We start from the raw sequence: 72,089 nt of genomic DNA on the forward strand, positions 1-72,089 counted from the left end.
GGCATAACTTTTGAACCGTAGCTCCGATTGACAAACCGTTTACATTTTTGAAAAGCTCTCAAAGCTCTCTATAGCCCAATGGAAAAGCTTCACCCATACCCCATTTTTTGACCCTTTTTGAGGTCATTTAATGCCCCTAACCTGACTTTGAAGCATTCTTAGGAGGTCTCCAAAACCCAAAAAACTACAATAACTTTCAAACCATGGGGCCTTTTGACCTGATTCTTTTTTTGAAATGCTCTAAATCACAATTACAATCATCTGGCCAATTCACACCTTTTAAGTCACCAAAATGATGGCCAAATTGCATGCTCCTATTTTTTCAAGATTTTCTAGCACACTGATAGTTGAACTGTGAGAGTTGGAACCTTTATTTGACTCAAATGGGTATCCAAAAATGTAAAGACATGAAACAGAAACTAAGTCTAAGTACATTTTTTTTTTTGGGTGACACAAGATTGCCGTTATACCTATGGATGCTCCTGCATCAGGAATCAAGGAAGATGATGAGATGATCTAGAAGATATTGAAGAGCTTCACACCACCATTTAAGCAAGCATTTCAAATGATATAGTTGTTGATCTCTTGTACTAAAAATTTCATAAAGGAAGAATTTCTTGGGAGAATAGAACTAGTTGAGAATGAGCTTAGATAGTCTTGAGAATTGTTTAGAATAGAGACAACTTTCAATTCCCTAAACATTCAACCTAGTTTTTTAAGAAGCACAAGTGTTAGAGGATTATTTTATAGTATTAGCAGATCTGATGAGGAAAAAAAGATAAAAGAAGGGGTAGCCCTTCTGAGAAGAAGAGAAAAAGATGGTAAGAAAATCTTTAAATGTTAGACTTTTAATGAGTTTGGTCATTAAGCATTTAAGTGTCCTAAAAGAGAGAAAATTTATAAATAAAAGTCCAAACCTAGGAGAGATAGAGATTGTTTGTATGCAAATAAAGAAGATGATTTGATGAACATGTGGTAAGTGATAGTGATGATATAATAGGATTTATAGCTATTAAAAAAGAAAGTCCAGAGAGAATGGCTTAGGTATCATAGGTTGAAAAGAAATCTAACTAGATAATTGATAGTGGTTGTTCACATCATATGATTGGTGATATGAACAAGTTTATTGACATCAAAAGTTATGATGGAGGCATTGCCAAAGTTGGAAACAATGCAACTTTCCATGTGAAAGGTATTGGATCTATAACTCTTGATGGTAAGACTAACACCAAGGATGTATTTTTTTTTATGGTTTGAAACATAATATTTTGAGTATTGTACAACTAGTGGATAAAGGTTAGCAATTATAGCTCTCAAAGAAGACATGCATGATTAGAGACAAAGATGGGAAGGTAATTGGAATAGGAACTAGATCTAGAGGTAATGTTTTTTAGTTGAATCCCACTAAAATCACATGTTTGGTTGCAAAGGTATATGACAGTTAGTTATGACATAAGAGATTATGTCATATAAACTTTGACAACATTGTGAAATCTAGTAGTATGTTTGTAGTTAGAGATTTTCCTAAGATTGTAAAACCTACTAACACTATTGACAAGGAGTGTGTATTGGCAAAATATACTAGAACTTCTTTTACCAGCAAGAAGTTTACTACTACAAGAAAGTTGGAGATTGTACACACAAATCTTAGTAGTCCTACAAAGACTAAAGGATTCTATGGTGAAAGGTACTTGATGACTATTTTTGATAACTTTTCTAGAATGATGTGGGATACTTTTCTTAAGAAAAATATGTGGCATTTGATAAGTTCAAGATATTCAAGAATAGAGTTGAGAATAAATTAGATATGAAGATCAAATGTTTAAGATTAGATAGAGGAGGAGAGTTTACTTAGTTTAATATCTTTGTCAAGCTAATGGAATCAAAATAGAGTTTTTAGCTCCTAGAACCCTTGAATAAAATGGCATTGTAGAAAGAAGAAACATGTTGGTAACAGAAGTAGCGAGAGCTATGTTAGTTGAGAATGATGTATCCAAGATTTTTTGGATAGAAGCTATGAATACAAGATTCTACACTATGAATAGAGTAAAAGTCAAGAAAGACATAGACAAGACCCTTATAAATTGTGGTTTGGTCAATCGCCTAGAGTTAAGTATTTCAAAAAAATTTGTAGAAAATAAATTTTAGAGTTAATAAATTTGATGCTAGAAGTGATGAAGGTATGTTTCATGGTTATTCATTGAAAATAAAATCTTATAGATGTAATAATCTGAGAACTAAGACTATTGTTGAAAGTGCAAATGTAAGAGTTGATGAGAAATTCAAGATACAAGAAAGAATAACTAACTATAATTTTGATGATGAGAATGTTGATGTTACTAAACTAAGGAATGATGGAGTATTCTTTGAGACTAAAAGTGATTTGCATAGAATGAAAGAGAGCTAAGGCAAGAAAAATTTTTGTAACCTAGAATAGAGCTAAGTTTTGAGATAACTACTCCTACTTTTGGTAAGAATATGATAAAGAATTCTCTAGCAGAGAAAATCATTGGCATCAGAGATAAAGGTGTGATGAGAAGAAGAAAAAATCAATGAAGAATAATGTCTAGTATCTCAAGTAGAACCAAAGAATGGAGACAAGGCATGCAAAGATGACTATTGGAAGAAAGCTATGAAAGAAGAATCAGATTAGATAGTGAAGAATGATGCATGGGAATTGGTCTCTAGACTCGTAGACAAGAATGTGATAGTTAAAAAATGGGTATTCAAAAACAACATAAATGAACAAAGTGAAGTTGTAAGGAAGAAAGTGATATTGGTATGTAAAGGTTACTCATAGCAAGAAGGAATAGACTATGACAAAATGTATGCTCCTATGGAAAGAATAGAAGAAATAAGGTTATTCTTAGCCTATGTAGCACATAAGAAATTCAAAGTGTATCAAATGGATGTCAAGTCAAAATTTTTGAATGGAGAACTTGAAGTAGTAGTATACATAGGAAAACCTAAAGGTTTTCCATTAACAAATGACAAAGACATGGTTTGCAAATTGAAGAAAGCATTGTATGGCTTAAAACAAGCACCCAAAACTTGGTATGCAAGGTTGGAAAAGCATTTGAAAAAGCTTGGATTTAGAAAAGGTATTATAGATAGTAATCTATACTAGAAAGAAATAGACAATGGATTAATGATTTTGGTAGTATTTTTGATGATATCATATTTGGAGGAAATGATGATGAAATTGACAAGTTTGCAAAAGAAATAAAGATGGAATTTTAAATGAGCATGATACGAGAGATTAAATACTTCTCAAGATTATAGAATATGTAGGATAAAGAAGAAATATTTATTTATTAGACTAAGTATTTGAAAGATCTATTGAAAAGGTTTGGTTTGGAAACATGTAAATACTTGGAATGCCTATGATAACTAAACACAAGTTACATAAAAAGGATGAGACACCTACTGTTGAGAAAAAAAAGTACAAATCTATGATTGGAGGATTACAATATTCGATTCACACAAAGCTAGATATAGAAAATGAAGTTTGAATTGTTGCAAGATTTCAAGCTAGTCCCAAATAAGGACATTATGCAGTAGTTAAAATGATATTTATATATCTAAAGGGAACACTAGAGTTAAAATTGTGGTATGATAGATCTAATCATTTCACTTTATATGCTTATATTGATGCTAATTAGGTAGGTGATATGGATAATAGAAAGAGAGAATGAGCACCAATGGTGGAGCTTTCTTTCTTGGAGGAAGATTGGTTTCTTGATTAAGCAAGAAGTAGGACTATACCTCAAAAAGTACAACAAAACCAAAATATGTTGCAGCAGCAAACAATTGTAATCAAGTTGTTCGAATGAACTAGATGTTGAAGAATATAAGGATAGAATTTAGTGAACCTATTGTCATACATTGTGATAACACAAACACAATGAATATGTCTAAGAATCTAATGTTGCATTCTAAGACTAAGAACATTTCTATCAAATATCACATGTTGAGAGAGAAAGTTGTAGAAAAGGAAATTAGATTGGAGTATGTAAGCACCAAAGAGAATATTGCATATATTTTCACCAATCCTCTTCTCAAAAAGACTTTTGAGTATTTGCAAGGTATGTTAAGGGTTATGTTCCTACCTACATAAGAGTAAAAGATGCAAGAGTGCATTAGTCCAGTGTTATAGAGCACTACAATTTGTTTGGACTAAATGCTGATGTTTCTTGTATGGGGGAGTATATGTGACGGACAGAGTAATCTAGGACTCTTGATAGATGTTGCTTTGAATAGTGCCTTTGGAGACTTGAGTGAGTTAGAGGTAGTTGTTGTCGAGATAGATGGTTTTTGAAACCTTTGACATTGATGTAAATGGGGGAGAGATTACAAAATGAAAAATAGGTTGATATAGAGCACATTGAGGTATATCAATGGGGAAGAATGATTGATGAAGAGGATTTGTAAAGAAATCATAATAGTCTTTAATGTTGGTATTCTCTGCTTTTGATGTTATTCATCTATGTTGTCATCAATTCCAATTGGGGAGATTGTTGAAAGCATGAATTTTGATGATACTTATATGGAGAGTATTATATAAACATGATTAGATCAGTATCATGATGATACGTTACATTCATGATTGTGTTTTTCATTGATGTCAACATAGAATTTTTCTGTGGTATCTGATAGAAGAACTACGGTAAAGATCAAGTTGGTAGGGAAATATCATTAAGTATTTTTACTGAGACTAAAGGGACATACTACATAGTGTCTACTATATGAAACTAACCTTGAAAGCATAAGATATTAAGTCTAGAAGAAATTATTAAGTTTTGGTGAAGACTATTCTAAGATAGAGTTTACAAAAGCATGTTATGGTAAACTTGTGATATCTCTTAGTAGAGTTGTTATCCTAAGAAGTAAGGTTAAAGGCATATAGAAGACATGTTGGAGATGATGTGACTAAGCTCTCTCATCATGATAGTACATGAACATAAATTTATTCAAATTACAAGGTGCTAGATTAATGTTATTGCTAAGTATAACATGTTCTTAATTAGGTCTTATAATAATTAATTGAGAAGGTGTAATAGTTGACTTAGGGAATTTCTTTATGGATTTCATATAAAAGAAGCACGTTTTCATTTATTCTATACAAATTTATGAATGATTGAAATAATCATGAAGAGTGGAACAGAAGAGAAACAAATTGATATGTGAGGATAACCAGAGTAGAGAACAGTTGGAGAAAACTTTGTTGCCAATGTTTTATTGTGAGATTTGAGGTTTGATATTTGGATCCAAAGTTTTTGAGCTATTCTACAAGGTCTAACAATGATGGGTCTAGTTGACAAGATAGAGGAAAGAGGTTAAAGTATAGTACAAAACAATTATTTTGTAAGGAATAGTTGAGAGATTAGTTGGATAGTGACATTTGGTAGTCTTGTCCTAGAATTTTTTTAGATAGTGGGTCCTTCTACCTTCTACAACTCCTAACAAGGTTGGCACAACTCGTAGCAGGGATTCAAAGTCTCCTAACAAGGACTCTTATGTATTGAACGTGTCTATAGACTCCTAAAAGGGTTCATCCTCTAACAATGAATATGTATATATATACACACTAGTATATCTTTATGGGTGTCATTCCCATCAAGGATTCCCCTCTAATCAAGGGCTTCCCTAGTTAAAAAATATAGTGTAATTGTGTATGTGCATCTTGTTATGCTTGTTGTTTACTTTGATTGAATGTTTAAGATTAATTAAGGTTGATAATTGTTTTAATTGGATAACTGATTGACCCCCACTATCTCCCCCCACAGTTGTCTTGGTGGAATAGTATTTCTAATAGTGTCTTGGACAAGTAAGAAGAAAAATTGTATTTCTCAATTTAGAATAGAAGCAGAGTATGGGAAAACAACATTTAATTGCTCCAATGTTGTTTGGTTCAAGCAACTGTTGGTAGGTATGAAGGTGGAGATCAAGGATCCAGTTGTTATCTTCTATGATAACACTGATGCATTAATATATCAAAGAATCCTATGATGCATACCAAGACCAAGCACATTGCTATAAAATATATTTTTTTGAGATAATTGGTGCAAGATAAAGAGGTAAGATTGGAATATGTGAATACTAAAGAATATTGTAGACATATTCACTAAGCCATTACCTAAGGATGCATTTCTATATCTAAGAAGTTAGGGGTTATTCCCCTATATAAATATCATTAAAATGAAGTTTAGTGTCACATCAAATAGGGCATGTTGAAGATTAGTTAATTGACACAGTATTAGAAAGGGAACTTTGCGTATGATTTAGTATATCAAGTACATTAATATTCACTAAATATTCTCTTTGGCATGAGATGTCAAAGAGGGAGAGTATATTGTCATATTCATAGAAATTTTATATAGAGAAAGTTCTGTAATGAGGGAGAATTATTTGTTGTGATGTCAAAAAGGAAGAACTTGGTCTGATGTCAAAAACAAAGAGTTTACTATTAGAAGAAAATGTTGAAGACAAAGTTTTCTAATAGAGGGAGAAACTAGAGGCAGAGGGAGTTCACACTAATAGAGGGAGTTCTCAAGGAGGATAATCAGAATGAAACTAATAATATTTTCTTTAATTTATTTTGATCTAAAATATCATTATATTATGACATGTTCTATTGCCATTAATGCAAAAGAGGGAGAATTTTGAATACAATTGGTTAGTTGTTTATTGTCTTTGATGTTACAAAAAATGTCATATCTTTTCCAGTAAGTTTATGTCAAGCTCACTTGGGTGATGAAGACAATTTCCTATGTTTGTCGAGTATTCCAAATTTTTCCAAGTTGAGAAGATAGTTTCTACTGAGTTTACTTGGTCAACAAAGAGAAGTTTACTGAAGATTGAATGTTAACCGAGCTCACTTAGTTAATGAAGGAAAATTTGGATGCAACTAGTGTTAACTGAGCTCACTCACCTACCAAAGTAACTTTGCGAAGATACAATATTAACCTAGTTCACTTGGTGAACATAGGAAAAAAAATTTTGAGTTAGTGTCTACCAAGAAGGGTCAGCCAATGAAGGATTTTCTTGTTTTAGAATATTAAGTTCAATAGATTTGTTTGTTGGCTCTAGTTGACTAAGGAGATGAATGTTAATTATTCTAATTTACATTCAAGCTAACCTGACAATGTGAAAGATATAAAGAAAAGGACAAGTTGAGGATTGAATGTGTGGAAGTGAGTTGAAATATAGAAGATGCAAAGAGGAAGTGAATTAGAAGGATAAGAAGAATATCCTTTTAGAGTTGGAAAGATACATTTTATTAGAAAGAATCAAGAATACAGGCTAGAATTTAGATATGTAATCAATAATTTAGTTACATCAAAAATCAAGTCATCTTAATGTTACTCTCTAACTATTGTAGTAGTGATATAAATCTATTAACATAGTTGGCTTAACAACTATTCATAAATCTCTAGATTGAATTGTCTAAAGACCTCTAACAAGGCTAGTCCTAGAAAAGTAATTAAATCCTCTAATAGGCTCACACCTATTGGAATTAACAAGTGGGAAGATTTACTTCTGAGAGGTGGGGTGAATTAGAAGTAACTAACTTTAACCTTTTCAAATTCATTTAACTGAAACCATTCACATGCATCAAATTAATCTACTAAACATGAAAGTAAAGACATGCATGAAAAATAGATAACACACAAATTTGGTAACCCAAAAACCCTCCAAAATGAGAAGGTAAAACTGGGGTGAGGATGACACCCACAAAATATCACTGCACTAATGTGTAATTGTTCAAGGTTACAATTTTTGAACACTTTGAATGGTCTACCCTATGAAAGGCATGTCCTATTAAAGAGTTTACACTTTGTTAAAAGTGACCTTGTTAAAGGATTTCACTACCCTACTAAAAGTAGGCCTAGTTAAAGGACTTTTGTACATCCACTTGGAATGCCACCTTGTTAATGGATTTATAGATGGTTTCTAGGCCAACCAAAGTCCATAGGATTTCCATATCTAATACAATTGCTAGAGAGTATTAGAAAGCCTTTTGACCTGATAGCTTTGCAATCTTCAATTGTTGATTCTAGATCCTTGTTCTATACTATCACTCTGATCCTTGCTTGATTTGATAAGTCACTCTATGAGGTTCTGATACTCTATTCTTCAGTAACTATATTTTGCAATGCTACTCTATTCTTCACTAAGTCTTTTACCCTTCTGCACTTCACTATATTTCACTCATACATATCCTCTGCTATGTATCCTCTCCTTTTTTATCCTCTTTTTAAAGATTTCAAAGGCTTAGGGTTAGGTATGAATCTAAAATCAATATTAATTCTTCATTTCCCACTCATTTCTTGCACTTTTCCTATTGGTTAAATACCTTCTACATTTTTCTTATTGGTTGCATGTTGATTACATAGGTAATGTGAAAGGTTCAATTTTATCTTCAAGATCCTTTGAGATTCATCCCATGTCGGCTCCAAAAATGATTTACATTTGAGTTTGTGAAGGCACAAACTCATATCCAGATTCTATGTTACTCAACACATTCTAGTTGCTGATGGTTGACACATATAGAAAAACTGGCTCACTTGACTCCTATAGCAATTTTTTTTCACTCAGGTCATATAGCAATTTTGTTTCTCTCAGCATCTATACTCTACTTAGCACTTGAACTTTGCTCGTCACCTAAACTTTGCTTGGCACCTAAAGTTCACTCGACACTTCTTGAATTCTTTGGCTCAACATACATTGTAGCTCAACTTCTGTATTATACTTGGCATTAACTTTGAGAATTGGTAAAGTGTGTTGAAACTCAAATGTTAAAACCATTTTGAGACCAACAATCTCCCCCTTTGACATGAGTGGTAAAAACACCTAACTAGACATTATAAATCTAATCTTTATGAGTATACTACACATTTTGTTTGGCATATCTACAAGACTTCAAAAACTTATTCAAAATTTTGTATATCTCAAAATCTTATAACTCCCCCTAAGTTGATGTGCCATTTCCATTCCTATAACCAAAATTCTTGTCCTAAATATGTCTCATGCTTATATATCTGATACTCTTTGCCTTATATGCCTTTACTGTATCTATGTATGCTAATATATTTGATACTCTTTGCCTTATCTACCTTTACTATATCTATGTACCCTATTTTTGAATATGTTCCCTATCAAATCTTCTTGCAGTTTTCCATCCTTTTGGCTTTATTACTTCCTTAAAAATGTGAATGTGAATATCTCCCCCTTTGGATATTCTTTATTTCTTTCATAAAAGAATGTATTATGTAGTCATTCTTATTCACATCTCCCTCAAAACATTATATCTCCCCAATAAATAATGAATTATACTCCCCCATAAGTATATTCTCCCCCTTTCTTTGACACTTATGTCAAAGGGTCCTAAGGATAAATAGAATACCTTGCAAATAATGTTTTATTTACCTCCATAATAATCTTGAGACAAGAATCCAATTATCTAAGGAAATCTCCAATGACTTGTGTTGGATGGCTGTCTCTGTTGCAAGATGAACAAGGCCTTCTAGAGTAGAAATATTAGGATCTTTCTTTAGTACATTTTCTACATAGGCCTACTCCTTATGGAGTACTTCTAGATGTGGAGTTATGGAGGATTTAATTTGTATCAATTTGGCCTTAATATTGGCCTCCTCTACTATCAACATAGCTAATTCTTTTTGTGTGTGAAGTGTAACTACAAAATGCTTCTCACTCTAAGCTAGATCTTTTGGCTGCTAAGTGCTAGAAATCTTTAGATTTTTCTCCAAGCTCATCATCCTTTGGCTTGTTTCTTTTGTGAAGTATGAGGAATCACACAACTTATTGTACAATGAGAATACATTCTCAAGTACTTGCTTTACTTTTTCAATCTTCTTCGCCAATTCAACTTGTGAAAGTGCTATTCCACTTGATATCTTCTCATTCACTTTCATCTAAAACTTCTTTCCTAACCATTCTAATAATTTAACATTAATTTCTAGGTCCTCATTGTGTACCTAGTCCACAATGTTGGAAAATTGCTCCATTATGGGCTAGGTTTCATCAGGTATTTGTAAGCTAAATGCATCAAGAGCTATGTCCTTGATTTCTACTAGTGCTTGCTTTTGCCTATACTCATTTTTGAGTATCTCTTGTTTCTTCCTCCTCTCTAGTGCCTCTTGTACTTTATTTATCTATTGCAGGTTCATGGTTTTTGAGTCATAACTAGGTATGACTATTTCTTCATCAAGTGCAAGGTCTCCATAGTGAAGTACCCTTGTAACCTTGGTAGTGCTTTAGCCTGGTGCTGAAATCTGCAATGGTATTGCATGAGTGCTCAAATTCTTATTAGGAATTCTCAAGGTACGCAAGTTCACCAATGTTTATATTGCCTCCTTCTCTTTGGGGGTTTTCTCTACTTCTTTCTCCTATTCTATACTGCCTTGATCAATGATGAGAATTTGAAGAGGTGCACCTTGACTTTGTGCAGTACGAACATCTTGCCTTGTTTGTTCCTTTGCTTGCTCCTTGGCAGTTGTTGTCACTTTTATTGTAGAATCAACCTTAGCAATTTTTTCTTGTACTTCTTTCTCTTTGGGTTGATTTTTTGTAGTTATGGGAGGTTGTGAGGATTGTTTTTGTATGCTATCTTTCTCCCTAGTTATTTTTTCTACATCTTTTGCATCTCATCAATGCTCACCAAAATTGGATTTGCGCAAAGTTGTTCTTGTAATGTAGATTGGTGAAGGATCTTCTTGAGATCCTCTACTATTAAAGTATTGATGTTCTAAACTAAAGTGTTAAGAACATCTTGTATAGTTACTGTATCTATAGGTGTTGTATGTGGAAGGCTTGGTGCTACTTCTGAGTAGTTACCCTTTCACCATGTGTCTCCTCCACTATCTCTTTTTCTATTTCTTTCTCTCCTTCATCTTTTTCTTTCTCTCTTTTATCTTCTTTCTAATTCTCTTCTTCTTCTTCTTCATTTCTACCCTCAAATGGGTTTTCTTGCCCTTCCTTTATAGATGTCAAACCATATATTAATTTCCACATTTGTGTGGACTTTTGGACAACATCTTCAATTTGATTTTGCAAAATATTGAAGGCTCTGTATTTGGGTGCAAATTTACTCCCATGCTTTTTTACTGACCTTTGTTATTTGAACTTTAGTAAGGTTTGACATTACATGAGCCAATGTAGACTCTCTTATTTCTTTCTCCATTTTGAGAGAGTAATTCCATTTATTCTCAACTAATGAGCTTAGCTCCTTAGGCATTGAATTGTCTAGTTCAAGTGGGGTGGTCTTGAACTTAGCCATCATAGTGTAGATGGACTCTTCCATTGTGCTTTTTTGTTCCTTTGAAAACTTATTAAATTCAATGGTCTTTAGACCAAATAAATCTGCATTATCTCTAACATTATTGCAAATACTTTCCAATTTAGACGTAGTAGAGCATCTTACCAATCTGAATTGTTCTTCATTAGACTCTATTCTTTCCTTGTTTGATGCTGGAGGTGCAACATAATTTCTTTTCTTTTTTTTCTCTATAGGTCTTCCTTGTTCTATTGCCTTCCATTTTTCTTTCTCCTTTGTCCCTTGAGTTGTAGCCTTGGTGTCAACCCTTGTAGTTGGTTTGGCTGGGCTTGGCTTTGCAAGTTTCTTCTTTTTTGCTTTGGGCTATGCAACTGGCTACTTCTAAGCTTTCCTTTTCTTTGGCTTAGCCTTTGGTGCTTCCTTCTCAGAACCTTCCTCTTCATCTACATCCTCTCCCATACCTTGGGTTAGGGCAAGTGGCCCTTGATCTTGTTCTTCTTCATCACCCTTGACATCTTCACCTTCTTCCTCTGCTTCTTCTACAGTTCCTTCCCCAAATTTGGCTTTCAACTTTTTAACAAGCTTATCCTTCTTCTTCAAAGTGGAGGTAGTTTTCAACTCCATATCCACCTTGGATCTTGTTGGGACTCAAAATTGTCTTCCCAATTTTGAGTACCATTGAAGAAATTGAGCCCTATGAATGCTTTTTGTGCATATGTACCCAGCTATACCTTTGAGCCTTATGAGGTGTTTAATGTTTCTAACACCTTGCAGTCAGTCTATCCACATGTTCCATAATGATAAATTGCCATTTTCAGCTAGCTTGTGAAGTCCAATTTTGAGCATTTGCCAAATTTGCATTTTCACCTAGGTGTCAAACAATGACTGGAGGCCATGTTTGCCATTGAATATCTTGCACCCAAAATGTTTCATGACTCACCACTTTGGGAGTGTCTAGTGTCCATATCTAATAACCTATGTTTCAGATTTTCAGTCATTTTAAATTTGTTTGACTAGGTTTTGAATCACTCAAAGTTGGTAGTTTGTTATTTTCACATTGATGCACTTTGCACATAATTCTGGGAAGCCTTGTTTGACGAGTTGTAATTTTGACCTAGTTGACCAAAATGCTAAATTTCCTTTTTTGTTTCATTTTAGGGGTCAGAGACATTCTATGTTTCAAGTTTTAGCTCATAAAGAATCCATTTGATCAATTTTCAAATGTGATTCTAAATGGAATTTCTATCTTTTTACTGGTGTTAGCATTTGTAGATTGATCAGTACCCCTGTTCGTGATGTTATATCTCAAAAATTTTGATAGGTGAGATCGAATGGATTGTACCACTATGTTTTCCTCCAAAAATACTTTAAGTGTGCCAAGTTTCAAGTATTGATGAATCCATTTGCACACTTTTCCAAGTCAATTCTGTTTGATCAAAAATCACTTTTCTGTCATTATTTCAATCTGTAAAATCCAAGTAGCCCACTTTGACCACTTGCCATTTGCACCTAGTTATTCATCATGAGCCCAAATTATAGATTTATACTCACTTCATGATAGCAAACCAACACTCCAATTTTTGTTTCCCCATTTGCTCATTTGCCCAGTTTTCAAGGCTAAATCCAAACCCAATTTGTTGTTTTCTGACTTGTTTACTTGTAGCTAATTCTAAGAGGTCAACTTTGACAAAAAATATCTTTTGACCCCAAAATTTTCATGAGACGAGATCTGATAGGGTAAAATTTTGTGGAATAGAGAATCAATATGTTTGATTTCAGAGCCTTGTCAGAGTTTTGGGTCAATTTTTAAGGCTAGTCAATTGACCTCCTGGCACAAAAGTGATAGGTTGCAGTAAAAGGATGAAATGAGTTTCAAATGTTGATTCATTGGTCGAGTTTGATTTCAATTAGTATCAGGTGATGAATGGATTAGTTACAATTTTTAGTTGTTCAAAAATAAATATCTTTTTAGCTGGACTCACAATGGGGCCCGACTAATTTTCACCAGATTGATAAGATGCTAGGATTTGGGGTGTTCAAAAGATGTTGACAATGAAAGTCCCACATGCTCAACTCCATTTTGGAAGGAAATGGAGTCTTACTTCAAGTGTGTTACCGAGATGATATTGATTACCTAAAGAAGCAAGTCAAGTTTGGTTTAGATGAAATACAAGGACCTCCAAGTCAAGGCTTTTCAAGCCACGGAGGAAGAAGATCATAGCAAGGGTGGTGGTACTTTCAAGAGAACCAAGATTGTCTTGATTACTAGTGGTGAAGTTGTGCTTGTTGAAAGGAAGAGGATGTTGATTGTTAAAAAGAAATATGGTGAAGCATTTCACCTAGGTTCTATATTTGTGATGAAAGAGACTTTTGGTAATGTGGATAAGGTGAATGTAGAAGAGAAAGGCTAGGATATGCAGGGCGTTAATGGGATATTTTTCTTCTAAAATTAGAGAAGCATCTAGGTAGCTAAATGGATAGAAGCCAAGGGATATTGAAGGGATCACAACGACAAAAGGGAACACAAGAATCTTTAAAGCTAAATAATTGTAATGATTCACTTGACTTGTGTGAGAATGGTGATGAAATGACTAGCTTGAAGGACTATGCATCCAAAATAAAGGGGGGATGGCTTCAGCAAGAAAAGACAACACATTGAAAGTGTGGAAGGAACTGGTAAAAGGTAGAATATGCCATAGAAAGAGCATATTGAAACATGAGAAAGACCCTACACAAATAAAAAAGGAGTTCAAAAGCCACGTTAGCATTCAAAAGTAGGAGATGTTTAAAGGAAAAACACACAAACAAATTAGGAGTTGTAGTCGACAGGAATAGAGGAGAGTTCAAAGACAAGGAATCCATGCACACCAAAGAGGAACATGCCACACAAGAGTCCATGCAGCAATAAAGGCATTGGCATGAAGCCAAAAGGCATGGGACACCACTAGGAAGGAAGTTTGCACCATGGAAGATGACATAGATGGCATATACAAGACATTCATGCCTGCAATGAGAGTCAAAGCCAAGTCCCAGACTAAGCACATAAAGGAGAACAAGGCACGTTGAGGAAGAAGAGGTGTCTACAACAATTAAGAACATAAAACTCACATCACAGAGCTGGTTGTCCATGCTAATAGCATGAGAATGAGCCCATGAAAAAATGAAATAGACCAAACCAATATAGCAAAAAAAAAAGAGACTCCACACGCAGTCAAAGCTGTGAGCAAGAAAGAAGAGGCTTAATGTTAAACAATAGAGTCGGTGGCTTGTTAAAGGGATTCAATGACTTGTTAAAGGGAGATCACGCCATTAAAAAAAGAGAGACTAGCATTGAAGCATGAGAAATCCAGAACAAATATTCCATGAGGAAGCTTGCACCAAAGGGAAGTGAGAGACCAAGTAGATGCCATGAAAGGAGAAAATGTAGGCAGTCAAAGGAAGAATCTGCCCACATAGACAAATACGATAGGGAGCAAGATGAAAAGAACCCATGGCATCCAGAGAAGAAAAGCATTAAAAGTGCAAGAGCTCATAAAAAAGGGAGCAATCTATGGTAGTTTGAAATAAATTTTGAAGCTTTTGTCCCACATTCTCTATGTGAGCAATTTTAAAGTGTTTAAATACAATACCTTACACTCATCAAGATGCATTAAGCACTCATGACTTTTGGAAGCCATATGTAATCCGTAGGGGCCCCACCAATGACACCAACTAGAGGAAGCATTCATAATTTTGAACAGAAATGTAGGTACAATGACATGGCAGATCCATATCATAGTGCATGAGATTGTGATACAAGTCATGATCTGATGGTGGGCACATGCCTACAAAAGCAAAGTGCCCAGGGTTTAAAAAATGCGAGATTGCAGAATGTTGACATGTGGCAAAGTGAGTCCCAGGTGTGGTGAAGTGGTGATCAAGAATAGACAAAGCCGGATTAAATAGATGTCACCATGTGTTGTGATCCAATGATCAATGCACACCCACATTTTGAAGATGCTTGCTAGATAAATATTGCAGGTATGCAAGATATTGACATGTGGTAGAGTGGGTCCTATATGTGGTGAGGTGGTGCCGACATGGAAAGTGATGTAGATTGAGTAGCCAATCAAACAGTGCCATGTGGCTCTCGGTCAAACAAAGGTTGACCCCAGAATTGAAGGCAAGGTAAAATATAGAGTGTTTGAAAAGAACAAATTTTTAATATATTTTCTCAAAAGGGGGTTTCTGGTAGGCTAAATATGTGATGTTATGCATCACCAAAACTGGGAGAAACTAAATTTTTGATTATGGAGTTAGTTTCTGCATAGGAAGCAGTCTGTTCAAGCTATAGGAGGTTTTCTTCTAGATTCCTAATTTGCAATAGTATGCTAGTGTCAAAGTTCAAAACTATTTTCTAGCAATGGAAATGACCTGAATGTGAGAAAAAGATGGTGAAAATATAGTTTGAGGTTGAATGTAACCACTTTCAAGACAATTGAATGAAGTTTTTATCAGCATTCTTGATGCATATCAGATATTTTGGCAAACAAAAGGGGTTTTCATCATTGAATAGGATATTTTTACAAGTTTGTTACAAAGTAATGATGAAAACAATATTAGATCAAAGTGGTAGAAAGATGAAAGAGGCTTTTAGCTATAGGGGATGGAATTCCAAGTGGACACATGTTAGGCATAGATTAGATCTAGGAATTCATCTTCTTCCTATATCTTTCTTTCTTTCATCCATTGTAAGGGTTCCAATCCTGAGTTTTCTCAAATCTATGATACCATTGTTGGTTGGAAATTTTCAATCCTTCTGTGAGACCACTTTTTTGGATCCAGATATGTGATTCCATCCTCATTCTTTAGCAAATTTCTCTTGTATGAATAGCTATAGGAAAGATAATACAGATAGTTCTGAGATGTTAGGTTGTTTCATGTTTTGATTTCATGCATTTGATTATATTATTTCAAGGAAATGAATGCATATGAACAAGAATTTCATTAGTTTCATTATGGTTCTCCTCTCCTATCTTAGTAATCTATAAGTCTTATGTAGTCTTGGAACAAAGATCTAAGATCCATTTGCATCCCCTTCAGTTTGTATATTTGATGTATTTTATTGTTGGAACAAAGGTCCAAGTAAATGCTTGATATGTTTAACAGGGTTACTAGTTACTGGAGAAGGATATTTTGTGAGAATAAGTTCTGGATGAATATTGATGTCCAAATCACAAGGTGATTAGATAGATCTAATGTCTGGGTATATGAATATGTATCAGATATCCATATGTGTGTGTTTGATTCCTAGGTTTTCCCAATAGATAAGGCACTAATCAGCTACATGATCATTAGTTCTTATTGTTGCATATTAGGGGTTTTTTTGAGTTCAACATTATTAATCAAATGTTCGTTTCCGTTCATGTTGAAGAATCGAAATGCAACACCCTCACTCAGCCTGTGAATATCATAGAATTTTCATTTAGCTATTATAGATTTATGTCATTTCATGAGTCATTAGGAGATATAAGGGCTTTTATTTGCTTAATAGATTCAGGGATATATTTTTGCACTAGTACCATATTAATTGGATCTGAGGTTCACCAACCTAGGTTTTGTAGAGCCTAAGGTAGAAGAAGGGTCTAGCATTATAGTTGGCCTGGTGTTTGAAGTGATATGTTGAAGATGGGAGTTAGCTGCCCCTAGATGTGTCATATTCTCACCGGGGTAATTGGAAACCTACAACATTTTCAAACACCAATAGATCTCACCACGTCATATGTTCCAAAATGTGGTGCATTATTGTATATTTCTTCTACTAACAAAGTAGTTATTGATGCTGATGCTTCATCTATGTTTTTCTCATACCCAAGAGGTCTCAACCATCTCACTCTTGGAATGGCCACTTTTATGTATGTATGTATAGTCTATATCTACAGGAAAATAAACTTCATTTACATGTTTTTCTACTAAGGAAACTAGAATTCTAAGCCTGGCCTTCATTGATTTCTTAAAATCCTCAAAATAACTAGTCATCAAGGTCTCAAAATTAGCTCCCATCTACTCTATATATTCATTGACTTGAGCTATGATTGACCTATCATTCTTCCATGCCACTTTACCAAAAGAAGGGATTTCATTCTCAACATAAAAGAAAATACATATCAAAATTGCACCAAATTTGCATTGGGCTCCCTTTGATCTTCTAATGGCTGCTAGATTTTCATTGATCTATTGTAGTTGCAGCTCTACAATATCATATGTATTATCCTTCTTCACTAGTTTGTATCTAATGTCTACTTCAATACAAGGCACACTATTGAGCCTATTGGACTAGTAGAATTTGTGTGCAATGACCCTAACAACAAAGTCAACTAGAGGATCTTGGATTGTGTCAATTGTCATCCCTCTCTTATTCCATTTTGCACCTATGTTCTTCTCAATTACCTCCTTAGAATCACTTCTAAGGGTCTTTGGCCAATCTAGGGTTGGGTATCCTATCACTCTATGTACAATTATCTTTATGATCTTGATAAGACCATCCTCCAACCATAAATTACCATCATGCATTCGACTCAATTCTAGTCTAATCCATTCTCTCTTGAACATGGTAGGGAATTCTAGGGCATGCATTAAACCCTTCCTCTCAAAAATTTTGTACTCTTCTTTCAACACTCCATTTTCACACAACTTTTCATATGCCTCCCTCATTTCCAAGTCACCTATGGCTCCAATTTTGCATTTATAACATTTCCTTATGTCTTGAACCATTACAACCTTTGGGGGTATGATGGATAGGGCTCCATCTGGGTCATTCTTATATGCAACCTCTGGGATTGGATGAAAATTAGGTTGTCTAACCTCTTTTGATACTGATTAGACCTCAAATGATTCCTTCTCCTGAGCTTTTCTAGAGCTAGATACCATTTTACACAATCTAGGGTTTCAACACAAAGAAAACATGAAATTGTGTAGCCCAACACAGTCATAAATACCTTAAAATTGATGGAATCATGCTTGGAATGTTGTTGAAATCTTTGTATACACTAGATTCTCTGCTTTGGATTTGCTCTGTGCTCTTTCTTGTCTTTGCTCTTCATTCTTGATGAAGAAAAATGAATGAAAATATGATAATATACCCTATTTTCATCATATTTAATGCTTAGTATAGTTACAACTATCCACTTATCTTTTGAAGGATTCCACATTACTCAGCTTCCATTATCTTTTCACCACTCAGCTTCCATGGGAGTATTACTTACTTGGCTTCAACTAAGATTTCTTCTTCACTCCGCTTCCTTTACCAACTCGACTTCTACCAATCATTAAGCTCATATTGCCTTGACAATCAACTTGGCTTATACTAAATTTTACTCGACATCTGAGGACAACTCAACAACACTTGTGAAATCTTGAATTTTTGATTTTACATAATTGTTCATGCTAATCTATTATTTTTTAGTACTTCCTTTTCTAGGAATTGATGCATGATGAAACTTTGTAAATCAGACCCTTATGCCTTCTCTTGCTTAGTTTGATGAAGTGTGACCACTTGACCTATTAGGTGAAGTGATCCCTTCATTTGATGTGTTGCTCCCATCTTTCTCCTTCTATGTCTTATTCATTTCTCCTCTGATGTGTTCAACATCTACCTGCTCTTTACCTTTTTCATTCTTTGAGTTGGGTACCTTTGACTTTTTTTGGCAATTCTTGTTGATATGACCAATCTTCAAGCAACTAAAACATGTGGTTTGGCTAAACCATCTATTTTAGTTCCCTCTAAAATGTGTCCTTATGCAATATTTAGGAATGTGTCCATATTCATGATAGTAATGATAGCTATACCTAGTGTTGTAGTCCCAATTGTAGTGATGACCATGGTTAACCTCCCTTGTTGCCCGATTTGATGTCCACATAGGTTTTGATCTACACTCAAAATATCTATGTCCATACTTCTTGCAATTGTAGCAGTGACCTTCAAATTTTGGTGTTTTGATAGTCCTAGTCCTGTAGTTATGTGCTTGATGTCCTTGCTTTCTGCACTTATGACAATAACTTGCATTCTTAGGCTTGTCATGCTGATGGGAATTCTTACTTTTTCATAAATTAGAGGTATGCCCCTTTTTACCACAGAAATGACAAGTAGGTTTAGTGTTATGACCTTTGTTACTCCTTTCTTCTATAGTCTTGGAGGACTCTTTTTGTTCAGTGCTAATGTAACCAAGTCCTAAAGTATCATTCCTAGCCCTTGGTGATTTTAGTAGCTACTCAAAGTACTTGATGGCCTCATTAGGTTTGTTTAAGCTTTTTACAATCTCCTTCTCTCTTTTTGGTCATTTTGTAGTTGTTCATTCTGCATCTTCAGCGTTGACATTTCAGTGTCCTTGACATTTAGTTCATGATGTGCATTCATCATCAAACTCAGGGTGTCTAGCTGCATGTTTGATATTCTTGCAAGCCTAGTTGACTTTTCTTCTAGTCTATTGGCAAGGATTCTCTTGTATTCTTCTAGCATAACCTTATCTTCAATGGCTCTTTTCTTTTGTTCAGTTGCCTCACAAAGCATCATGGCTTGTGATTCTTGTTCAAGCTTGAGTATTCTAATTTCTTCTACTTAAGCTCTATTCTTCTCCATCAAGTCTACTATTGCAACATCAAATTCTTTGGAATCTCCATTTGAAAACAAATTTGAGGTGTCAATCTCCTTGTATTGCATGTCATTCTCAGCTATGGCAATCTCTTTTCTTCTTTTTAAGGATTTCTTTAGTTCTCCTCTAGCTTCTTCCAAAGCATGTAAAGCAAGTTTTAGGTCAATTATCTTATTCTCTATGGTCTTTCCAAGTTTGTAGACTTCCATTTTCATATCTTTTCTCCAAGTTGTAAGGCTCCTTCTTGTGAGAACTAAGGTCTGATACCAATTGTTGAAATTAACAAGTGGGAAGATTTACTTTTGAGAGATTGGGTGAATAAGAAGTAACTAACTTTAACCTTTTCAAATTCATTTAACTAAAACCATTCACATGCATCAAATTTATCTAATAAACATGAACGTAAAGATATGCTTGAAAAATAGATAACACATAAATTTGGTAACCCAAAAACCCTCCAAAAAGAGAAGGTAAAACTGGGTTGGGGGTGACACCCACAAATTATCACTAGAGCAATGTGTAACTGTTCAAAGTTAGAATGTTTGATCACTTCCAATGGTTTACCTTGTGAAATGCTTGTCCTATTAAACACTTTACACTTTATTAAAAGTGACCATGTTAAAGGATTTCACTACCCTGTTAAAAGCAGGCCTGGTTAAAGGACTTCTATACATTCACTTGGAATGCCACCCTATTAAAGGATTTACAAATGGCTACTAGACCAACCTAACTCCATAGGATTTCCATATCTAATATAATTTCTAGAGAGTATTAGAAAGCCTTTTGACTTGATAGCTTTGCAATCTTCAATTGCTAATTCCAGATCCTTGTTCTATTCTATCACTTTGATCCTTCCTTAATTTGATAAGTTTCTTTGTGAGGTTCTAATACTTTTTTCTTTAATAACTAGATTTCATAATGCTACTCTATTCTTCACTAAGTCTTTTACCATTTTTCATTTTTCTATATTTCACCCATACATATCCTCTCCTATGCATCCTCTCCTTTTCTCATAATGGGGCTTCATCCTCTTTTTAAAGATTTCAAAGGCTTAGGGTTAGGTATGAATCTATGATCAATATCAATTCTTCATTTCCTACTCATTTCTTGCACTTTTCCTATTGGTTGCATGCCTTCTACATTTTTCCTATTGGTTTCATGCTGATTGCATAGGTAAAGTGAAAGATTTGATCTTATCTTCAAGATCCTTCAAGATTCATCCCATGTCAGCTCCAAAAATGGTTTACATCTGAGTTTGTGAAGGCACAAACTCATATGTAGATTCTATGTTACTCAGTACATACTAGTTGCTGATGCATGACACATATAGAAAAACTAGCTCACTTGGCTCCTATAGTAATTTTGTTTCACTTGGCACCTATAGTGACTCAACATCTATACTCTACTCAGCACTTGAACTTTGTTAAGATCCTAAAGTTTACTAGACACCTATTGAATTCTCTAGCTCAGCATACATTGTAGCTTAGCTTCTATATTATACTTAGAATTAATTTTGAGAATTGGTTAAGTGTGTTGACACTCAAATTTCAAAACCATTCTGATACAAACAACACCTAATAGTTTTTTTTGTAACATTTAATAAGGTTGGATCTTAACTACTTGCAATTGGTGGTTTTTCCCAAATTGGGTTTCCACGTTAAATCTTGGTATCACTTGTGATCATGCTATTTCTTTCATGTGTATGAAATGAAGTTAAGTAGGGTTAATCATAGATAATATCTTAAGATTTGCGTGATAAGCATTTACCAAGTTACAACATTTACTAGTGTAAACCAAGTGCAAGTGTGTTTATCAAGCATCAATATTTTTAGTGAAGTTTGTGTTCTATATTAACATCTAAGGCATATGGGATTTATTTTAGTGGTAACTAATTCACCCCTCCCCTCTCAATTACTCCTCTTATATTTACAACACCTCTTGTGTCACATTTTTGTGGGTATGTTGTCAATTCTTTTGCATGTGGATTTTAATTGTTTATTTTTTTCAAATATATTATGGTTTATGAGAAAATGGTAATATTTTTGTTTAAAGTTATCTTACATGTTGTAAATGATGAGTGAGAAAATGCCTACGCTCTAAAAAAGGATGGAATGAAATAAAAATTGAGGAAATTGAAGGAGAAAGAAGAAAATGTATGTAGTGCTTCTAGAATATGTTTTGTTCACGGAAAGGAGTTTTTAAAAGGTATGAAATGTGAGAATATGCATTTTTTTTGTAATCCCTAAAGATGGAAAAGAAAAAGTATATGAAGTGCTTATCAAAGTTGCATATTTTTTGGGAGAGTTTCTTGATATTCTATTAGATAATTTACTTCATGGATTTCCCCTAGTAAAGAAGATCAATCACCAAATGGACTTGATCTAAGGAGCCAATTTTCCAAACATGGAAGCTCATAGAATGACACCGATAGAAAGAGAAGAGTTGAAGAGATAAATGTTTTTGTTTTTGTACAAGGGGATAATTTGAGAGAGCTCGAGTCCATGTTTTGTACAAATAGTATTAGGACCAAAGAAGAATGGATAATGGAGGATGTGCACATTTTTTAGGCTATCAACAAGATTGCAATCAAGTACATATTTTTGTTGCCAAAGGATGGATGCTATTATAAAATATTTGAGTGGAGCTATGTATTTCACAAAGATAGATCTAAAGAGAGGGTACCATTAGATTCACATTAGAGAAGAAGATGAATGGGCATATGCCTTCAAGATAAGGGAAGGATTGTATTAGTGGTTAGTCATGCCTTTTGGGCTTATAAATGCATCAAGCACTTTTACGAGGTACTGAAGGAGTTTCTAGGTAAGTTTTTCATTATTTACATACATGATATATTGATCTTTAGTAAGAAATTGGAGAAGAATTCAACACACATTCATAAGGTGTTTGATAAGTTGAAGGAGGAAAAGTTACTAATAAATTTGAAAAAGTGAAGTTTTGTGATGAAAGAGTTTGTGTACATGGGATTTAGAATATCAGTAGAAGGTATGGAAATGGACCCTAAGAAAGTGAAATCTATCCTTGAATGACCTACTCAAAGGAGTGTGACTAAGGTAAGATCTTTCGATGGAATGGCTTGTTTATACAAAAATTTTATTACAAGTTCTAGTAGTATTTGTGGATCTTTGACTAAAATAATGAGAGGGGATAGGAAAGAATTTAAGTGAACTAGAAATGAAAATAAGATTTTTAGTGTGCTAAAATAGAAAGTTGTAGAGTATCATATTTTAGCACATCCTTATTTTAACAAGGTCTTTAAAGTAGATTACAATGCTAGTGGTACTACAATAGGATCTATTTTGAGCCAAGAAGGTAGACATGTTGCTTTTTAAGTGAGAAATTGAATGATGCCAAAAGAAAATATTTCGTTTATGATCACTAATTTTATGCTATAGTTTAGGCATTGAAGAAGTGGAGATTTTATCTTCTTTCTAAGGAGTTTTTTTTATAAGTATCGTAAATATTTGCAATATTTGAATAGTCAAGAAAAATTGAACTAAAGGAATTTGAATAGCTAGTATAAGAGGCTCACCTAACTATCCAACCACCTCACTGAGTAAACACAATGGAAGAGAAAACATATAGAATAGCACCAATAAGACAATAAACAAGAAAAATTTATTGATTAATTAATTCATCTCTATACATGCCTAGCTATAAGGTTTTCTTGGTACAACCAAATAAAAAATTTACAATTTCAAAATCCATGATCCACCTTGCAATTTTCTATTCCAGGAAAATCTACTCTTAGCTCTCTAAGTTATGCCTAACATAAGCCTAAATAACCTTATTTACACTTACCAAAATGGATTAGAGAAGATTCTAGACCATTACATAATAGAAAGGCCGACCTTAAAATAGTCTTCACACATCCCAAGAAAAGATCCAAACATTAAATTTGTTATCCAAATTAATTTATAAGTCATCTCAAAATAAGAACTAAACACATACAAACTTGGTCAAAGAAGGAATTGAGCATCAATAAATAATGGGTTCACTTGGCACTTGAAGGAAAACTTGGTCAACACAAAACAACTTGCCCAAAACTGGATACCTCAACCGACACTAGAAAAATTGGCTAGCACTAGATAATTCAGCCAACAATTGATAGCTTAGCCAATACTAGACAACTCTACCAACACTAGACAACTTGGTCAATACTGATAGAACAAATGGGAAAATATGGAAACCAATAGTATAACACAAATTTGACAATGACTATAACTTACTCGATATTGAATGAATTGGCAATTATTGGCACTTGGTAATGATTGTAACTCGATAGCATCTAGTAGAATGAAAATAGTTGAGAGGGATAACACATCAACCCAAGATGCTCCTACATTAGCTTGTTTCTATTAAATTGCAATATGCAAAACTTGAGAAACTATATTATAGAAATGAGAAGATTGATAAACAAAGATATTTTGAATGACCTTTTTATGTTAAGTCTATCCTTTTACATTTCATTAATAAAATTCAGCTAAGAAATCTAAAGTAAGAGAGGTGCCTAAACTTGAATATCATTAACTTATGCAAGATAAAGAAGATCTACATAAGATTGAGTCAAATCAATTCAATGATGCACCTAAGATCATTGAACAACCCAAGATACTTGAGCAAATTGATGAACCTAAGAAGTCTTAGTAGACCAAATCTCCTAAAGAAATGAGATATGAATTCAATGGTAGATGTTATGCATGAAATGAAATTGGTCATATGAAAAAGGACTGCAATGGCAAGTCATTTAAACTTATTACTAATTTTTATTGTGAGCATGGTCATAGTTTTGGTCATAGATTAGTTACCTATAAGAAATCTAAATTTGATAACAATAATAGTAATAATAGACATTTTAGAGGTACTAATCCTGTAGGAAGAAGATCTCATTAAGAAAATAATGGAATGAGAAGAAACATTGTTTGTTACAAGCACAAAACCTTTGGACATACTATCATCAATTATAGAGCACCTATTAACCATCCTGGACCTATATTTGGAAATAATACACTAGTATTCAAGCTATTTAAGACCTTTGTTCACATAGCAAGCTTCTATAAAATAGAGATGAGGAACAATTCAAGGAATCCCAATTTTAAAGAGACCATGAACAAGAATGTCAAACGAAATGATAACATCAATTATACCCATAAAGGCAATCTAAGAGAGCATGTAGAAGAGTTTAGAGAAGTATTTGTCAAAGCTAAAGATCCATCAAATTCATGTGGTTTTTTGTATGATCCATCAAATTAAGATCTTGAAGGCATATTGTAGTTAGTTTTATTGATCGATTCATCCTATTTGAGTTAAGAACTTTATTAAGAATCAAGCATAAAAAACATAGAAGAAATGTTAGATAAAGAGTTAAGGAAAGAACAATTAGTATGAGGCAGAGCATGATGTATTAAAACTATGATGTAGGAGCATCAAGCATGTAAGATAAAGCTTGCATCACTCAAAAATATTTCATTTCAATTGTCCAAATAGGGTTTGACTTAATACAAATTTAGTCTCTATGGAGGCTTACTACTTAGTAAGTCAGTCATATGAGCTCATAATGTCCTAATTTTAGAGGTGTATGTTCATCTTGGATATGTTAGTCTACCACTTGAGGCTTGGTATAATTTCATGTGTATTCATGGAGTTATTATAGAGTTTTGGTTTGAAATTAATGTATCAAAAAATTTAGGCTCACCATTACAGGGCTACATGTGCTAGGATGAGGACCAAAAACTCAATTGATGGGTGCTTTCACTAATACAAGCTTGTAGATTAGAAGCTAAGGATCCTAAATAATTGTTATAATAACCATTCAAAGAAATTTTTTGAGAGTTATGGTCTTCCAAATTTGGGCTGATAAAAAATATCAAAATAACTATCAAAAATGTATTTGGCTGACTGTGCATGTATTTTTTGGGTATTTCAACCTTAGGTTTTAAGTTTGAGTGTTTAGAAGCTTCTTAAGCACCATAAAATTTCCTATCTAAGAAATGTACAAACATTATATAGGAAAAATCTTGGTGATATTTTACAACATTTTCTTATAGATTACTATAATAAAGGGACACATGTGGGTTAACGTATTCCAATCCTTAATTATATAATTTTGCATTTGTGGCAATAATAAGAAGCCCATATTTTTCCTCAAAATTTGGTGGTATTTCCTTGTTTATTTTAGTGTAAGTATGGTATTATGGGGATCACCCTTCATCACATTAAATAAGAGATCGAGTTCCTAAGTGGATGGATAGATCACCAACTATGAGGCAATTTGCACTAGGACCATGGTTTGGGTTGAGTGTGTAGACAGATCACTAATTGTGAGGTAGTTTGTACTAGGGTTTCAAAAGAAGCACAAAGATGCATCCATGAAGAGAGCATGGTGGAAGAGTCATAGGTGTTACACTTGAGGATTTTAGAGCCCTCAAGAGGAAAATACAAACATTGCAAGAATGACTACATAGAGGAATGAATCTTTCCATAGGAGGTGATGAAAGTGAGGATGAAAGAGAAGAACGAAATGTTGATCAAGCAATAAAAGATAACATTCTGAATCCTCAAGAGGAGAATATTTTTAATGCCATATCCAAGATTGGTAAAATACCTAAGTTTGATGTTCCCACATTTTTTGGAAATCTAAACCCAGAGGAATTTGTCTATTGGATCAATGAATTGGAAGAGTACTTTGAATATGAAGATATTGAAGATTTGGATATGGTCAAATTTATGAAGGCCAAACTAAAGGGTCATGCAAAGATCTCGTGGTAGAACATCCATTTGGAGAAAATAGAAGAGGGGAGGAAAAAATCACCAGATTGGGTCAAATGATAGATAAAATGAAGCAACAGTTCACTCGCGTGGATTATGCACTTGATTTGTTGAAGAAAATGCATGGGTTGAAGTAAGTAGGATGAACTATTTAAGAGTATACCAAATATTTCTATAGAGTTCTGATTAGAACCGACCATGTAGAAGATGATAAGGAGAAATTTGTTTGTTAACTTAATTAGTTAAGGCCAAGCATTCAAGATGAGATGAACTTGGTTTGATTAAATAGTGTTGAGGAGGTGTACTAATGTACCATAAGATTTTAGGAGAATCTAGGCGAAAGGTTTAATAACAAGAATAGTAGAAGAAGTTGTGATGGATGATTTGGCATACAATCTTATGGAGGATGAAATTATGATCAAAATAACAAGGATGAGGCAAGTAGTGGTAGTTAGAACCAAATGGGAGACAATTCAAATCATTTCCATGATAACTTAACAATAGAGATCAAAGAGAAAAAATGAGAGGGAAAGGATGTGGAAGAGGAGGATTATGTTGAAAATTCTTTCACTACAAAGAAGGGAATAGAGAATTTGAATATTACCAGTGCCAAGGAAGGACTTGTAAAAGAATTGAAGGTTGGGCTAGAGTTGTACATTTTGATGAATATAGAAGATCATCACATTTTGAAGATGCTAAAAGAAAATAATTCCTAGTTAATAGAAGAGTATTTTTGAGTGGTGAGAATGAACCTAATCAAAGAAAGAGCTTGTTTTGCACAAGGTGAAAATATGACAATAAATATTGTGATGTGGTCATTGATGGTGGAAGTATTGATAGTCTAAAATCAAGAAAGATGGTCACAAAGTTAAATTTTAAGAGGCACAAACACCCATGTTCATATCACATTGCCTGAGTGATCACAAGGTCATGGTCAGTGAGTGATGCTCAATGAAGTTCAAGATTGGAAGCTACCAAGATTAGGTGTTGTGTCTGTGTTAGGACTAACTTTAGATAGAATTAACACTTACATGAAAATATAGCCAATATCAAAAAATAATAGATCCCACAAAAGAGAACACAAGATACCAAGATTTAACATGGTTCACCCAATTCCTAGGCAACTCCACCAATAGCAAGTCGATTATTATTATTATGCAGTGATTATAATCCATAATCCTTTATAAGTCAACACTACCACAAGTAGCTACAATATCACCATTACATTATGAAATTCCTAATCCTAAGCCTTTATAAAATCTTTTGTCACTTATAAAGTTAGGGATAGATTAAGTCATCCAAATAGGAAAAATAGCAGCCGATGCCTTTTACAATATAAGGTCATTTTGGCTTTGGGGGTGCTATCCCCAAAAACCTTCACGAGGGCATTTCTTCTCAACCCCACCCTATACTGTGCCAAGGATTGCACCTAGGGCATTGTCCTAGGACCACCTAGGGGCATTGCCCCTTGGCCCCATCTTGGTGCACTACCCCTAACCCTCACAGAAATAATATGGGGAGAAAACCGTATCAAATAAACCTTTGAGTATGATTAGGATCCACATCACAACAATATCTCACTTGGAGATTGATCAGACTCAGTAATAATAACCTCCCACTTGGAGATTGATCATAGCACTACTAAACCTATAGCTCTCACTAGAATATCAAACCACCTTGGACTCTGTTGGTCTTTTATTTTGTTTAGTCTAAAAACCAACCAAAGTTGAAGAGGAATTAAACTTCTTCCTTATTAGTCCCTTGGTAAACATATCTACTATATTATCATCTATATGTATTTTCTCCATCTTTAACTACCCATTATCCAAAATTGATTGAATGAACTGGTACCACAATTGTATGTGTTTTTTTTTTTAATGTAGAGAAGAATTCTCAACAAGATAAATGGCACTTTGACTATCTGTTAACAAATAATTACCCCTTTGAGGGTGTCCCAATTTTTCCATGAAGAACTAAAGCCATATCATCTCCTTGGCTACCTTTGTAGTAGCAACATACTCTACCTTTGTAGTGGATAAAGCATTAACCTTTTACAAATGGGAAACCCATCTCACTCCTACCCCATTAGCAATAAATACATAACCTATAGTACTATACCTAGTATAAATATCCCCTACCAAATATAAGTCAACATATCCCTATAAATCAGTAATAGATCCCCAAAAATATAGACATTTACTACATGTTCCTCTCAAATATCTAAGAATCTGTTTTACTACATTCTAATGCTCAATTCTTGGATGACTCATATACCTACTAATGACTTCTAGTACATGTACAATATTTGGCCACATACATACCATATCATACATCAAGATTCCTATAGCTAAAGCATAAGGTACCTTGGACATCTTATCCTCCTTTTCTTGTGTCTTGAAACACATGTCTTTAGTAAACTTCAAATGACTAGGTAAAGGTGTGTTGACTGCTTTAGCAGTCTCCATAGAGAAACATTACAACAACTTCACAATATAATGAACCTGAGATAAAGTCAATTTTGTGTTCCTCCTATCTTTATAAATCTTCATAGAAAGGATTTTATTTTCGAACCCCAAATCCTTCATAGAAAATGAATGTTTTTACTCTACATTTAACCCCTTAATGTGATCCAAGTTAGACCCAGCTAAAAGAATATCATCAACAAATAAACATAAAATAATGTAGTTGGTACCATCCAACCTCTTAAAGTAAATACAATGATTTGAATGACACCTATTATATCCATGCTCATGCATAAAACTATTAGATTTCAGATACCATTGTCGAGGTGCTTACTTCAAGCCATATAAACCCTTCTTCAATCTACACATTAAGTTCTCCTTACCTTTGACCACAAATCATTGTGTTTGTTCCATATAAATCTTTTCATCCAAATCATCATTAAAGAATTTTTTTTTAACATCAAGTTTCTCCAAATGCAAATCTTTAGTAGCTACAATACTTAAAATAGTGCAAATAGAAGTCATTTTAACAATAGGATAAAATATCTCATCAAAATCAATGTCTTTTTTTTGTGCAAATCCTTTTACCACTAACCTAGCTTTAAATCATTTCTTACCTCCATCCTCTTCTTTCAACCTATAAACCTATTTATTCTATAAATCCCTTTTACCTACAGGAAACTTGCATAAATCCCATGTCTTATTTTTCAGCAAAGAGTGCATTTCCTCTTTCATTGTAGACTTCCATTGAATCTTTGTATCTACTTGCACAACTTCATCATAACATTTAGGTTCACTAGCATTAGTAAGTAAAATAGAATACAAAGAATGAGAAAATCTTTCTAAAGGTCGACTTAGCCATGTTGATCATCTAACATTTGCTAGGATGTGTGGTATTTGTTGTTGTGGTTGTTGTAGATCATGAGGAATTTCTTGAACATCATCTTTTAGAGTATTATCAAGTACTACATAATCATTTTCTTCTTCTCATGCTACTAAAAAAGATCTTTCTAGAAAACATTCTCATTGAAAATTGCATCCCTACTTCTTATAATTTTATGATTTTCAAAATTCCAAAGCCTATAAACAAATTATTCAATGCCATATCCACCAAATACACATTTCTTTGACTTAGCTTCTAGCTTGGTTCTGTTTTCAAAATCTATATGAGAAAATTCTTCCCAACCAAAGGTTTTGATAAAATAGTAACTCACCTTTTTACCAATCCATGCTTCCTCTAGAATACCACAACCTAAAGGAGTAGAGGGACCTCTATTAATCAAATATACATTAGTATTAATAGCCTCTACCTAGATGTTTAAGCGAAACCCTACATTAAACCTCATGCTTCTTGTACACTTCATTATAGTCTTGTTCATGCGTTTAGCCACTCCATTTTCCCATGGAGTCCTTGGAATAGATTTTTGTCTATAAATACCATTAGTGGAGCAATAATCTTCAAATTTATGACTGCAATACTCACCACCATTATCAAATCTAATACATTTTAATTTCTCACTAGTCTCATTTTCAACCAAGCATTTCTTGTTCTAATTTTTGAAATACATCATATTTATGTCTAAGGAAATAAACTCATACTTTTCTAGTTGAATCATGAATAAATGTAACATTATAATGAAAGACAATAAAGGAAGATACCTGAGCTTGTGTCCATACATTTATATTTACAAGCTATAATCTCTCAGTTTTCTTTTCCTTCTCACTCTCTACAAAACTTACTCTTTTTTTTTTTTTTTTCCATACACAACTTTCATAGAAATCCATATTAACACATTTTAGACTTGGTAAAACTTTTTTTGAATAAAGTACTTTCATAACTTTCTCACTCATGTGTGCAAGTCAATGGTGCTACAGTGCTATATCAAAATCTATCATAGTCATTTGTTCTCCCTACTCAATTGTAGCAATTGTCCTTGAACATTTATTTTTCTTTGAAACAATCAAAGTAGAAGGAATAGTATGACCTATAAAAAGATATAAGGTGTCTACCTTCACACCTTTTTCTACTAAAAAGGAATCTTTTGAAAGCTTCCAATTTTTATCATTAAAATTAACTACACAACACTCATCACCGAGTTGTCTTGTTGAAATTAAATTCCTACTTAGCCTTGGAACATGTCTAACCTCATGTAGTAGCCAATAATTCTCATTCTAAAACTTAATCTTAACTTTTCTCTTTTCAACAATATGATAGGGTTTATTGTCCCCCACATAAACAAGCCCAAAATCTCCTTAGAAATAATCAATAAAATAACCTCTATGGGGTGTAGCATGAAATGAATAACTAGAGTCTAAAATCCATCAATCGTCAATACTTTTTAAAGAAAGAAGCAAAGAATCCTCCTTGAATTTGTTACTTACCACATTTGTCTCCTGTTCCCTTCTATTTTATCTCTTTCATTTTTCTTTCAAGTCCAACAAATTTCTTCTTATGCCATGATTTACCATAGTACCAACAATCTCTTGGTCTTCTAGATTGAGACCTCTTCCCCTTCAACTTTCCTCTTGAGTTCCCATGATTTTTATAATTATTTCCTCTCATAGTCATTCCACCTCTACTTTGTGTGGTCAAAACACTTCTTGATGTAGATCCACTTGAGGCTTTCCTACATGTTTCCTCACTCAGAATAACATCAATCACATCATCAAATTTTAGGGTATTAGATCTAGAAACAAAATTACTCACACCCATTACCGAGTCATTCCAACTTTTAGGCAAAGAACAAAAAATCAAGAGAGCCCTAATTTCTTTGAATCAAAATTAATACCCACATAAGATAACTAACTAGTAATATTATTAAACTCATTTAAATGATCAAAAATAGATACACCTTCTATCATCTTCATTTTAAATAAATGCTTCATGAGAAATACCTTGTTTGAAGTGGAGGGCTATTGATACAATTTCTCTAGGGTTTGCATCAACTCTTCCATTGTCTTTTCTTTTGTAATGTTAAATGGAACTGATGGTGCCAAGCATAATCAAATTGTTCCAATTGCCTTTCTATTTAAAATCTCCCGGTCCTCATTTGTCATACTTCCCTATTTATTCACTTTTCTTTCCAATGACTTCCATAAGTCCCTTGGATAAAGATAGTCCTCTATTTGAATCTTCCAACCCATTAACCTTCTCAACCTTTAGCTTACCCTCATCTACCATCACTCCCACTCAATCATGATACTTCCACTAAACCATGAGACCTTCTTATAGAGGATGGATAAAAAAATGATGATTGTCTGGCAAAACAAAAAATAGTTGTCATGCTCTAATACCACTTGTTAGGATTAGCCTTAGACAAAAATAACAATTACATGAAAATATAACCAATATCAAAAAATAATAGATCGCATAGAAGAGAACAAAAGACACCAAGATTTAACATGGTTCACCAAATTCCTAGGCCATGTCCACCAACAAGAAGTCCAATATTATTTTTATTTAGTGATTACAATTTGTAATCCCTTACAACTCAATACTGCCATAAGAAGCTACAATATCACCATTACATTATGAAATTCCTAACCTTAAGCCATTTTATACAAGCTTTCTCCACTTAAATAATTAGGGCTAGAATAAATCATCCAAATAGGAAAAATAACATTTGAATCCTTTTACAATATAAGGTCACTTTTGGTTTCTTGGATACTGCCCCCAAAACCCTTGTGAGAGCATTGCATCTTGACCCCACCCTATATTGTAACAAGGAGTGCACCTAGGGTATTGTCCCAAGACCTCGTAGGGTACTGCCTCAAATCCCTATAGAAATAATATGGGGAAAAAATATGCCCAATAAATCTATGAGTCTTATTAAGCTCCACATTACAATAGTGTGATATCATACTGATACACATATATCATATGATTCTCAGTAGGCTATGGAAATTTGATAGTCATGTTATACATGATGATCAAAAAATACCTATACTCTGATAAAGGATGGAGTGAAACATAAGTTGAATTCATTGAAGAAGAAAGAATAAAAGGTATGTAGTGTTACTATTATATGTTTTTTTGATGGAAATTATTTTCTCCAAGGTATAAAGCATGAGCATATGTGTTATGTTGTAATACCAAAGGATGGTAAAGAAGAAATAGAGGAGGTACCTAAAGAAGTTATAGATTTTTTGGGAGTGCATCCTTATATTGTATCATATAATGTACCTAATGGATTAGTCTCAATGAGGAAGATCAATCACCAGATGGATTTGATTCCACGAGCTAGTTTGCCAAACAAGACAATGTATAGAATGACACTAGAAAAAAGTGAAGAGTTGAATAGATAAGTTCATAAGTTATTGCATAAGGGCTTGAGTCAATAGAGTCTAAGTCCATGTGTCCTACTAGCAATATTAGCTCCACAGAAGAATGGATAATGGAGGATGTCCATAGATTTTTTGGCTATCAACAAGGATGGATGATATTCTAGACTATTTGAGTGGAGCTATGTATTTCAGTAAGATAAATCTTAAGAGTGGGTATCTTTAGATTCACATTAGAGAAGGGGATGAGTGGAAGATTACCTTCAAGACAAGGGAAGTATTTTGTGAGTGGTTAGTCATTCCTTTTAGGCTAACCAATGTACTGAGCACTTTCATGAGGCTCATGAATGAGATACTGAAAGAGATTTTGGGTAAGTTTTCCAATATTTGCCTAGATGATATATTGATCTCTACTAAAATATTGGATGAGAATTTGATACATATTTGAATGATGTTTGATAAGTTGAGGGAAGAAAAGTTGGTGATAAACTTGAAGAAGTTTAGTTTTGTGAAGAAAGAGTTGGTGTACCTAGGATTTGTAGTCTTAGCATAAGGTCAAAAAATGGACCTAGAGAAAGTGAAGGCTATACTTAAATGTCCCACTCCAAAGAGTGCTATAGAAATAATTTATGCTATATTTTAGGTATTGAAGACATGGATACGTTGTCTTATTCCTAAGGAGTTTGTTTTTTATATTGATCATCAAGCTTCTTAATATTTGAATAGTCAAAGAAAATTAAACAAAGACATTTTAAGTGTGTTGATATTTTGTAGAGCAATACATTTATTTTGAAACACAAAAGTGGGAAATCTAATAGAGTTATAGATTCTCTTAGTAGAAGATAACTTTTTCTAAAAGAAATATATATTTTGGTGGTTGGGTTCAAGGAACTCAAGAATTTGTATCCAAAGGATCCTAATTTTGGAAAAGCTTGGAAGGCTTGTATAGAACTTGTTACACTTGACAGGATGAAGTGGTTGGCTTTCATTTTGTGAAGAAGCATCCTTGGTGTGAGAGAAACCTTGCATCAACATAACATATTTCATTTTAGTTGTTTGAATAAGGAGAGTCTTAATAAAAAGTTGTTGTCTGTGGAGGACTTCTACTTAGTAAGTGAGTCATAAAAGCTCAGAGTTTCCTAATTTCAAAGTTGGATGTTCATCTTGGACATATCAGTCTAACAGTTGAGGCTCAATGCCATATCATGTATATCCATAGATTTATTATGCACTTTTAGTGTAAAATTTTGGTATAGAAGCTTTTAGCTCACCATTTAAGACCTAAATGTGCTCAAATGAGGCTTAAAAACATGATGGATTGGAACTTGTGCCAATCCAAGCCTATAGATTAAAATATGAGGATTTTGAAAAGTGGTTATAATAGCCAATAAAAACAATAATTTTAGATTTATGGCCTTCTAAAGTTGGGCCAATCAAAATGTACAAAATAAGTGTCAAAAATGTACTTGGTTGATTGTACTGTTGGAAATATTCAAGATATAATAGGTTACTAATAGGGGAGGGGTGAATCAATAATAATAAAACTTTTTAAGTCAACCATACACATCATTTACTTATCTATCCTGCTGCATAAAAACTATTAAACATTTAAACCATATATGCATAGAGATTTGGTGACCCAAAAAAATTCCAAAAATAGAAAGTAAAATTGGGGTGGGGATGATACCCACAAAGCTTCGTTACTGCAGTATGAAGTTGGCCGGTTAAGGCTTACAATGATCACTTCTGGTGATCTGCCCTATTAGGAGCACAGAGGATTGCTAGATCCACCTTGTTAGAGGATTTACAAACATACTTTATAAGTATGCACTCTGTTAGGAGATTTGAATAAAGATTGTTAAGTCTACCTTGTTAAAGGATTTACAAAAATGATTCACCTGTTAGGATGAACTAATAGATCAACTTACAACTTGACTGAGTTCTTTATTCTAGATCACCTTCTATGATTGATGAAATCATTTCTGCTCTTGGTAGACCTTGTTGAGTATTCTTTTTCGCTGATGAATTTGCACTATCATTATTCAAGATATCTTGTATGTCTTCTTGAATATCTATCACTCTTGAATGTCTATAATACATTACATATGTATACCATTCCAATAATTATTCATGCAAGGTCGGCCAAACACAAGTGAACAAAATATAACTGAGTTGGCCAAATGGTAAAATAAACTCGAGTTCTTCAGACAGACTTGATGACCTTCTGATACGCGACATCCACTACATTACTCGACATCGTCATGCACTCGGTAGAGGTAGGGGATCGATTCATACTAGTCATACAATGTTTCCTGGAACTCGGTAACCATTGGTGACTCAGTAGATATAGTGTCACTCAGTAGAAACTAACTTCTTTGATAACCTCCTGAGCTCGATTATTACTGAGTGCTTCCTCACTCGGTCATCACTGAGTGCTTCCTCACTCAGTTAATACTAAGTGCAACTTTACTCAGTTGACACTAAGTGCAAATTTACTCGGTTGACACTAAGTGCAACTTTACTCGATTGACACTAAGTGAAACTTTACTTGGTTGACACTAAGTGCTACTTCACTCAGTTAAAACTGTGTCTTCAGTGCTCGGTTTGAACTGTGTCTCCAGTGCTTGGTTTGAACTATGTTGCCAGTGCTCAGTTTGAACTATGTTGCCATCATTCGGTCTGCACTATATTACTCGGTGTGAACTGTATTACTTGGTTAGAACTGTATTACTTGGTGTGAACTATAAGATGAGTGTTGTCACTAATGGCAAATAACTTTATGCCAACAATGTCCCCCTTTGGCATTAGTGACAAAAACAATTATGTGCAAAAATAGACATACAGTTCTGAATTTTCAAAATTGATCTTTGCAAGTCTTATTACACATATATTTCTTACATGTATCTCCCCCATACAATATGCATAGTATTTACAAGTTATTACACATATCTCTTTCACAATTATCTCATGGAAGTGTGCTATCTCGCCCTTTTTGACAATAATGCCAAATTAAACAATATATATTTACACAGAGAGTCCAAAATGAGTGATAAACTCAGAATGTACCTTGAGAATAAGAGCCAATGTCTTATCCCAATTTTCTTGCAAAATTTTGCTGGTGGAGAGTGCTATTTGAACTGCTGTAGAAAGTTCAATCATATGATCTGCAATTGAGAAGTTTTTGTCATGAATCAATGTTTTGGAATTGCAAATATGCTTCTGAATTGTGTCCATGATAGGAAGGATCATATTTTGGATGTCAATCAGGGTACACCTGATCCTTTCTTCCTCTCTCAACAATTCTACCTATTTCTTTGACAAAAATCTTATTCTAAGATGATGGGATGAACTTGAACTGTGGTCAAGCTGCAACATTTGTGCACTGACCTTCATATGCTCATCAGTTTTATTCAACTTTTCTTTGATTTCCTTATTATACTCGGTAACATCACAAATTTTTCCAAAAAGTGAAGTTACATTATTAAAAGAATTGTCAAAATTACTCAAAATTGTAGATAGTTCTACCTGTTTTAATGCAATGTGCTCAACCACCTTATTGTCAAATTTCTTCTCTGCTTTTTCAATCAATTTTTCTTGGCCGGAGGTATCCTCATTGAATTTATATACAGTGTCTTCTAACTAATTCAAGATGTGTTGAGTAGAATCTACTTCTACACCTATGGTCTCTGTTAGAATATTCTTAGCACTTTCAATAATACTATATTCCTAGTCTCTCTCATGCCTCAGTTGTTTTTGCCTTGCCTTCTAATCTAATAGCTGACTGACCATTCTCATTTCATCAACTGATGCATTATCCAGATCTTTCTTAGGAATGATAATGTCCTTATCCAAGTCTATTTCCTCATCCACTGCCTTGCTGGAAATCATGTATCTTTTTGTGCTTCCTGCAGTGTCTTCACCTTTTCCTTTTGAGACTGAAACAATAGTTGATGAGGTTGGACTGGCTGACAAAATTGGAAAAGGACTAGCTAGAGGAAAACTAAGAGAAGTGCTAGCAGTATCAAAAATTGATGTTCCTTCCAAGATTGATGTACAGGTTGGAATGGGAGAACTAACATATGCAAAAATTGGAGCAGATGAAGTTGTCAAAATTGAAGTACTAGTGGGTACACTTACTGAACACTTTGTAGTAGAAGTTGATATGCCTGATGAACTTACTGTTGTAGCTGATGATGCCTCGGTTAATGAATATGGCTATAGCTTGGTTAATGAAGTGGTAGACACTTGCATAGATGGTGTCCGGAGCTGAGAGGAGATAGGTGAAGATTGAACAATTGATGAAGCTGTTGTGCACACAATCTCACTAGTAGAGGTTATCTCCACAATTGATGTAGCTGCTTTAGGTGGAGAGTGAGGAAGAGATGCAATGACTTTGGCTGCAATTTTTATAGGATCATCTTCCTCCTTAGCTTGGTCAGCTTCTTCTTCCTCTATCTCCTTTTCATCTTCCTCCATTTCATCTTCCTTGAATTCTTCCTCAACATTTATCATCATTGAATGCAGATCCCCTGGAATATCATCAATATCATCATCACTGTTGTCATTGTCCTTGATTTCAACAATATCCTCACTAGGTTTATGTAGATGATAGACATGTTTCCACATGTTTGTTGCATCATTGGAAACATGCTCAATTCCTTTGATTAATATCAAGCAAGTGTGGAATCTAATCATCATATTACCTTCATGATCTTTCAATGATTTCTTTACTTCTGCATTAGTGAGACTCGACAGGAGATTTTTTAGGGTTTTCTCAAAGATATCTTTGAAAATTTTGGTTTCAATTTCCCATCTTGGTTGCAACCTTTTCAATAGCTTTGTAGGGATCTGAGAGGCAATCTCTTTAGGAGAGTATTTCCATCTTCCCATTTTATTCAATACCAATTCTTCAATCTGCATTTTCTCCTGTTCTATTCTTGTCTCAAACTTCAATGCTTTGAAGTTTGTGAAGCTAGTACCTTCTTCTAATTGCTTCAACCTTGCCTCAAATGTGAGTGGAGGCTTGAAAAATATAGGTTCCTTCTTCCCCTATCTTGTTCTCCTGGAGAAGACTGCAGTAGTTTGCTTTTTAGGTTTGGTGATAATCACCTTACCTTTCTTCCGTTGAGGCTCCTCTTCTTTTTCTGACTCAATTTCCTCTTCTTCTTCATCATCTTCTCCTTTCCCTTCAGTAATCATCAGAGGACCAAGTTCTATTTTTAGCTTTGCAATATTCCTCTTTCCTTTGCTAATGACCTAAGGGATTTTGATTGAAAGCTCAATTCTAGCTTTAGCTTCATCATAAGTTCCAAAGACTAGTTGCTTTGGGTCAACTGGTTCATTCACCAGTGCTTCTATGATGTCTTTGGTTTCATCAATATTAACCTCATAAGGAAGAGGATTCACCCATGCAACCCAGGGCCTGACTACCTGTATGTATACCTTGTCACAATCTACCATAAGGCATACATCTTCTTTGTATTCCTCAACCAGTTTTGGTGGAATCTAGAACCTATTATTCATTCTTTCCTTAAAATCTTCAAAGTAATTATCCAAAACACTGTCAAAATTTTCACCTAACTTTGAAATAAACTCATTTATTTGATAGAGAGCGGGAATATCCTTTCTCCATACTACTGATCCTTTTGATGCAAAAGACTTTTGAACATAGAAAAATAGACAGATCAAAAGTTAACCGAATTTGCATGAATTATTCTTTGAAGTCCTTATGCTTTCCATGTTTTTATTAAATTGAGACAAAAGCAATTTAGACAGATCAAACTCAACATTTTTCTTTACTATCTTATATGCTAAATCTACTACTTCGCAAGGTACACAGTTTGGATGGCTGGAACTATAAATTTTATGAGAAATGACATGAATACCAAATCTTAATTCAGTGTCAGTTACTGTACTAAGCTTAAGTCCTCTACCATCTCATTCTGCTTGGGTTAGCCTTTGCAATTCTTCCCGACCTAGGGTTTTGGTAGTCTTAGCTTTGCTCAGTATGGGAAGGCTTGTAATTTTGTTAATCATTTTCTTAGTGATAAGCACTGGTTTCTCTAACCACAATTTCCCATTGTGAACCCAGCTGAGTACATACCTAACCCATTTAATTTGAAAATTTCTTGGCAAATGTGAAATGTGGGTTAACCCTTTTGTTTCAAGGTGTTTATGCTCGGGCTTCAAATTCCCATCTACACTCATTTGACCTAGGGCATTATCAATTTCTAGGTTTCCAAGTTCTTGAATGGAACATTTGAAATGAGAGCGAATGTCATTTATAAGGAGTACCTTTGGAGGAATTCGAGACTGAGCATCATTAGGGTCAAGTGATTCTGCAATTGCTGGTGCCAATTTGAAGTTTGGCACCTTCCATTCCACACCTTTAACTAGCATTTATGAGCCTCTCTTTGCCTTGGAGCTGTTGCTACCAAATGCCATTGCTGCTCGGTAGGTGAAGAGAAATTCTGAACAGATTCTTCATTCTTAAAAAAATTCACTCGAAATTGCTTTAAGCTTTCTCTAGAATCATAGAAGATAACTTAGCTCAAAGTTCGTAGTGAAGAATGAGATTAAATTTTGCCCTTTTTGACGAAACATTCATCATAAATGCTTGGTACGACAGTAGATGAAATGACAGGTTGTCATCCACTTGCTTGGTAGATATTATCAACTCAGCAATCAAAACAAAATATTTATGTACTGACCTAACTCGGTAAGGTCATGAACTGACCTCGCTTGGTAGATACAACTTGGTGAGTGAAACTTTGTTGCTCCCGACTGAACTCGATTGAGTCTTGAACTGATTTAGAATCAAAGTGTATCTGCATACTGATCTGATCATTTTGCTTCCTTTGGAACTACTTAGGATGATTCTTGAAGGATGCAGTTCCATACTTTCTTTCATGAATATTAATTGGAAATGATGGAATCACTCATTTCTTGAGTGACATTGCCATTTCTTGACTTATCGTATTCAGTAGATTTAGGAATCCATTGTTGCTTCATTTGCTTCTGGATGTTTTCTGCTTTGATTTTCTTTTCATCTTCAATTCTTTCTATAATCATACAATTTCTAGCTATATGACCAAGTTCTGTACATGTATAGAACCTTACAGTAGTGTCCTTCTTCCTTAGGTGATGTCTTGCACAATTTATGCCAGTATGTCCATATTCTCCACAATAGTGACATCTGCACCAGGTGTTGTAGTCCCTTCCAAATATGGCTTTGACAAGTTGTTCAATTGGATTGAATGATTTGGATCTGCATTGGAATGCTTTGTGACCATGTTTATTGTATTTGTGACAGTTGCCTTCAAATTTTGGTTTTTCTATGCACTCATTTGCTTTGTGACCATGCTGATTGCAATTGAAACATTTACCATTGAATTTTGCTTTTCCATTGCTCCAACATTTTTTTGATGTATGACATAACTTTCCATAGTGATTTCAAGTAGGTTTTTCATTCTTTTGGGTACTTTGTTTTGAAGATTCACCTTCTTCATTGTATCCAAGACTAGCTTTACCTTTTTTTCTTGAAGATTCTGCTCATTTTGCAAATTCAATTGATTCATATCTGGTTGGGATTTCATCATTCTTTCATTGACTTGCCTTTCAGAGATTAGGTCATTTTCCAAGATTTCATTTATTTGTCTCTTAGTTCTCAGATCACTATGCAAACTTACATTGATTTTTCTTTCAGTGATTAAATCATTTCTCAAACTTTCATTCTCAGATCTTAGAATCATGATTTCTTCATTTGCATTAGATAGTTGTCCTATAAGATCTTCATGCTGAAGGGACAGATTATTCCTTACCTCTAAGTGTTCATTTTCTTTGTTTCTCTATTCCAAAACTTCACATAACCTGATGGATTGGACTTCTTGTTCTCTTTTGAGCTTTCTTATCTCTTCTTGCAGAGATCCATTCTTTTCTAGAAGTTCTTTGATTGCCTTGTCAACTTCTTCTGAACTACTTGATGGTAACAAATCTTCAATCTTTTCTTCAACATAGTGATGGTCATTCATTTGTCTTGCAAGTTCCTTTCTTCTTTTTAGGGATTGAGAAAGATGCTCCTTTGCTTCTTTGAGTTGAACCATGGCCATTTCTAGATCTAGCTTTTCATTTTCAATCACTTTCTCCAATCTGAATATCTCCATAACTTAGATCTTTTCTCAAGTTGTCAAAATTTGTCTTGAGAGCCAAAAATCTCTAATACCAATTGTTAGAAATATTCAAGATATAATAGGTTACTGAGAGGGGAGCGGTGAATCAATAAAAATAAAACTTTTTAAGTCAACCATACACAACATTTACTTATCTATCTTGCTGCATAAAAACCATTAAACATTTAAACCATATATGCATAGAGATTTGGTTACCCAGAAACCTTCCAAAAATAGAAAGTAAAATTGGGGTGGGGAGGATACCCACAAAGCTTCGTTATTGTAGTATGAAGTTGGTCGATTAAGGCTTACAATGATCACTTTTGGTGATCTGCCCTATTAGGAGCACAGAGGATTGCTAGATCCACCTTGTTAGAGGATTTACAAACATACTTTATAAGTATGCACTCTGTTAGGAGATTTGAATAAAGACGGTTAAGTCTACCCTGTTAAAGGATTTACAAAAATGATTCACCTGTTAGGATGAACCAACAGATCAACTTACAACTTGACTGAGTTCTTTAATGTAGGTCACCTTCTATGATTGATGAAATCATTTTTGCTCCTGGTAGACCTTGCTGAGTATTATTTTCTTCTGATGAATTCGTACTATCATTATTCCAAATATCTTGTATGTCTTCTTGAATATCTATCACTCTTGAATGTCTATAATACATTACATATATATACCATTCCAATAACTATTCATGCAAGGTTGGCCAAACACAAGTAAACAAAATATAACTGAGTCAGCCAAATGGTAAAATAAACTCAGGTTCTTCAGACAGACTTGATGACCTTCTGATATGTGACATCCACTACATTACTCAGCATCATCATGCACTCAGTATAGGTAGGGGCTCAGTTCATACTAGTCATACAATGTTGCCTGGAACTCGATAACCATTGGTGACTCAGTAGATATAGTGTCACTCGGTAGAAACTAACTTCTTCGATAACCTCTTGAGCTTAGTTATCACTGAGTGCTTCCTCACTCGGTCATCATTGAGTGCTTCCTCACTCAGTTAATACTAAGTGCAACTTTACTCGGTTGACACTAAGTGCAACCTTACTCAGTTGACACTAAGTGCAACTTTACTCGATTGACACTAAGTGCAACTTTACTCAGTTGACACTAAGTGCTACTTCACTCGGTTAAAATTGTGTTTTCAGTGCTCGGTTTGAACTGTGTATCCAGTGCTCAGTTTGAATTGCGTTGCTAGTGCTCAGTTTGAACTGTGCTTCCATCATTTGGTATGCACTGTATTACTCGATGTGAACTGTATTACTCGATTAGAACTGTATTACTCAGTGTGAACTGTAAGATGAGTGTTGTCACTAATGGAAAATAACTTTATGCCAACATGTACATGTGTTGGTAGGGTTTGTCAACCCTATGTATTAAGTATGAGTTTCTAGAACCTTCCCAAGCAACATAATATTGCCTATTTAAGAAATGCTTGAAGATTTTCTAGGAGAGCTTTGGGTGATAGTTTGTAGCTTTGCCTTGTGGATTACTATAATGAAGCCCATGTTAATTAGCATATTGTGGTCTTGAATTCTATAATTCCACATTTATAGAAATAATATGAAGCCTATATTTTGTTCTCACACATTGACGTTATTTTATAGTTTATGTTATGTGTTTATGGTATTAAGGGGAGCACCCTTCATCAAGCTATGGTTAAGTTAACAAATGATTGTCAATTTGTATGTGAGTGGAAAAAGGAAAATAAGTATCCTGGCAATCAAAACTAGATTTTATTGATTGAATACTAGGGAAATAATGTAGAGATGTATTGGATGTGATTTAAGGGTCAAACTCAAGTTATTAAAAACCATTCAATTATACAAGAGTTAAAGGAGAACTCTAGAGCAAAGTTAAGGTGAATTTGAAGAGTTTCTTAATTCTAGATTGAAGCAAGCCATAGTTTTATGAAATTAAAGTATTTATCTTGTGCAAAGCTATTATTTGAGATTATAGTTTGAAAAATAGAAAATCCTACACATTGTGATATAAGTGACAGGCCTAGGTATAATTTTAAGAAGCACCCATATATTTCCATGGAAAATGATTCTCTAGGAGCCTTTTCACAAGCTCCCCATACTATTAATTTACATGTTAAAGATGTTAGGGCATACATACATTATAAATTTGAGAGAATTGGTGGTAGTGACATTCACAAAGAATTCAACCTTGTATTTAACAACCTATCATTGAAACAAGGGTTTGAAAATTTGAAAGAGTTGAACATTATAGAAAAATATTTTTCATAGAATTTGATAATTATGAGTGGACCAAACTAATATTAAGTAAAATCCATGAGGATATATTTTGGGTAGGTGATATCCTAATTATTATTGATAATGAGCTAATCTAGTAAATGAGAAGAATGTGAAGAAATTAGTAGAGAAAAACTTGAAAACTAAATCTAATGGAAGGCACATCAAACTAGACATGAGAGTTGAGACAAATGTTAGACTGGTAAGAAAAATCATTGGTTAGAAAATGAATTATAGTTGAAGACTTAATTCAATTCTTGTTGGATTTATTCATACATCACTCCTAATGAAATTGAGAAGGAAAAATGTAAGTATGAGTGAGATTCTAGAACAACAATTTTTTGGATAATATAGACATATTAAAGAACAAAAAGAATGAAATATTCAAATTTAAGTCCTTGTTAAAATACTTACTCTTTCAAGTAATCAAAAGGTTCCTTGAAATGCCTCATCATTAGTGGGACAATAATAATTACACAATGAGCATGACTACTTAACATTACAAGAAGCACTTAGAAGACAACACTGTAGAGGACATTTCAAAGATGATGAAAAGTTCTCAAGAAGCTATGAAGAAGACATATAGGATACCTCCATCTTTGATAGAAAAGTATAAGATTGACATTTTTTTCATCATTGAAATTGATGTAATGTGTATGGAGGAAGTTGAATCATGAGTCAAGATTCCTAATCCTATGGGATATAAAATAACTAAGGAGATGATAAAGGGTTATGCAAAGATAATCCTATATTTTTCAAGAGATTAGGAGTGTCCTAGATGGTGCACTTATGAGGAGAAAGTTAAGGAAGTTCACAATAATAAAGAAGAAATTAGAAAAGAAAATTGATACAATTATGAAGTAATCAAGTATGACAAGAGAATAATACAAGGAAGAAATGGGAATTTCTCTATAAATGAGAGAAAGTGGTCAATTTGAGATATTGATGGCTAAACCTTTAGCAATTTATGTTAGATAAAAACAAGTGGTTGAAGTAGTTGGACCATCAATTAGTGCATCGTATGTAGTAGTATCAAAAATAAAACCACAAGATGTACTAATAGTTTAGAAAGCACAAGATGAAGAAGATGTGAAGATCACCAAGGTTCAAATAATTACCCCACCTGAAACTAGGAGGTACACAAGGTTAGCTCAGATCAAACAAGAGAAGGTGGAATATCCTTCAAACAAAAGAACAAAACAACTATCAAGTGAAAAAGGAAAGAAAATTAAAAATATTATATGGTATATGAAGAAAGAAGATATAGGTAATTGAGTCTGAATTAGATGAATCTAAGGAAGAGGAAGTAGAGGGAAAATAAGAAGATAAAGAAAAGGTAGAGGTGAAGGCACGTACTAAGAGAAAACCTTGGAAGCCTAAGGTAGAAACTCTTAATGATGCAATCATAAATAATGATAACTTTGTAAATTTTGATAAGTTTTTTGATCTATATGTTAGTATGGATAGACTATAGTTAGATAATGTTGTAGTAAAATATGTTATTTTGTCAAACTTAAGAGGTTTGAAGATATTTGAAAGAAAAAACCTAAAGACCTGTATAATAAATTTATTAATAGAAGGAAAAGAGTGATTGATGATGATAGAAAAATTAGAGTAAATATGGTATAGAAATTATGTGAAGTGCATAGTAGTTAACACCTTGAAAGAATAATGACGGGTATTGGGCCCCTATTAATGCATAAAAGGGGAGCAATTTTAATAATGAGAAGCAATTATGAAGAGGTGAATGAGGAAACCAAAGAGGTAGTTGTGATATTTATGACCTCCACACCTAGTAAAGAAGAAGAGATAAGAGACTTAGGGGGAGGAATCCCTATAATTAGAGAAAAAATAGAGAAGAAATAAGTTGTGGTAGCATTAGTAACAATATCAAAGGCACCATATGCTGAAGTTGGAAATGATATAGTGATATCAGAGTCTATACCACAAACAACCATTGGTATTGATACCTTGCAAGTGGATAGTACAAGAATCAATTTTGATATAGTAGAGGATCCTTTCAAGGATTATGGGAAATCTATTGTTGGCAATTTAGTCAGCTACACCAGCATTAAAGATGAGGAAGGGAAAAAGATAAAGTAAGAAGAGGAAGAAAGAAAGAAGAAGAAGAAGAGAGAAGAGGAAAAAAGATGAAGAAAAGAGAAGAGAAGAGGAAAAGAAGAAAGAAGAAGAAGAAAATAAGAAGAAAAAAAAATATTAGAAGAAAAGGAAAGAGTACCATGTTAGAGTTAATTAAAGGAAAATAATTTATGAGGAAACATTCTTACATCAGCTTAAGCATACCAAAATAGATTTTGATAAATTCATATTCAAGGATGAAGTAGATATTCTACTACAAACACTTAAGAAGCTTAAATATCCATAAGGATCATCATTAGAGAAATTTCTTAGAGATGATGATGATTTGTTAGGCCTAATATCATCCTTCATAAAAAATTTTGAAAGGAAGGAGATGGTGAAGATTCTAGAAAAAGACTTTGGGAGAAGTATTTGACAAACCTAAAAAATGCCATCTTAGTAAAGATAATAGAGATATATCCCTACATAAGAGAAAAAGAATTGGTAAAATATTTTGATAATAAGTTTAATCATCTACTAGAAATCGTAGTGACAAAAGCATAGACCAAGCATGATGTTCAACTATTTTCTACAGTGTACACAAATGTTAGGAATAATTTTTTGACACTTGATGGTTGCATCAAAGACCTAAGAATATGCTTGATAGAGGGAAAAACATGGTATAGATAGTGCACCCTATCATACAATTATGTCAAGGACATAAATGATAAGCTAAATGATAAATTGAATGATTAACAAAATTTGGTGAGAAAACTTCAATAACCTAAAACCAAGGTCAAAAATCTTGAAGCATCTATATCACTTGTACATGATGATATAAAGATCATTGAGCTGAAGAAGGAGAGAGGAAGAAAGAGATTCTCATTATTCATAGAAAATTTGACTGTGAAGATCATAAATGTACATAAACTATTAGATGAATGTCTTGCAACAAAGACATCAAATGAGAAATTTGTGTATTATGACCTTAATGCAATTGAAGTAGCATCATATGGATTATGCACTCTTTTAGTTATAGTAGAGGCACTAAAAGGAAAATAAGAAAAAGAGTTTGAGAGTTAGAAGTCAGACTTTGCAAGCTATATATCCAAGATGACAAACACATCATAAGGAGAAAGGCAATACAATTTTGATTTACATACATAAATTTTGACACCTTTGTCATTGATTTTAAAATGCTAGTGATAAGGAAATTTTTTTTTAAAAAAATCGTGTGTGTGTGTGTGTGTGTGTGTGAAGAAGAGATGAGTAGAGTTATAATGTGATTAGGAGATATAAGGAAAAGATGGTATATATATGTAATGCTCCACATTTTTAAAATTTTGTAAAGTCCAACTTTTGTAAAGATTTTGAAGTTTCTTTTGGTACTTAGCCAATTTTCTCATATGTTGCCATCAATGCCAAATGGGGAGATCGTTGGAAATTTGGATAGGTTAGATATTTTTTATGTTTTCATTTATGGTAAAATATGAACACTATGAAGTCAGATGAACATGAAGATAAAGTTATGACATGTATACTTAGAAAATTGTCTAAGTGTAACATAGTTCATCTATTACAACAAATGGAATTTCGGTTACCATATTTTATAGAAGATATATTATCATGTGTGCACTTGAGGAAATATAATACAAAATGTGAGGATTCTATATTCGAGACTGGAGGATAGTATGATCAATAGACAAAGAGATATGATATATTTACTAGTTACACGAGCCTACAGATAGAATATAGCATAATAAGAAAATGGACAATTTTGGATTAATGAATTTTATTTTATGAAATAATTACTTAATTAATTAAGGAAGACATCCTAATGCTAACCCTAAGTTAGTGAAAGTAAATTTTTGGATCTTCATTAATGTGTATATGCATGAAGGTTGATTGCACATATATTTGTAATTAGCACGCTCTAAAGGAAATATCACAAATGTGAAACAATGCAAAGTATTATGAAAATTAATGTGATGAATGTGATGTAAATTATGATGTGTGATCATAGGAATATAACTTTTTTGATGAGAAAAAAAGGTAGTGGGTGAATGCACAAAGTTGGGTCACAATTCCATGGAATGAGATCTCTTTAGACATAGGTATCCAATTTTTAAAAATAGGCTCCCGAATTCAGCTCGAGTACTCGATCCTAAATTTAAAAGATGGGTACACATTTTTAAAAAAAAATTGGGTACCCATTTTTTATTTTTAAAAAATGGCTATTTTGTTTTGAAAAAATAAAAAAATGAAATTTTTAGAAATAGGTACCCCATTTTTAAAAGTACAAAATGGGTACCCATTTTCGAAAAATTAGGTACCCTTTTTTTAATTTTAAAAAAAGGTACCTGTTTCTAAAATTTTCAAATTTTTTTTGTGGGGATTTTAAATGCAGGTTTAATTTTTCAAAACAAGTACCTATTTTTTGAATTTCAAATAATGGATGCCCATTTCTTGCAACATGGGGTGGGATTCTTTTTCCTCCCTCACATTTTGGTTCGGGATAGCCTTGGTGAGGCCAAGCCTATGCCTTATCCTCTCAATATTTGGCTAAGCCATTGAACTAACAAATTCATGCCTCGCCATAATTTTTAGAGGGTCTTCCCAATCAAAATTTTTTATGAAATAAAATTTCATTAGAGCTCTTACTATCCTGATTTCAAAAATATAAATTTTATAGTGTTATGATTTTATTTACTATTTTTTTATTATTTTTATGACCTTTCTTAAATTAATTTTGTATTCATCAATCTACATTCAATTCTTTAAAAGTTTTTTTTTTTTTAAATGATCAAATTATGGTGTCCGTACTCGAGAGGTTTTAAAATTTACCTTTATAACCAATTAAAAACTAATAATAAAAAAATTATTCAATAGAAAATTAAGGAAAATATTATCATCAATATTTGGTGTCTTAGGTAACTTCATTTAAAAGGATTTACAAAAAATCATTTATTTGTTTCAAACTATGGTATCCATACATGAGTGTGGTATGGTCATCAAATACGCATTTAAAAAAAGTGGTTTTTAAAGATCCATACCAAAAAAATGATCTATCATTTGGGTATACAAATAAATTACATATTCAAAAAGTTGTCTATATTCTCAAGTTGTCTATCTTCAATCTCTAAATGCATCAAATTTTGATATCAATTGACAAGAAATTTCAAGAATAGGAAAAACACTTCCACTTTTTGCCCAAAAGTGAGACCCAACTTCTTGCACTTACCCTAGTCTCGGATATTAAAGATATCAATATCAATATACAAAAGTTTTTCTATCTATCTCTTTGTATTGAAGAAGATCTACATTGTATCTATCTCTTGATAGCCTAAAAAACTCTAGACTTTCCTTGTGGAGACAATCAAAATGTCTTATATTGTTAAGTGACACATGTTTCATATGTAGTGCAATAAATTTGATCCTAGATTCATGGGATTCTTCAAATGATCAAAATTAGATGAAGCAAGAATAAGGAAGTTTGTTTATAAAATTATGACATGTTGAATTTTGAATTTTGGAATGCATGAGATTGCAAAAGAAAAGAGATCATTATCAAGATTTATTTCATGTTATGCATGTTTCTTGAAGTTTGGTATTGTTTTTTACACTCCTTGGACACAACGTCTCATTTAGAATCTAATACCTCTTGGTGACTAGTGGGAGTGGATGTGTTCTATGTGAATTTTTTTTCATTTCATTATGTTATCTTTCAATTTTCATGAGCTATAAGTGATTAAGGGATAGCTTTAAAATTTTATATATTCGGTGTGACTATGTAGCCATGAAATTTATTATATGATCTAATGATGTAGAGCATAACATAAATATGCAAAGAACATGTGGAATAAGCTCAACTTAGAATGTTGAATACTACCTAGATCAAATATGCACATGGAAGCTATACCTAGCTTAATGAAAGAACACAAGGCTAGATACAACATATTCATAGGTGCAATTATTCTACATTACATATAAAGAAACCAAAACATGTCCAACCTTGAGGCCTTCTAGGTTGTGATGTTCTTATAGAATAAGAATTTACAGTTGTAGAGCCTCAACTCACATACTCTATTTCTATCCTATATTCATCAGACTAAAAATATTGTCTCTATCTTGTTTTCCTACATGTAACCAAACTTAGTGTATAACTAGCTAAGTTGTAAGCTGGCTAGTCAGGAATTTAATTACAACATAGGTCCAATAATGGAAGAGTAACTTAAATCCACAAAAAAATAATATGAATTCATGTGCATTTAGAGGCATATGTGTTAGGAGTCAAATTAAAGCTATGCAAAATGCCATATGACCAAAGAAAACCATGCCAATCAAAACAACATGCTTGGATAGATAAAAATAGAAGGAACCATAGTTAGCAAGAAATGATAGAAAACTCAATAAAAAATAGAAACTCACAAACTTACAAAAAGGATCCAGGATAGGTCCTCGACATGGTGACAAATACTCACAAAATGAAAACAAAAAATCAATGACTGCTTCATGAATAATTGACTGTTATAAAAAAACAAGATATATTTCTTGAGGATGCAATATAATTTTGCATTATACACCTAGGGTTAATAAAGAATTTATGTCCACATTAGGAATGATTGGTATTCTTACCTAAATTATAAAAATCCAACTCCTCTTGTGTAATAAATGAACTATCTTCAATTGTTTTGTTTGTCCACTGAACTAGGTATTCATGTAGTCTTTTCCTCTTGTTCTTTTAATTAGTCTACTATTTAAAGTCCTTCCAATCGTGTATGTCTTCTTCTTAAGATAATCCAATTTATTTTTAAACTCATCATCTGAGTCAAAATACTTGAAGATATCTTGCAATTTTGAATACAGGTGAAATATCCATGTTTTCTAGAAATTCAACTTTAAAAGTATTTCCACTATCAAACTTCATTATAATCTTACAAGGACCAAGCTTCCTAATTTTTAGCTTACTATAGGTACTAACTAGAAATCTATTTCTCTTCAAAGGAACCATAACCTCATCACCGAAATAAAAATATTTATGTCTCCTCCTTTTATCACCTCTATGTCTTTATTCCAAATTACTTTTTTCCAAGTTTATTTTAATTTCCTCATGTAAGGCCTTCATGAACTCTAAAAAATCCTCTACTTTAGCTTCTTTAGGAGTCCTCTCTATCTCAAGGTTTAGATCTCTCAATTCAATACTCCCCTTAGGATTTATTCTATTAAAAATATGGAAAGGTGACTTCTTAGTGCTCCTATTTATAGAATAATGTTATACAAACTCTTCTTGAGCCAAAATTAAATCTTAATTAGTAGGCTTATCTCTAAAATAAATCTCAACAAGTTACCCAAACTTTTGTTTATTTTAGTTTGTCCATATGTTTGTTGATTAAATGTAGAACTAAAATTCAACTCCGTATTTAATTTCTTCCATAGTGTCCAATACAAATAACCTACAAACTAAGTATCTCTATCTAAAATGATAGGTTTAGTAAAATGATTCAATCTTTCCACTTCCTTAAAGACAATTTAGCTACATGTACAACATTATATATCTTATTACAAGGTATTAAATGAGTCATCTTTGAAAAACCTCCAACTACTACCAAAATAGGATCATTCTCTCAAAGTTCTAGGTAAACCAAGAAAAATATCCATATTGATATCTTCCAAAGGATTATTAGGTACACACAATGGTCAATACAATCCCAATTTTTGACAAGTTCCTTCTATTATTTGACAAATTATTTAACTTTTCATCATCTTATATACATCATTATAAATCTATGACCAAAAGTACCTATCTAAAATTAACTTTACAGTCTTCTCAATCCTAAAATATCCAGGAAATACACCACTATGTTCATCCTTCATGATGTTCTCTCTTAGAGATCCTCTAGGTCTACACAACTAAATTCCCTTAAACAACAAATCTTCCTAAATGAAATGTTCTCTCTTAGAGATCCTCTAGGTCTACACAACTAAATTCCCTTAAAAAACATATCTTCCTAAATGAAATAATTAGTCATTTTATCTCTCACCATCTATTTTTTACAATCTTTCCAAGGTTCTACAAAATGAGGACTAGTTTCATACAAATACTTGAAATCATTAAAACCAACCACCTCAACTCTCATTTCTATTAGCAAATTCCTTCTTCTTCTCAAAGCATCCAAAACCTTGTTTAATTATCCACTCTTATGTTTTAATGAAAAGCAAAAGTTCTAAAAATAACTCAACCCACTTCATGTGTCTCTAATTCAACTTATTCTAACTTTTCAAATTTATTGGAAATATTACTAGTTAGTATAAAATAAAAATCTTTAGGCATTAAATAATGTCTCATTTTATTCAAAGCTTGAACACTAGAATAGAATTCTTGATCATAAATTGAATATTTTCTCTTAGCATCAATCAATTTCTCACTAAATCAAGCTCCATATCTTCCTTGTTGATTTGAAATAACTCATATGGAATTTCCACTACTATCACATTCAACTTGAAAAACTTTTCTAGAATCAGGAAAATCAAGTGTATGAAATTCTGCAATCTTTTATTTTAATGTTTTAAAACTCTTTTTTTCTCTATGTGTCCACTTGAAATCCTCTTTATCTCCCCTCATAGTTTCATTCATAGAATTATAAATAAAACTGAAATTTATGATGAACTTTCTATAAAAAATTGCTAACCCATGAAATGATCTTACCTTTCCAACACTCTAATTTGTAGGCAAATCAAGAATCACTTTCATCTTTTCAAGATCCATATTCAAACCATCAACTAACCTGACAAAACCAAGATACACATAAATGAACATTTCTTCAGGTTAATTAATATTTTATCCTCTTCAAATATCTATAATACATTTCTAACATTGTCAAGATGTTCTTCTTTAGTCTTACTGAACATTAAAATGTCATCCAAATATAAAATACAAAATTTAAGTAGGAGTTTCATCAAAACTTGTAATGTAGTACAAGGTAGGAGAATCCCTAAAAGAGATGTCCTAGCCCCTAGAAAATTGTTGAGTATAATTGGTTAATTATGTATTGTCTTTAATGTTACACAAAATGTCATATCTTTACCAATCAATGTATGTCAAGATAACTTGGGCAATAAAGATAATCTTTTGTGTCTATTAAGCATTCTAGTGTTTTCCAAGTTCATAAGGTAGTGTCTACTAACTTCACTCAGGTGTTGAATAAAAGCTTGTAGAAATTGAGTGTTAATCAGATTCACTCGGGTAACAAAGGAAAGTTGAATGGAACCTATATTAACCAAGCTCACTTGGTTACTAAAGAAATTTTTTGAAGATGTAGTGTTAACCAAGTTCACTTGTTTAACACAGGAAAATTATTTCTAAGTTAGTGTCTTCTGAGCAGGGTCAACTAACTAAGGTTTTTCCCGTTTTGGCATATTGATTTTATTGGATTTTTTTGTTGCTTATAGCCATCTAAGGAGATGGATATTAATTATTCTAAGATATATTCAAGCCAATTTGACAATGTATATGATATAAGTATAAGGTCAAGTTGAGGATTGAAAGTGTAGAAAAAGTGTATGAAAGAATAGAAGATGCTTACAGTAGTAAATTTAGACCCAATTTTTGACAAGGATTCATATCAATTTCGACAAGGATTCATCTCAATTTCAACTCCACTATGTCAACAAAATGACCAACACTGTCATCAATCTTTTTTTTTCAATTTTATACCACCCTAAACTTGTGAAAAAATTGCAATGTTACTATCATAGATATATCGACATAACTATAGTCAGGATATCAACCTTAGCCCACAAGCATTGTGTACTACACTTTCCACCTAATCAACCAATGGTTGTCAAAATTGTGACAAACACTAGTTGACATACTCGTTGCACATATAACATCCTTGTCAAAATTCTATGTGTCTATTTGTCAAAATTGCAATGAATACTAATCGAAACTCATGTCGCACGTATAACATCCTCATCAAAATGCTATGCTCCCTTGTGATTCAGAGATAAACTCAATGGAAGCAAAAACAAAAGGAACTAGCACCAAAAAGAGATAGATAATAATATTCTTCTAATTGATTCATCAAATGAACAATATATACACTTGCTCTCCTACAGATTTCTTCTCCTCATAACTTCATATCCAAAAAATTTACTAAACCTAAACCTAAAAACTCTATTTATACTTGCTAGGATGGTCTACAGAACATTCTAGATTATTACAAAATAGGAAAACTAACCCAAAGATACTTCCTACCAAAATGGCTTATAGAATATTCTAGATTAATATAGAATAGGGAAGAATGCGGTGAATGCACAAAGTTGGGTCACAATTCTGCAAAAATCAAATCAGCAGACTGAGACCTCTTAGAAATGGGTACCCAATTTTAAAAAATAGGCACCCATTTTTGGCTCGAGTGCCTGACCCTAAATTTAAAAAATGGGCACCCGCTATTTTTAAAAATCTGGTACCCATTTTTTATTTTCAAAAAAAAGTACCTGTTTCTCAAAAAATTAAAAATTTGAATTTTTAAGAAATGGGTACCCATTTCTTAAAAATTCAAATTTTAAAGTTTTCGACGGATTTTACATGCCGCTTTTAGCTTGTCAAAACGGGTACCCGTTTCTTGAAATTCAAATAACGGGTGCCCGTTTCTTGAAATTCAAATAACGGGTGCCCGTTTCTTACAACATGAGGTGGGATTTTTTTTTCTTGCCTCGAATTTTGGTGTGGGATAGGCTTGGTGAGACCAAGCCTATGCCTTGGCCTCTCAAGATTTGGCTAAGGCATTGAACTGACAAATTCATGCCTTGCCATAATTTTTAGAGGGTCTTCCCAATCAAATTTTTTTACAAAATAAAAACCCATTAGATCTCTCATTATCCTGATTTCAGAAATATAAATTTTAGTGTTATGACTTTATTTACTATTTTTGTATTATTTTTTAATCAAAGGTGGTACCTAAATGTAAAATAGTAACGTTCACTAAAACATTAATAACTTTTTTGTTTTATAATTTTTCTTAAATTAATTTATATGTCATCAATCTACATTCAATTCTTTTGAAGTTTACAAAAAAAAATGAAAAAAGTGAAATTTTGATCAAATTATGGTGTCCGTACATGAGAGGTTTAAATTTTTTTCTTTATAGCCAATTAAAAATTAAAAATAAAACAAATATTCATTAAAAAATTCAAAAAAAATATTCTCATCAATCTTTGGTTTGTTAGGTAACTCCATTTAAAAGGATTTATAAAAATTCATTCATTTGTGTCAAATTATGGTGTTCATACATGAGCGTGGTATGGTCCTGAAATATGTATTTTGAAAAAGTGGTTTCTAAAGATCCATACCAAAAAAATAATCCATCATATGGGTATACAAATAAATTACATATTCAAAAAGAAGATTCTAGGCACTACAATTTTTATTGCTGAAGTTTTTAAATATTTAATCTCTAAATGACTCAAATTTTGGCATCAATTGACAAAATATTTCAAAAATAGGAAAAACACTTCCACTTTTTTGGCCAAAAGTGAGACCCATTTTCTTGCACTAATCCAATGACCTTACAATGGTCTAAACAAATCCCAATAAAAGATCTTATCCTAATGATGAAATTGAGATAAATTCTTCAAGTCAGCTCATGTAGAAATCATGTCCAAAATAACTTTATGTGGCTGCTCCTTTACCATATTTCCAGGGACAGTAGAATCCAAGTTCCTTGGATTGTCCTTCCTCTTTCTTGTCTTCCAATTCCCTGGTATTTGTTGTTTGTACTCTGGCCAAGTACCCAAGTCAACTTTCATATTTTCATAAACCTCTTCCACATAAGAATTCAAGTAGAACTTCTATAAACCTGCAATAAATGGATTAGAAAAAAAAATGGGACCTCATCATATATGAATTCCTCAATTTGGATCACTATAGGAACCTTTGTAACCTTTTTTTTTATGCCTTTATGCTGCAATCTCTCCATGCTTGGAGACAAATTCATCACTATTTGATCCATATCTATCCTCTTAGGTTCATCATAAGTCTTCTTCCTTGCTGCAACTACTATCCTTTTGATAGGCCATACCACTTTCTTTCTTAACTTCAAATGCCATCTCTTGGTTCCATCAAGAACCAGCACATCCACCTCTTTTCCATCTTTATGAACCTTTTCATCACAAGGCTCATCAACAATTACCACTTCAACCTCTTTCCTATCTTCAAGAACCATTTTATCATAAGGTTCATCAACAACTATCTGCAGCAAACTTTTTATATCAGCATCAATTTGTTCATTTTGTAATTCTAATGGACAAGTCTTCTCTTCATTGGCAACCAAGTTCTCTATTCCATGTTCACAAGCTTTTGTAATCTCAATGGATTGTTTCTCCAAATCACTATTTTCTTTTTCCATGTTTTTCTTCAAATCCTCTTTTAGCCTTGCTAAATTTTCTTCCCCTTTTTTAAGTTCCCTCACTAGGAATCTCATTTTCTCTTCTATCTCTTGATTCATTCTTTCTTCATTTTCTCTTTTTTTTTTTTTCTATTCCTCTCTTTTCTTTTTCTGAAAATCACAATATGAAACCCATTCATCTAAAAGTATCCTCTTATCATTAGTTAAATCCCCTCTTGTGACCATTTTCTCCATCTAGGTTCTCTCCACTCAACCTAGTCTTTTGACCACTCCACAAGTTCTCTTCCCAACCTATCACAACAAACACAAACTCACAATTCACCTTTGCCCAGACCTTTTGTTGAGCTCTGATACCAAAAAAAATGTAGAGATAAACTCAATGGAAGAAAAAATAAAAGGAACCAACACCAGAAAGAGATAGATAATAATATTCTTCTAATTGATTCATCAAATGAACAATATATACACTTGTTCTCCTCCAAATTTCTTCTCCATGTAACTTTGTATCCAAAAACTTGACTAAACCAAAACCTAAAAACTTGATTTATACTTGCTAGGATGGCCTATGAAACATTCTAAATTATTAAAAAATAAGAGAACTGACCCAAAGAGACTTCCCACCAAAATAGCTTACAGAATATTCTAGATCAATATAGAATAGGGAAGAAAGACCCTACAATGGTTTGAACAAATCCCAAGAAAAGATCTTATCCTAATGATGAAATTGGGATAAATTCCTTAGGTAAGCTCATGTAGAAATCATGTCCAAAATAACCTTATGTGGGTGCGCCTGCACCACCTTGCATCAAAATTGTGACGTCTAGTTCTGCTTTTTTTCTGTTTAAATAATATATTATTGATTAAAATATGTATAAATACTAGTGCAACTGGAGACTGTATTATCACTCAGAGGGCTACCCTTAATCTTTCTTATCAAAATATGTCCAAGGTCCCCAAAAAGCCATCATGCTTTACTCTAGAAAGTCCTATTTTGTTACATTTGTATAGTTATATCGCTTGCGTGTCTAATCTCCCATTCTCTAATTCCCCCTTATCATTTTCTATATCACAACTTAATGAAATGTGCAAACTCTTGTACTCTATGCACTTTAGAGAGAAAAGAATATTGATTATAATGGGAATGGAAGTCTATAAATTCATGTGAACTATCTTCTTTTCTGTAAAAATATGTGGAACATATTTTTTTTTGCAATATGTATAAAAACACTTATGCACTTTGTAATGATTTTTTTCTAAAGGAATGCACGTTAGATTACTCCAAGTTAGATGATTCACATTACCTGAGCATTATGTCAACTTGGAAAAATCAAACATCTCCATACAAAGACAAAGGAAAAGAGCACATAGGCATGTGTCTCAATAGGGATAAGGTTCATATCCTTCCCAAATGCAAAAGTAAATAATTATCCAAAAGGTCACAACTTCCAATACTGAGTAGGAAAGCATCTTACTGAAAAGTAGCTATTTATTTTACCAATGTACCCTTAGGTTGCTAGAAGACTTGTACTAGTACTTTTATAGGAAATTGGTACCAAGACTAGAGTACCTATTTTTGAAAATAGGAGACGGGGATTCTTGAAGATTTCATTTTTTTAATAGAATCTGATAGTTATAGATAATATGATATATCAAAATATTGAAATTTCAAAACAAGAACCATGGTAATCTTTAATAGTGAGCATCAACTTTAAATACACAAATGGAAAATGTCATTGAGTCAAAGATTCCATAGTTCACACTACATATTTGAATAGTTGGACAGAAAACTAACTTAAATAATTACTACAATTACTAGTAACTAGTTTAAATAAGTGAAAATTTTCTAGTATTATTAAAAAATTAAGCATTTAAGGTGAAATGTCATTTACAAGAATTACTAATTAAATGTTTAAAAGTCAATAGATAGTTTTTCAACTTACGTTGATGTATTATATTCATAGATGCCTAGAGCCAAGTATACCTATCAACATAAATGGTGAGAAAATAAAAGATATGTGAATAAAAGTATAGAAATGTAGTTATTAACAAACAATTACATAAAGTACCTGATCAAGGTTTATTGGTGTTGCAGTTCTTGATAAAGGAGAGGTAACATTATCTAGTTAAGCAACATGAATAAGAATTACAATTTTATTTACATCATACTAGAGTTGCTAGTCACCTTGAAGTTTTATCTAAGTAAACCCAAGTGATAAGAGAATGATGGTTTTTGATAGATTTGAAAGAACATGTATCATTTGTTTGAAAAAAAATGCTGCTAATTACAAAAAGAAATCCATGGTAAAAATTTGCAATGTAAACATAGAAGAGGTAACTTACTATTTTGTGCTAATGAAACAATGGTCATTTGGATCTTTGTTTGAAACCTAAAATTAGTTTGTTGCCCAATCCTAGACAAAACTATCACTTAAATTCTTGTACCATTTCCTTAATGTGAAGCATATTAATTATAGTTATAAATCAGATAATTAAGAAAAATCTAAAGCTGAATACATATCTTTAATTTAATTAGTAATATAAAAACCTAAAGATTGAAGAGATGGCTTACCCAGACTAGTTAGTTGTAAAATAAGTCTTTTTTTTGAATACTGGGGGCACCTACATAAAAATTGAAATGGCATTTTCAAAACTTATCTCAAGAAAAATATCTTCATATTATCATAAGGAACACTCTTTTATATCTAGATTTATTTATTTAAACCATAGGAGAATCGGTAGGATGCAACATTTGGATATGTAACTAGTTCAAGAAACATATACAAGGCACTACCCTTATTAACCTGCATGTTACACGGATCTCATGTGTTAGGAATGTTAGATATAGATGTACAAAGAAAAACAACAAAAAAGCCATTATTATTTGTAATCTATAAATGTTACTTTTTGAGGGAAAGAATAAGGGCCTACTATAATGAGACTGCAATAACAATCCACATGAATGGATCAATAGAAAGCATTAAAATTATTGTTATTCAAAAAAAATACTTCAAAAAATATGATAGTCATGCCAAGACTATCTTGAAGCAGATGAATAAGCATACTTTACTACCATAGATATAATAGAATAGATTAAAACTATGCACCATACATGGAACCATACCTCATATTATTCAAACTCATGTCCTTGAATCATTAGAACACTACATTCAACACTTGGGGAGGACAGAGTAAGTCTTGAGATATCACAAACTAAACACCAACCATATTCTAAACAATGTTGTGACCAGCTATTATTTTTGCTAGAGTAACTATCACCTAGCCCATTTTGGAAAAGTAAGCCATTTCACATGTTATAGCTTTTGGTGCTAGATATTTATAATGGGTAGTTAGCCTTAGAAATTTGATTTATGTTTAGATTAGTTTGAGCTTCACTTGGTTTTGAGAATAGTTTAATATTCTCTACTTCAAAGGGCCAACTGTGTGAAAGTGGAAGCTCATTTGGCCCCTCCCCCATCCCCCAACATCACTCTAAATTCCCCATTAACATCTAATAATGTTCATTCATTCATTCATTGAACCATTTTTGAAATATAACATTTAATCATTATAATCACATGATAACATTCATTAACACATAAAACTCATTAACATAATTTCCTTTTGGGCTTCTTAATGTTCTTTTTTAAAGAATTCTATAAGAGGAATATCAATATTCTCATCATTCCCCTCCTCTACTAATTCTAATTCCAATGCATGTCTTCTCCTCATCTATTCAAGAACAAGTGGTCATTGAGTCAAAGGGGAGTCTACTCCAAAAACAACTGCATCATGAGTTAAATTCAAACCATATATATTAGTGAATTACATGTATTTAATTAAGTAAAAGAACTATAAATCAAAAATTTATTTAAATGAAAAAAAAAAATTTTTTTTTTTACCTAAATGTGCCACATGATCTACATGGTGATTAGTCTAAACATCCTCTGGCACTCATTCAACATGACATTTTCTATCCTCTAAAATATAAACAAAAAAGGTTACACCAAGTTCAATTTAAGATGTTAAATTGTATTAATAATTACATAATTATTTTTAAATAGAAAAATGAACATCTCTATTGAAACCATGATGCACATCAAGGGCTTCATCATGCGAGGTAGGCTCTATGTTACAATTAGGAGGTTGCATTACAATGTCATGCACACATTATTATCAAATAGATTGTTGCTCAAGTATTCAATTTCTAATATATATTTTTTTTCATATTTACCTATTCACATGATGCAAGGGGCTCTTAGGTTGGGCTAGTCGAAGCTTGGCATAGGCATTTAGCCAAAACTTGACAACCTTCCTTGAAGGTAATTTTTTGGTGTTCTCTCATTGCTTCTAAATTAAATTCAGAGCCCTCCATTTTTTGATTGAACAAAATTATTTCTATTTTATAAATAATTTTTTTAAAGAATTTATTTACTCCTACTTACAATTTGTGTTTTAATTTTTGAATATCCACTAGAGCTAAGCTTGTGTTGCCCAATCTTTTGTAGCCTGGCCTTTGTTTCCTTTGACATATCCTACAACCTATGAAATTTTTGAAATATGTTAGAGGATATAGATATAAAGATGCCTAATCACTGCATTATTACATTTTACTAGTAGTTAATACTATTGCATACCTTCTTCTCTCATTTGTAGGTGTAACTCCTCTTTTAACATACATTTTTTCCTTTGCATCCAAAATGAAGTCATTCCAATCCCTCACTAAAATAAAGGGAGGGCACTCAAACTTTGGATTCTAGATGAGACTCCTTCTATAAGAGTCCCTCATAGTCTTCAGATGGTTTGTAGCTTTTTCCAAAATTTTCTTCTCCTCAAAAATATTACCAAACTCATGCTCTAAATCTTTAATGAGCTGATTTTTTAATTATTTTTCTTGCAAGTTCCACCTTTTAAAAAAACACAAAATTTTTAGATAGAAAAATTAACTAAAGTTGTGTACCTTATACATATGGTGGGCTCGAATATCTTTAGTGCATGGTCATAAAGCATCTTATAAAATGAATCATTTCCTACAAAAAATGTCATTGGATCGTCAATCCAAAACTAGTTATGAATACATAAATGTGTATTATAATATAAAAATAATAATAATTTAAAAGTAATTGGAAGCTCAGAACATTTCAAAGGCATCAATTCATTTTCATCAATCAATAATGATATTTGTCTAGATCCTATGCTAGAAGCATGGGTTGATCCAAGAAATGATGGTGAATTATCACCAATACATTTACTATGATTTGTAAATGGTGTCACACACATTAGCAATGTATCTTCTACTAGATGCACCCATGATTAAAGTACAAATTATCAAATAATAATTAACACAAAACCAAATATAGCAAAACAAGGATTTACCAGGCATAGGCCATGAAGGGGTCGATGTTTGCATGCCCCTTGTTGCCAATATTACAATCAACAATTTCTGATGGACCTTTGTCGACCTCCTAGGAGCCTCCTACACTTGATGACCTAGTAAAAAATACATTTTTAGCAAAAAAGTTCTAATATAATAAAAGAAAGAGTTAATTTAAGAAGTTTTTGAATGTTCCATCAAAGAAAAATATCCTTGTAACTTGTCAACTTAAGGATTATTTTACCTGAGGTAGCTAGAGCTCCTCTAGTATTAGCCTCACTACGATGTCCTAGACTAGGCACATGAGTTTGAAAATAATCTTGTAACAAGAACACATACATATTTTAGTTTGCAACATAAAATTAACCTTTATTGAACTTTTGCTATAATTAAAGATTCATTACTATTTACTTCAAAATGACATATTATGGCCATTAATTCTTGTTGCCTCTTCAACACCTCCTACATTGGATTTGGATCTTCATAAATGACCATAATTTATAAATTGATTTTTTTTAAAAGTTTTTTCCTCATCATATATGTTAAATTAGGAACCTTTGCGATATTGTCATAAAAAGGGGTAGGTGCCTCTATTATTGCAGGTGTTTTTCCCCTATCCTAAACATCAAATTATGATAGAAATATCAATTAAATTTTCATATAAACTCCAAAACCCTAAATAAAATAACATTATAATATAACATTTTTCAACTATCTAATTTGTACAATTTCAATAAGGTTTAAGATTTCTAAGGAATGGGTGGGAGCTGGAGCATCCTCATGGCCTCTATCCTATGACAAAGATTAAATATAAACCTTTAGTGATCATAAAAAATGCTCATTATTTCTAAATTGATATTTTTAAGTTTTTTTTCATCATGTATGTTAAATTAAGGACATCTATGATATCCTCATGAGAAGGGGTAGTAGCTACCTCTATTCTTGTAGGAACTCTTCCCCAATCTTGAACATCAAATTGTGATAGAAATATCAACAAAACATTCATAAAAAATCCAAAACCCTAAATAAAATAACATAATAAGATAACACTCTCCATCTATCTAATTTGTACAATTTTAATAAGGTTTACCATGGCCAAAGAATGGGTAAGAGGAGCATCCTCATGGCCTCTATACCATGTTTGATCCATACCATCCTGTGACAAAGATTAAATATAAAAACTTCAGCCAATTGATCTTAGCAGAAAAAACTTATTAACAAAATGGTATAAAGTACCTACCACCCTCATGATTGTAACTTTATTTGTATCTATGTGATTCAAATGGTAACCAATTAATAGTTCTTCCCATACACTTATTGATTTTATCACACATACAAAAACTTGTTTCCCCTCACATGCCTCAAAAATACAATTGGGTTGCTTATTAGTTGAGGAAGGTCACATACTATTTATAAAACTCACAATATTATCTATTGCTTTTGTTCTCCCATCAATGTACATAGAAAATATTTTTCTTTGATCATTTTCTTTCCATTGTAAATAATTTGCTAATAGTGCATACCTACGCATACCTTTTTTATATTGAACAATCCACATCCAATCATTGTACTTGTAACAAGGACCAAATACTTCATCAATTCAACAACTTTTTTGTAACATACTTTTATCCCATCCATGGAAAATAGGCCCAAACCATGTAATGAAGATGGAGCTATTCAATATATCCTCTCATTAACACAAAAATTAGTGTTAATTGGAGGTAGATGATTAGGTATCCATTCTTTCTCAATTTGAGTATACGAAAAGGGTACCTTGATGTTGCCTTTTCTCTCATCATCATAAGAACATGACCCCCCTTTAGCAAGGAAAAATTGCATCTATTTATTGATTTTTTCATTATCTTTTGACCTCTAGTTGATCTCCCCATTTTAGTCATAGTACATGTAGAACTTTCAGCTACCATTCCCTCATTTCCATCATTTGATGTAGATATATCTAACAAGTACCTATTTAGTGGTCCCTACAATCTATTAAATGAGATTTTTTCATGTCATCACTTTAACTACTAAGGAATTTTGATAATAATTAAATAATATACATAGAATAATCAAGTCACGACCCATGCATATAGTTCTTCTTTTTATATATGTGGAAGATATAAAATGTACTAAGTTGAAAGTGATTATATAATTACATGTCTATATGGTTCTTCTTTGTCTATTTAAAAAAGAATATAAGAAAATTATATCTATTTATTAACATATACCTATTGATCCATGTCACTATTCATGATCCTCACCAAAGGGGTTAAATTTCCTACATATGTTAATCATTTATCTTAAGTTAGAAATGAATAACTTAGAATACAACATGAACATTTCACTCAATTTATTCCAGGATACTTGCATGTGAAATGATCAAAGCTTACTAGGAGTCATGTATATCTTAAAAAATTTAGACATATTATACTTAATGTTTATATCTACACATATGGTTTTGAAAGAAAAATTTGGTGCATGACATACTTAACAATAAGAGCTTACTAGGAGTCATGTATATCTTAAAAAAATTTGACATGTTATACTTAATGTCTATATCTGTACATATGGTTTTGAAAAAAAAAAATTGGTGGATGTTGTACTTAACAATCAAAGCTTAGTAGGAGTCACTAATGACATACCTTGTACATTTCAATCATGTCATTGATCATCTTCATCATCATCATCATCATTATCATGACTATCATCATTGTCATCATCACAATCATCATCATCATCATCGACACCATCATCATCATCACCATTATCATCATCATCATCACCATCATCATCATCATAACCACCATCATTATCATCATTATCACCATCATCTTGATATTCATCATCTTCTTCTTATTCATCATATTCAACATCTTCTTCTTCCATAACATTATGCTTTATATGCCTTCCTCTTGGTTCATGTCTAACAACAAATGACCAACCCTAATTATGTAGAACCTCTGAGTAAAACACTTGCTCAAATTGTCTTGAAAGAACATAGGGCTCATCTCCAACAGGCTAAAATGACCTTGTATTAATCATTGTAAATCCATTATCATGTGGAATAACAATTCTATCTAGATCATTTTGATTCAGTTGCAACCTGTACCATTTGACAATGAATAGAACTACTTTGAAGGAGTTAAAGTTGCACTCATTTATATCATCCAAGATGCCATAGTATCAATTTTGATATTGTTGAGAATGTATATCATTCCTAGATGATATTTTAGTGACCTCGAAAACATCAGTTATCCCAAAATCACAAGTTTTCTTATTGTCATCCATATTTTTTATGCAAAATTTGTGGCCGTGATACTACATATCTTTGTGGTGCTTGATCTACAATTTTTGAAGTGTGTGAAAATTATTTGCATCATGAGTTGATATGAAACATATGAGAGATGATCATTAATAAATTTGTGTGTAACTATCTACCTCTTAAACCCTTTACTAGATCAACTACAATTGGCGTAACATTGGAATCTCCATTATGATGAGCTTGTATAACCAATGAAGCAACACCTTCCCATGTTAATGAGCAACCATTTTTTGACATTTTTCAATCCATATCATCATCCAATCAAGATTTTTTGCAATATATAAATGTAATGCATCCCACTCTCGACTAGTTGTATTAAAAAAATACACCAATTATAAATAACATATATTGACGATTTATAAGAATTAATTAACTATAATAAAATATTATATTTATCTTTCACTTTCCTCAATCTACCTTTTCCCATCAAGTACTCTCCTTTGAACTTTTTAATGGATTTTGGATCCCAAATACGATCTCTATGGATCTTTGTTGCAAATTTAGGAAGATATTCACTAATTTACACCATGGTCTGGTATACCATATATCCCTCCACTATAGAACCCTTAGGATGTGCTCTCTATCGAACCAAGCCTTTCAAAAATTTCAAGTGTCTCTCAACCATCCACATTGACCTAGTTGGTGCAAGTCCACACAACTCAATCTCCTCAACTTGATGTATGAGGTAGTGTTCCTGTGCATTCAAAAAGTTGGAGGTAGATACTTTTGCATTTCACACATAAGATGAGGAATTTTTCTCTTCCAATATTTTATATCTTCTTTATTGATTTCTTTTGATGAAAACCACATCATGTATTTTCCAAGATCATAAATAACTTGTTTGACACCATTCTCAAAGTGGTGTGGGAGGGATAGAGATAGAATGTAATGCAATATTTTTGAAATGAGATTAACAATATTTTATAAAAGAATGCAATGAAAACTACATACGATATACAAATATATAGTGAATATAAAATAACATGAATTACCCTAATAAATGTATGCCAATTGTGTGTTTTAATCCTTGACCAAAATTCACTTTTCTTTGATATGAGATCATTTATGTTTGTAGCAAATCCTATGGGAAATCATATTTTTTGTGACTTCTTTTATAACATTTCTCTATTTCTCCAATGATAACCAACTAAGGGCACTTGTATCAATCTGGTCTCAATTGTTATTTGATCAAATGAAATTTTTCATTACATGGTTGGATTCTTCAATGTCGCTACAAATTTTGACAATTTTATCTTTGTCACGCCTTCCATCCAAGATTTTCCATAATGTCTATGTTACATTCTTTTCAATATGCATAAGATCAAACAAATGTACGATTGGGATTTTCTCATAGTATAGTGATCTACTAAATTGTGTAGGATAAATTTTTACTTTTTTTGGAATTTTGTCATTAATGCCTTGAAAACCTTCAGGAGTATCAATTACATCATCAATAAACAAAATCAAAATATGAATTTCAAAAAAAAAACCATCAAATGGAATGACATTACCTTTGTGATTTATTTTATTGTATTCCAACTTCCATAGGTGAGGTGTCATTCTCCATGTCTTTTGATGAGTCTAATTATTGCCTCTACTTTATGTTAATTTTAAATAATTTTTTTGATAATACCAAGGTATCTGTGAGCTTATGTTTAGTTGAACATATGATTAAGTACAGATAGAACCATTGACCCATGGATAGATAGCATGTCATATTTTTCCAATATTATACATATAATGTAGTCTAGTACCAGAAGGGTCAATGGTAGAATTAACAACTATTGTGGAACTTTCTCCCTGTCATAATCTCCATGTAAATAACAAGTTGTCTATATCACAATTGGAATTGTTAACCAAGCTCCTCAATTAGCATGAAAAAGCCTTTTCTTGGGATTATCAGAATATGGTAGAATTGAGCCCTAAACTTTGCACCCATAGGATATACATCAATGATGGAATTTTTCCACTCCATCAACCTCTAAGGAGAATAAATCTAGCATTGCATGAAATAGTTAAGACTGAGTTACAAAAGTTGTTGGATGATGGATTCATCTATCCAATCTATGATAGAAAATGGGTATCACAATTAGTTATTGTACCTAAGAAAGGAGGAAAGTGGTGGATATGTGTAGACTACAGAGAATTAAATAATTCCACAAAGAAGGATCACTTTCCTTTACCCTTTATTGATCAGGTCTTGCATGATTTGGCTAGAAAGAAATACTTCTCATTTCTAGATGCATATAGTGGATACAATCAGATAATTATTTCTCTAGAAGATCAAGAGAGACCACATCTACATGTTCTTGGTGTACCTATGCCTATTCTATATTACCATTTTGCTTATGCAATGCACCTACTACTTTCTAGAGAGTTGTAATCAGCATCTTTGCTAACATATCACATGATTGCATGGAGATATGCATGGATGACTTCACTACATTTGGTGTCACATTTGAGGAAGCTTTGGAAAATTTGGAGAAAGCACTATTTTTATGTGAAGAGGACAACCTGTCTCTCAATAGTGAGAAATGATTTCTAATGATGCAAGAAGGCATGGTATTAGGACATTTTATCTCTGAAGCTAGAATCCAAGTAGAGCCTACAAAAGTAGAGGTAATTCTCACACTCCCTACACCTACAAAGCAAAAAGAAGTCATATCTTTCCTAGGACATACTGGCTATTATAGGGGGTTTATCAAGAATTTTAGTTAGATAGCTAGTCCTCTTTATACTTTTCTTACCAAAGAGGTTGAATTTTCCTGGATAAAGGAATGTGATGACTCCTTCTAGGAGCTCAAGTTACTATTGACAACTGCACCAATACTTAGGGGTCTTGATTGGACTTTGCCCTTTCAAATACATACTGATGCTTCTGACTATGCCATAGGTGCAATCCTAGGACAAAAATCTCAACATCTTGAATATGCAATCTACTATATTAGTAAAAGTCTTCATTGACCAGAGTTAAACTATATAGTGACTAAAAAAGAACTGTTAGATGTAGTTTATGCTCTAAAAAACCTATTATTCTCTAAAAAACTAATTATGCATTACATAATTGGTTATCCCATATTTGTTCATACTAATCATGCAGAAATTAAGTATCTCATGAATAAACCTATTATTACAAGTAGGCTAGCAAGATGGCTACTTCTTTTATAGGAATTTGATATTGAAATCATTGACAAATCTAAGAAAGAAAATGTGGTAGTTGATTATCTATCAAGAATACACCCTAATGAAGATGATACTACTTTCATAGATGATACTTTCTAGATGAGCATTTTTTTCATATTTCTATCAAAACCCCATGGTATGTAGATATTGCTAATTACATTGTAGCTAATAAAATTCCAAAACATTTGTCTTATAAGGAAAAGAGGCTACTTATAGAGAAAAGCTTCCATTTCTCTTGGATTAATAACATATTATTTTACACTAGACCTAAGCAAGTTATGAGGAGATGTGTGAGAGAATATGAGACATATGACATTATACATCCATGACATAATGAATCATGTGGAGGGAATTTTGTAGCTAAAAGAACAACATTGAATATTTTAATAACTGGATAATATTGGCCTACACTTCATAAAGATGCAGCCAACCATACACAAAAGTGTGATAAATGTCAAAGGATGGACCAACCAACAAAAATAGATGAAATGCCTCTCAATCCACAAATGGTATTGACACCATTTGACAAATGGGGCATGGACTTTATTGGTCCAATAGATCCTTCACCCAATAGGAAATAATATATCCTTGTATGCATTGACTACCTAATAAAATGGGTTGAAGTCAAAGCCATGAAGTGTGTTCATGATCATAACGTTGCTAAATTTTTGTATGAAGACATCTTTACCGGATATGGTGTACCCAAAGAACTTGTTACTGACCAAGATGCTCAATTCACTTCCAAACTTATCACAGAACTAATGAAGGAATATAATATCAAACACCAAAAATCAAGCCCCTATTACCCTCAAACTAATGGACAAGGAGAAGTTACAAATTAGGAGATAGAAGCCATCTTAACAAAGATAGTTGAATTTGCATTGCAAGGATTGGAGCAACAAACTACCAGAAGTTGTTTGGGCATACCAAATAACATGAAAGACTACCATAGGGTTCACACCATTTGAACTATTCTATGGAAAAGCAATAATGCTATCCATTGATTTTGAACAAAAAAATTTAAGAAAAACACTAGAGTTAAACATTGACCTTCTTACAGCATAGAGAGAGTGCCTACTACATCTTAATTCTTTGGATGAAATGAGCAAGTTTTCCCTAGAATATACAAAAATCATATAGAAGAAAATGAAATAATGGCATGAATCTCGCATTAAGAGTAAGAAATTTCAAATTGGTGATTGGGCATTTCTTTATGATTCTAGATTCAAAGACATACCAGGCAAGCTACAGACATGGTGGTTGGGTCCCTATGAAATAAGCCATGTATTCGTCAATAGATCCATCCAGTTAACCAAAATTGATCCAATACACTTTAAGTTATTAGTCAATGGACATCAGTTCAAGTTGTATAAATAGCCCCAAACAAAAGAAGACTCCCTGTAGCAATATCAATAGCTAGTTTCAAATGCACAATAGATAACACTTCCTATAGTAGAAGGTGTTGACCTCCTACCTATAGCTTCAATGAGAATTTCTTTGAGCATGCCCATAATTAAAAATTTATGTCCACATAAAGTTCAAAATTCTCCATTCACTCTCTAATTTCTTCTTTTTCAACTCATCTCATTTCTTTTTCTTCCAGTCATCCATCTTTCATGTCATCATTTTATAATTCTTTCAATAACATGGTGATTTCACTGACATATGCTATCGTTGCTGACCTTTGACTCTCGCCACCTTCATCTGGCATGTCCAATGATCAATTAGCAGGTATAAGATTTTCACATTTTATTCATTTTTAGCACATAGATTTTATTGGTTATATCTATTACTGCCTTAAATATATTATTGCAACATTATGCTAGTTCCAGACGTCATGCCAAGTATGACAAGTGAGGACACTTGTCCATGTTTTCTAGGGGGCAAGGAAGGTTACTAATTCCTAATGAAATTTCTATTTATTCATTAAAGATCCTCAAATCTATACTCTCCCTTTGTTTGATTAAAATCTAGTTGCAATAGTATGCAAGTGTCAAGTGTCGTACCCTTATTCTTGCATAATTCCTCATTGTTAGACTATGATGTGACCCAAATTCAATTTTTGATGATTTTCACATATATATAATTTATTTCTATTAAAACCATATTATTATTGCTCATGATGTATTGATCATGATAGAAATTCATAGAAAATAATGTAAAATGTGAAAAGGGTCCATGGTTTTCAAAAATAAAAAGAAAGTCTAAATTCACAGAAGGGAAGAAAGTTATTGTGCAAACATAGAAAAGATTCAAATAAGCAAGCACAAATGGGAAGATATTTGTAGTGATGAGAACCAGTGCAACATAGTGTTTTACTTTCCAATGTAGAGGCAACCCTTCATTGAGCATCAAAATACATACAATTGGGAAGACGAACTAGACTAAAACTTTAATGACCATTAACAATGCAATAACCTATGCTCCTTTGGCCCCTATATGATATCAACTCTAAACAAATTGATAGGTTGCAATAGGACCACAGAAGGGAAGTTTGAGGGAGAACACAGGGATTCTATTACACATTTAGGAGTAAGAGGCAAGGGAGGAATGAAGTTGGAGATTTTTGATCAATGACTAGAAGATGCAATGGTTGAGAATAAGCATTAAAATTACCAAGGGGAGATGATGAGGCTAATTATTGCCTCTATTTTATCTTAATTTTAAATATTCTATTTTAATACTATCAAGATATTTGTGAACTTAAGTTTACTTGAACTTATGATTAAGTCCAGATAGAACCATTAACCCATGGGTAGATAGTATGTCATATTTTTCCAATATTATACATATAATATAGTATTTCAAATAACCATCAGAATATGTATTCTAATGTTTTGATATAATTTGATTATGCTTATTTGCAAATATGTTTGCATCATAACTAAATTGTTAGGGAAGAAGATGGACTATGGTCGACAACATTCAAGAAGGAACATTAAGGCCCAGCTGCGGTGGAAGAACCTTAATGATACCATGAGACATGATTGCTAAAAAAAAGGAGCTATTATTCTAGGAATGTAGGGACAAAGTGTTACTATATTCCCTTTGCATTTACTATTATGGTGAATTGGTTATCTAGACTTATATTGCTTGTACCATGAGCTATTATATTTTCTTCTTATCTGGTAGATTTGTAGTCTGTTTGTTTTCTTTCCTATTTTAGAATAAGTTTTGATCCTCTATTTATAGGGATGGAATCGATAGTTTTTGGGGGGTTAGAAAAATTTTTATGGAAAAGCATTGTTGAGTCTCATAGTGAATTATTTTATAGTTTTATGTATTGTTCTTATGTAAGGAGTTTTGGAATATAATGAAGTAATTCTTGGTTTACATTCTATGTTAGTAGATTAGTAGAAGCCAACCAAGGGGGCCAACTTGGGAGGTGGATTAGACTACAGTAGTGTAGATTTACTTCTAGCATTTCCAGTATTTTAGGTAGAAGTTATAAGTTTCTTTGTACAACATCTTACTTTGGAAATGTTCTTGCAACATTTGCAAGAGAAGTTATAGTGGTGTTCTGAGTTGAAATATAAGTTAGCATTTAATTATATTTCCAACATTCATTTCAATAAAGAGTTAAGTGTGTTACTTTTCAGCAACACTAGTGTAGGTTCTTTCTTTGCATTTTACTTTCCTATAGCATAAGCATAATGGCTCCTTAAGAAACCTAGTGTATATACTATGCTGACCATTTCAAGTATATGTCCCTGGGTTGACAAATTAAATGCACCTCATGGTAGGGAAGTAATCCTTATATTGAATATATTATTCCTAAGTAAGGCCTTAGGGATGATTACCACACACCTATTGTGAGGTGAA

Source organism: Cupressus sempervirens, chromosome 4 (assembly GCF_028749045.1).
Source record: "Cupressus sempervirens isolate cs-2001-9-10 chromosome 4, ASM2874904v1, whole genome shotgun sequence".
NCBI classification, from domain to species: Eukaryota; Viridiplantae; Streptophyta; class Pinopsida; order Cupressales; family Cupressaceae; genus Cupressus; species Cupressus sempervirens.